Source organism: Crassostrea angulata, chromosome 5 (assembly GCF_025612915.1).
Source record: "Crassostrea angulata isolate pt1a10 chromosome 5, ASM2561291v2, whole genome shotgun sequence".
NCBI lineage: Eukaryota > Metazoa > Mollusca > Bivalvia > Ostreida > Ostreidae > Magallana > Magallana angulata.
In genome coordinates, this window is record NC_069115.1 from 46,430,437 (window position 1) to 46,502,446 (window position 72,010).

General features: G+C 33.0%; 3 protein-coding genes, 2 long non-coding RNA genes and 1 other non-coding gene across 6 annotated transcripts; 4 read left to right on the top strand and 2 right to left on the bottom strand.

The window, feature by feature from the left end:
* The first annotated feature begins 9,781 nt into the window (after positions 1 to 9,781).
* Positions 9,782 to 12,683, top strand: LOC128182886 (uncharacterized). Its single transcript, XR_008243481.1, has 2 exons — positions 9,782 to 10,636; positions 12,387 to 12,683. It is a non-coding gene; the product is annotated as an uncharacterized LOC128182886 (long non-coding RNA).
* A 7,292-nt stretch (positions 12,684 to 19,975) lies between these two features.
* LOC128183946 (uncharacterized) lies at positions 19,976 to 32,395 on the top strand. Its single transcript, XM_052853187.1, has 11 exons — positions 19,976 to 20,042; positions 23,154 to 23,235; positions 24,680 to 27,001; positions 28,064 to 28,187; positions 28,486 to 28,545; positions 29,011 to 29,123; positions 29,785 to 29,833; positions 30,516 to 30,641; positions 30,862 to 31,008; positions 31,289 to 31,300; positions 31,693 to 32,395. Exons 2-11 carry the CDS (start codon positions 23,200 to 23,202, stop codon positions 31,893 to 31,895), a joined length of 3,192 nt encoding a protein of 1,063 aa, XP_052709147.1. The 5' UTR covers positions 19,976 to 20,042; positions 23,154 to 23,199; the 3' UTR covers positions 31,896 to 32,395.
* Positions 32,396 to 45,783: 13,388 nt separating this feature from the next.
* LOC128184898 (uncharacterized) lies at positions 45,784 to 53,356 on the bottom strand. The gene is made up of 11 exons (XM_052854538.1): positions 53,197 to 53,356; positions 51,581 to 51,631; positions 50,604 to 50,696; positions 50,146 to 50,271; positions 49,571 to 49,767; positions 49,277 to 49,337; positions 48,938 to 49,049; positions 48,266 to 48,446; positions 47,930 to 48,121; positions 47,565 to 47,669; positions 45,784 to 47,361 (listed from the first exon to the last, which is right to left on the bottom strand). Exons 1-11 carry the CDS (start codon positions 53,231 to 53,233, stop codon positions 47,083 to 47,085), a joined length of 1,434 nt encoding a protein of 477 aa, XP_052710498.1. The 5' UTR covers positions 53,234 to 53,356; the 3' UTR covers positions 45,784 to 47,082.
* A 60-nt stretch (positions 53,357 to 53,416) lies between these two features.
* Trnav-uac (transfer RNA valine (anticodon UAC)) lies at positions 53,417 to 53,489 on the top strand. The gene has a single exon. It is a non-coding gene; the product is annotated as a tRNA-Val (tRNA).
* A 545-nt stretch (positions 53,490 to 54,034) lies between these two features.
* Positions 54,035 to 59,649, bottom strand: LOC128184897 (uncharacterized). The gene is made up of 7 exons (XM_052854536.1): positions 59,510 to 59,649; positions 59,235 to 59,372; positions 57,248 to 57,403; positions 56,843 to 57,088; positions 56,551 to 56,720; positions 56,106 to 56,281; positions 54,035 to 55,526 (listed from the first exon to the last, which is right to left on the bottom strand). Exons 1-7 carry the CDS (start codon positions 59,541 to 59,543, stop codon positions 54,035 to 54,037), a joined length of 2,412 nt encoding a protein of 803 aa, XP_052710496.1. The 5' UTR covers positions 59,544 to 59,649.
* Positions 59,650 to 66,340: 6,691 nt separating this feature from the next.
* On the top strand, positions 66,341 to 69,217 carry LOC128182936 (uncharacterized). The gene is made up of 2 exons (XR_008243490.1): positions 66,341 to 66,638; positions 68,919 to 69,217. It is a non-coding gene; the product is annotated as an uncharacterized LOC128182936 (long non-coding RNA).
* Positions 69,218 to 72,010: the final 2,793 nt, after the last annotated feature.

The window sequence follows — 72,010 nt, forward strand, 5'->3', positions numbered from 1 at the left end:
TTTGTTATCTCAATTTTCGAGCCCTACCGAGCGCCGGCGTTTCTTGTGCTAGAAAAATATGAATGGGTTTGTTCAGAGAAGCAATCTTTTGTCTATCATCCCTGAAATTTTGAAATCGATATCTTTTGTAGTTTATGAGAACACTCTTGGACAAACCAACCCCCTAAAAATCATTAAAAGGCCAATACCTCAAAAACGGAAATGACGTCATCAACCAAAAAATTTTCCGATAAGGTTCACAACATAGTTAGTAAGATCTGAAAATTTCGTGCAAATCGGTTGAGCCGTTTCTGAGATATTACGTGCACAAAAAACCGTAAGAAAAAAAAAGAAGAAGAAGAAGAAAAAGAATCCGAAGAATAACAATAAGGTCTTCCGTTGGAAACGGAAGACCTTAACTAGACACGATCTCGTTGCGAGCAACGAGGAGGTCTTCCGTCCGATTTTAAAAAGGTAAATCACGTCATCGACTTTAATTTTCAACAACAAAACATGATATGGAAATAGGAATGAAGTACTAATGCTTACCTGTAATGTTTTTACAAGTTCTCTTACGTTGCTTTTTTAAATACTTGCATTTCTTTCAATTGAAATAGACAAGATTAAACTTTTTTACCTCTGGCCCCTAATATCCCTAGTTAGGTAACGCATGAGAAAATCATTATATTGTAAGGATATATAAACGTATTATACCTAAGGTCTGTCCAAAGATATTTTTGCCACACATTCTCTTAAATTATTTGATATTTGTAAATATCTCTTGATTCAGACGATGTTCATTCGATAGTATGAAAAAATCCCAAGATTTCCCTTTTGAAACGCCCCCTCTAGCTTGTCAGGTTTTAATACACGGCTAAAAAAAGAACGTCTACGGGGATTTTGCATTGCATCAGCCATTATAAAGCCCGGATGATAACTTTAAAAAATTGTGCTAGATATTCCGAAAGACTTCCGAATTGAGGAAAGATGTAAACATTCCCCATTATAAATATCCGTAGGAAATCTGTTTTCGATCCTGTGAATGTTTACGAAGGAAAAATGATAATTTGTAAATGAAATTTGACCCCTAAAAACGTTATTACCTAATTACGTAACACATGTTAAAATCAATAGATTTCTTGGATACATAACAGTTGAGATCGACACTAAATTTTAAATTTTGTTTAATTCATGTGATTTTGAATGACAACAGTTGTGAATGGAATTGGAGATCATTGTGGAGAATAAGCAGGTATTGAAAATAATTAATGCACATGATCATGCACATGACAAATAAAGTGTCTTACACATGTAAATCTTAATGTTAAAGCTGCTTGGTCCGATTTTCAATAAAATAATTGTACGCTTTTAAACGATGGTTATGCTAAGTATGTGTGCAATAATATACGTTGCAGTACATGTAGTTTTCCCTGTCAATTAAGCCATATTTCAATGAAAAAATTATGTACATGTTGAAACTCGTTGAATCCGGATGTTGTTTATTACGGCATGCTGCCCAATCCGGCGACATTATTCAGCCCCTTGACATTTTCCCATCATTTTTGTTTAAAAAAAGTTTGTGCAATCCGGATCCTATCTATTCTGTTATCCGGCGCGATGAAAAAGCCTACTGCATATTATTAGTGAGAGTTATCTCCCGTAGTCCGTCCACTTATCGATCGATCGGCCTTCTGCGAGATATTAATGCTCAATTATTGACCAATTTTTCTGTCGTTGCTATTGATTTAAACAACTGTTAATATAGATCCAAAGAAGCAACTTTTTTCAGTTAATACCGTAAAGTCTTGTTATGAATTGCAATTGGATAATTAGATTATAGTTCACCCAATTTTTTTCAGGCCGTGATTCAGGATACTGCGGGAGTAAGACGATATGCCGATATCGTTTGTTATCCCCGTTGCATGGCTACACGTACAGAGTTGCATATTATTCTGTCAAAATGCTCAATTTTTTTTTTATATAAAATTCTCATTTATATTAATATTTATCTACTGTTTCCCTGCATCAAAACAGTTCTCGCCATCAGGTATTTCAGCCACCTGTTGACTTGTTAATGTTTTGTTTAACAATTTACGGTTAAACATGCACTTTTCAGGTAAATCAGATGTTTGAAAGATTATCAATAACGACGATTTAATTCAAGGATTTCCATCGTATGTATTCCGTTATGGATTTATTGTTTGAAAAAAAATATTTAAAATGAAAATTTGTACCGTAAATAAGATCGATGAAATCTAATATAATTCAGAACAATTGAACATTTTGCAAGAATACACGATCAGGACCTACTGCATTAAATACTAAAATTAATTTGCAACAATATCCTCTAAACCGGATGTTGCCAAATCCGGCCATTTTTTTTTCAGAACCACCCTCCGCCGGATTAGACAAGTTTTGTTGTGTATTCGCAAAATAATCGACATAAAAGGGTTTTGCGTTATTTCGCCGCGTGTTTAAACTGGCCCCTTACGTCGAAGCTAGTATGATTGTATTACGACTTTGACATCTATTTTTTTTATATAATCTATTATAACATATAAAATATACAGAATGACTATTTAAACAAAAATAAAGCAGTGTACATTTGTTCATTAATAGTTTTGATGTTTACGTTGTTTATAATCATTGCAAAACATGCAGGATGAATAAACTCAATCATTCGGAGGATGAAACCCAACGGTTTCCTTTTTTAAACATTCCAATGATGTATTTTGGGGGTTTTTTGTATGCCCCAAATTTATTTTTATTTACTTTGAATATTTCTAACGTTGAAAGGAGAGCACTTCCGTTTAAATACGTCTATAAATTTGTATGATTATTCATTAGGTTTGCAAGGAAAATTATTTGATACTGTAATGACCGACAAATCGGAACATGCAGCTTGAAGAAATTTCTCAACTTAAACTCTTTGTAGCAAATCTGTCAAAATTCGTGGTCGTTTCACCCTCTTGTTGCAACCCCAAACCCCGCTGAAATGTTCACAATCGATGCGCTGATGAACGAAAGACTCGACTAGAAAAACTTGCTGCATGGGCCGTCTAACATTATTAATTTTAATGATGAATTCAGAAACTTTAAGATTTCAAAAAGTGTCATTTTTTGTTAAGTTACAGGAACATTGTCATTCATGCACATAAAATTTGTACAAATTAAGTTATAAGTTATTCAACCAGTGTTTGAAATTTGAGACCGTTCTTGAAATATTTGGGAAAGAAATTTTAGGGGTCATCCTTTCATCTTCTTATCGGGCCCGTGTAACAAATTTGAGCCATTTCCGAATAAATGTGTGCAAAAAATCGTTAATAAAAGAATGCAGGTAACGGGAGCTTTTAACACGGGAGCAGGGAGTGCTTTAAAACTCATATTTACATGTATTAATTTACCTTGTAAAATTATCAGTCATAGGCATTAGATAACTGATATTGCCTGATTGGCGAATTTGATTTGCCTATTGACTCCATGACATCTACAATTTCGCTTAGTTAAACGTACACATTTTAAAAAAAATTGTATATAACACTGGCGTCGAAAGCAAATTGAAAGTGGGGAGGCTAGACTAATCCTCAGAAATATTGAGAAAAAAGTAATTCGCAAAATCATGGAAATCCTAATCCGTGGGGGGGGGGGGGGGGGGGGGGGCTGGACTGCATCTGAATCCAACTTCTCAGTCTTTCAAGGTATATTTAGGAACAATAATCTTTCCTGCGAGGAAAAAGTGTGTGGGGGGGGGGGGGGGGCTGAACCCTCTATCAGGCTATGTTTGTAATGGTTAGGTATAACTTTGGCTAAACCCCCCCCCCCCCCCTAGCCCCCCCGGTTCCGACGCCTATGTATAAGCATGTACTCCAATCAAGTGTTGTACTTTACAGAACGTTTTTTACGCGATCGCCGAGCGCTTCTTTTTGGGGAAGAACAGTCCTAATCAGACAGCAAATACATAATACAGCATACAAACGTTTTTATTAATATAATTATATATAATTTATGAATAAACTATTTAAGTGTGCTTCAATATGCAAATTTTAAAGCCAATTCGATTTGTATTAGACAATTAATCTATTTATTTTTCAATTTAAGTCTAGTGTTCGCTACTCGATCTTCAACTGTCCGAATACAGTCAAAACTTTTACAATGAATGTACATGTACATTGATTACATTTTTAAAACTCACATATTCTTTCAGAATCAAAAAAAATTAATTTATAAATGAATAAAATCAGCAATGAGTTTGCTTTTTAATGAATCTGACTACCACTGAGAAGAGGTTATACCAATAGTGTGACCCTTATTATTTTACGGCCTAAATGTAAATAAAACCTCAACTTGTTTAAAAATGGTTTGTTTTATCGTGCCCGTACCTACCGCAAGCATGTAACATTGGACTTCTTAAGCTGCCTTATCTCGAACGCTTTTTAAATATATTTCAACTTTTACTTACTACATCCTGCTTAAGACTCTCTCTCTCTCTCTCTCTCTCTCTCTCTCTCATAACTCATCAAAATTCTAATATTTTGTTAGCCAAATGAAGTATCACATTATCATAGATATGTGAATATCGCCTATATTTTGTTGAAATTGGTAGTGTAATGCATTTAATTCTCAGCAGCAAAATGTCACAAACGGACACAAGTGAATTTATTTACATTTCAAATCGTACGACTGTAAAACGTACAATTGTATTATATTCATTGATGGCAGCTTTTTTTTCCCTTTATTATACGAACTATGATTTAAATCAATGGTTTGATTCATCGTTAACCAATATAATTGGAAATGAAAATAACAACGAATCAATGGGCATTGAAATGTGTGATAACGTATAAACACGAGAGGCATGTGTCCTACAGTGAATCGGCTGTCCCATAGCGCGGCATCTCCTCGGCCCGTGTTATGATTTAAATGTACACTCAACGTGGTGGGTTTGAACTGTTAACGTTTGCAGTTTGATAACTGAATTTTATTTACCAACAATAAAACTGTTTCATGACATAGACAAGAACACAAAGAACGCCTTTTTTTCAACGACAGCCATACTATCTATTTTTTTTTAATTACGAGAGCAAAACAGCAATACTTCGTAGGTAATAATATAGTCTTTTTTTATTTACTCTTTAATATCGTTAAAATCTGAATTCATTGTGTTTGCAGCTACATAAATAAACCCGTGTGTGCATTACAACAATGCGTATATCTTGTGAATTGGATAACGGCAGACCTCTCGCTAGTCCAGCCGCGACCTATTTTCTCGGCCACGGCAAGGATCGGATACGTATAATTGTTTACATACATGAAGCTCGGAATACAGCTAGCAAGATTTTAAATGCGACTCAAATACATTGCATAGAAGCAATTCTTATACACATAATATATTTCCCTAGAAAAGAATTAAACTGTTTAAACACTTTCCGAATGCAAGCTAGTACACTGTCTATGGTATTAGGTAAAGGTATAATCTTTTTTATTTACTATTAAAATCATTAAAATCGGAAGTTTTGTGTTTGCAGCTACATAAAAAAAACCCATGTGTGCATTACAGCAAGACGCAAATCTTGTGTATTAGATAACGGCAGACCGCTCGCTAGTCCATTCGTGACCTATTTCCTCAGCTGCGGCAAGGGATCGGATACGTAATTGTAAACATACAGCTAGATTTTAAATGCGACTCAAATGCATTGCATAGAAACAGTTCTTTTATCCATAATGTGTTTCACTATAAAAAAACTAAAATGTTGAAACACTTTCCGTGTGTAAACCGGTACCCTTTATGTCAGTTATACGCACAAATACCCCGTTTATTTGCCAAATAAAACACAAATACATGGTAACAAGTCTGGCTTTTTACACTCATATTACGCAATACCCGAACAAAATATTATTGTAACGACATTAATAAGATCATAATGAACAACTTTTGCCGCGACAGCCATATCGAAATCTTAACCGCTTTTGAGTTATAAAGTGAAAACTTTGAAGGGTTCTAGGTCCTTAATTTGAGGGGCCAGCCCCTTTTTCTAGGAGTCAAACAAAAGATCTTGTAAATATAAATTTTTGTTCTTCTACATGTCTTAACAAAATATTTGTGAGAAAAAAGATAATCTAAGAAAACCAAGCAAAATCACAACGCTTTTTTCATCTCATTTTTCGAGCCCTACCGAGCTTTAGCGCCTTTTGTGCCTGAAATTTATTAATGCCTTATTACATATCTACAATCTTTTGTCTATCATTCCTGAAATTTTGAACTTAATATCTTTTATAGTTTTTGATAACTCTCTTGGACAAGCCGACACTCTGAAAATCAAGAAAACGTCGATATTTCAAAAACGGAAATGACGTCATCAACCAAAAAAATTTCCGATCAAGTTTAAACTAATGTCAATAAGATCTGCAAATTTTATTAAAATCGATCAAACAGTTTTCGAGTAATCGCTGACACAAAATCGGTAAGAAAAAAAAAGGAGAAGAATGAGAAAAAAAAACCGAAGAAAAACAATAAGGTCTTCCGTTGGAAACGGAAGACCTTAATAAAAAGAAACCGAAGAATAACAAGAGGGTCTTCCGTTGGAAACGGAAGACCCTAAAAATTCGCGTATTTTCCGTGTTAGTTTTCTACCTGATAAAAATTTGTTATAACATGTATTTTAAAAGTTCTTGGTCTTACCCAGACCTTTCATTCGGTATACCGAAAAAGGGGCTGGCCCCTATAATTAGGGAGTTAGAGGCGTCCAAAGTTTCTTGTCAATAACTTAAAAAGGAATAAAAATTTCTAATGCATTATTGAAGCAAAGTTGTAAAGAAATTAATTTTGAATCCTTCCATGGTATTCAATTTAATGTTTTCGTAATTTATAGTCAGTATTTGCAGAAACAATTGTTGTGAGTTCGGTCCATTTTTGTGGGGGTGCGCACGTTTATGAGGTTATGAAAGGGCTTCTTGTAAGGCACTAACTGATACATGTAGCGCGCAAAAATAATTCCACATAAAATTCCCAAATGTTTTTATTCATATGTACATTTTCATTTCATAAAGATGAACCTCTTTGACCTTATTTTTGTTGTTTGTTTCATTACTGTGCCCCTGTCTATATTTAGATGCATTGCGAGACTCAGGTAACCGATCGATAGGCGAGTCGCTAGCTGTATTCAGGCCGTCGCCTAGACGACAGACTGGTGCATGTGCTTGTAGAGCTGGACGTACACGTTTAACGCCCCACTGTGTTACTGTAACACTAAACAGAGACATTTTGAATTGTTTCAGTACTGGGAGATGTGTTAATAAAATGGTTCCAATGCATGGTAATTAAACTCAACTTTTCTACAATACGTATACACGGCCGTCTTATAAAGCACAATGTGTATTACTGGCATGACAAATGTACGCTAGCAATTGAAACGAACGAGGGATAGCTCCCGATAAAAGCAAAAAAAAAATACTGATTTGCGAAGGATATAATATAATTATCATCGTGGAGATGGTTTTAAAAAGTGAACTTGATATTCGTATACGATAATATTTGAATCCAAAGCCGCTAGTTTTAAGTTACGGTTATTAGGGATATTAATTATGACTTGCCCCGCGTTTCACGTTTTTTACATCTACAAACGAAAATACAAAACCTTCAGCAGCAACTTATAAATTATTTATTCCATACACAATTCTAAAGAGGTAATTAAATAAATTTTACAAAAGCTTTATACTTGTACTCGCTATATCTTCCATGGAAAAAAGTGGCATGGAAAAAATGTTGTTCAATGTTCATCAAATACGCTGTAGCCTTAGCAATCGAAAATAATTAACAAACTGTATATTGATAGATTGACATATCAACAAACATTCAGACCCGCAATGTGTTTTGTTACAAGTTCTATAAAATGTAGACTCAATGACTGATTTCTTTACCGTTTTCCGTCTGGGTTATTTTGAATCACGTGTGTACGTTATGTGTAGCCATATAGATGAACTCTTTAAGTGTTTAATTTTTAAAAGAAATTGCATGCAGAGCAATGCAATGCTAGGACAATTAAATTCCAACAATGTATATGGTGAGGCCGGTCGAACTGATACTGGTTCTGCTTGTTCTAGAAATAGCGAATGTAAGACGAAGTATTGGGGTGTTATATTTTAAACAAATATAAGTATTGCTTTCTTAAAAGCTTTCATTACTCAACAAAGTATTTTATTGGAAGCATTCTTAGTTACCTTAGCTGATTATATGTACCGCTCGGCCTGTATCCCGGAAAAATTGACTACCATCCGAAATTTTTCATACAAGGTCTACAGACTTGCAGCTAACATTACCTTTAAAAATAAATTTTAGAATTTGCCGCTGTTTATAAATTCATTAAAAAGACGCGCAGAATCAAGTGGTAATATGTCGTTTGATTTGGGATTTATGACGTCTATTTATATTGTTTTCATTAAAATTATTTTATTTTTCAAGCTTGTGGGTGGAATGATATCAGTTTCACATGTTATATTACATAAACATGTCATCTCCCCACTTTTTCTCGCAGCAACTATTTTTTTTAAATTTACATTAAAAAATTGAATTATCATGGAGTTGCCCCCCCCCCCCCTCCGTTTTTGGTAGCATATAAAAACAATGGTATAAAAATCATGAAATTATGAGTGAAATTTTGAAAATTTTGGAAAATTCAAAATCCTTCTTTTTAGGGTCTTCCGTTTTCAACGGAAGACCCTCTTGTTATTCTATTGTTTTTTTTAGGGTCTTCCGTTTTTGAACGGAAGACCCTCTTGTTATTCTATTGTTTCCTTTTATTATTATTTTTTTTCTTTTTCTTTATTTTTCTGACTTTTTTAAAGCTTAATATCTCCAACAGTTTTCAACGGATTTACATGAAACTTTCAGGGATGATGTAGCATTATTGTGCCTCAAAGATTTTAAATTTTTATTTACAACGTCACATCAGTTTTTACGTTACGTCAAATTTTAAATTTTCAAAAAGTGATTTTGTCCAGGGCGTTTTTCAAAAACGCTTTAAGATATAGACTGGGAATTTTCTGTGTTGAAGCATTGATCGTTTTTATTTGGACATAAGGTTGGAATTTAGTTTCCGTCACTTCCGGACCAAACCGGAAGCGTTTTAAAATTTTTGAATTTTCGAATTTTTCGTTTTAATTTCAAATGTTTACGAGGTTTGTAGAGCTGGTCATGCTGAATACGAAACTGAAATCCGTTTTAAAATCGGACGATGCATTACAGAGATATCGGGGTTTAAAAATTGATTTTTCCGGAAATTTTGATTCCGCGTCCTTGGTTTAAAAAATAGCATAATGTTCAAAGTAAAATTAACTCGTACCAAAAATAATTGCTAAGTCGTACTTGAATACATTCGGATTTTTTTTGTTAAGTCGTTCTTGAAATCGGAAAGGTTTTTGTTAAGTCGTACTTAAAATCATTCGGATTTTGGTAATTCGTACCAGGAATGATTCGATATTTTTCATCTTTTTTATTTTAGTTTCTCTTGTTATTGGTTTTAGAGGTCTGCTTCTAACAGGAACTTCCAGCTTTACTTCCGACATTAACGGAAGACCCACTCGTTGCTTTGCAACGAGCTTTGCTCTAGTTTATTATTATTATTCTTCTTGTTTTTCCTTCTGACTTCTTTTTTGCTTTATATCTCAAAAACTATTCATCCGATTTGCAAGAAATTTTCAGAGATTATGTTAAATAGTTGTCCCTTGAAGATTTTAAACTTTCAGTCATTAAGTCACTTCCGTTTTCTAGTTACGTCATTTTTTAAAATTTCAAAAAGTGATTTTGTCCAGGACTTTTCTCGTAAACGGTTGTTTATAAAGACTTGAAATTCTCTGTGATTGTAAATCTGCGGATTTACTTATGGCAAATTTACAAAAAAAAATATTTTGTAACTTCCGGTCGAAACCGGAAGTGATTCTAATTTTTCGGAATTTTCATTTTTTTGAGCGAATAATAAAATTATATGCATGTTGTAGAGTTTGCAAAGCTAAATGCAAAACTAAAATTCGTTTTCAAATCGGATGATGCATTTCAGAGATATCGGGGTTTAAAAATTGATCTTTCCGGAAATTTTGATTCCGTGTTTTTGGTTTTAAAAATAGTGCATATTTCACACTGAAAGTAATTTCTACTGAAAACAATTCGTACTGATAATTAAACTATATATAAAACACAAAATTATATGCATATTGTAGAGTTTGCAAAGCTTAATACAAAACTGAAATTCTTTTTCAAATCGGATGATGCATTGCAGAGATATCGGAGTTTAAATATTGATTTTTCCGGAAATTTTGATTCCGTGTTCTTGGTTTAAAAAATAGTGTAAAATTCACACTGAAAGTAACTCCTGCTGAAAACAATTCGTGCAGGTCATAAAACCGGACTCTGTTTTTTAATAGTTAATTAAAGTGTTTATCGATACAATTTAGTTATTTCGATCGATAATTACGTTGTTAGTTTTTATTAGTCTTATTAGTTTTAATCGAAATAATCATCGTACGATTCCCCATTTCAACTCGCCATGTTTTGACTGCGAACAAACAGCTGATAGCGGTGTGTCTACATTTTAAAAAAAAGCAAGGCCTGCAAGACGTCGATAGTGGAAATTTCAGCTCAACTAACGTATGACAGATTATAAAGGTATGTTTCAATACAGGATATGTCGTATTTACTTTTTCTTTTCAGAGTATTTGCACTTAGTCTTTTCAATCTAATCCGAGATTCCTCTGACTCTAACCTCCGCTTTTGAAGTACGTCACAATATAAAAGCGGGCGTTAGAGTCAGCGGAATCTCGGAATATTATCTGTCCAGTGTATTTTCACGGTAGCTGCAGAACTGTAGCTCTCCGGGAAAAAATAATGACAGACCGGAGAGCTACAGGGCCACCCATTGAAAAAATTGTACATGTATATGTATTGCGCAGAAAAACGTGCGCTAGTTTTGGACTGATTTACCTTATTTATACGCAAATTCTGTGAAAACAATTAGTACCATTAAATTCTTCATGCAATTTACTACTGATATCGCCTCTTTATTTGCCTCAGACTTTCTCCGAAACACGCTACCGACCTCGGGAAATCAAGTATGTTGAATTTACATCGAGATCGAGAGTCGCCATTTTTACATGTAAACAAAGTGGACCACATGAATTTACGGGACTGGTGATGGTGTTTAAAAGACTATCCGAGGCAAGTGAAGAAAGGATATCAGTAGTAAATTGCATGAAGAATTTAAAATTAAAAGCGGTGGGAGTCCTAAGGTACACAAGAATAGAATGTTGTAATTAGAGTGCATGTATGCATGATGATAACTTTACCCAAATATTTAAATATAGCAGATCTTTACAATATCGCCTTCACTGAATTTATAAATTAAAAAACTCAGGCTTGTGTTTAATTAAATAAATATATTTGACAAAGTAAATATTCAATCTAATTAAAATTAGACCTTTTGTCTCGCTCTCTATATGGTTATTGCTTGTGTAACAGGCATGTAAAACAGAGTGCGAGATGAAAAGTCTCAAATTTCATATTATATCAAGCTCAGAATTTAGGTCAATGTTCCATGATATCTATTAAACAGTCTTCTCAAGATATAAGTATTTCACAGAATCATTGTAATTTGAGAGATTAGATTATCTTTTATACATATTGATTCATTTTAGGTAAGCTTTACATGCATATCACATCTACATAGTATGTAAATAATTTTTACTGCATGTGCCTCAGATCTCTCTCTGTCTCTCTCTCTCTCTGTCTCTCTCTCTCTCTCTCTCTTTTAATCTTGGCAAAGACTCATGAAACTGTCAGAGGGCATCTTAATTTTATGACAAAAATATCTCGATCTTGTAAAAGAAATCCAAAGTGCATTGAATTTTAAAATGAGCATGTATTATTAATCCCTCATTTTTATGCGCATTATACATAGTATTGTTTTTAAAACATGTAATTCGTAAGAAAAAAAAACCCTCGCTAAATTTATTCGCAATAAACCCCAGTAGAATTGACAAAACATGGTATACACGTAGCAGAAGCTTATACTTTGACACTGTTTGGATTGGTAATATTCCTTTGTAGTTTATGAATTGAAATATTGCTGTCGCTTTTCAAGTAAAACAAACTCTCTCGCTCACTCCTGCTCTCGCTCTCTCTCAATCTGATATGTCTATACCCAAGAAATTATTTTAATGTTATGATATTATGACTTGATATGCACATTTTTGTTTTTGTACTGGCTAAATGTTAATGTCATATATTTGGATATGTCATACTTATAACACTGCATGGTCAGTGTATTTTTTCCAAAAATATTATGTATATGTTAATGTAAACACAGCTATTACAAGTACATGTATGTTAACACAGCTAATTTATTTTTTTTTTATTTCAGCTTAAAGCAGACTCTTGTTACCACATGGCTTTTACCTGTTGATTCTTGTGGTTTCAGCTCTTGAGGTTAACCTGTCACCTCTACCCACATGCATATTCCTTGTGTTCTACAGACTATCTACCGGTAATTCAAATTAAATCGGATAATGCATGAACAATAATGGAACTTTAAGAAAGCATCATGTCCTATTGTGGTTTGTTCATGTTTGATAAGAAATTATGAAAAACAAAATTAAGGCTGTTTAAAGAAATATAATTGTTGTGAAAATTTGTTTTTCAATAAAAGTATGCAATTATGTTTCCTTCATTTTTTATTTTATAAAGATATTTAGATGTGTTTACATAGTTGAAAAATCACCCAAACTCTTTCCAATTTTCTCCATAAGATTACATGTAGGATATGTAAATGTACATTTGACTTTTGAATAACACCAGCAATGATAATTACTTTTGAAATGAGCAAGAAACAATCTATTTTCATCCCTTTAAGGTATATATGCATAAAAAAAGTAGAAAAAAACATGTCAAATTTGAACATTTTTAATGGAATTCTCCGCCGCCTCCAGCTACCCGGGTGTGTTTGAATTTAATTTTATATAAGGCAGATGTTGAACTTGTTGATCTTACTGTTTTATCATGGTTAAAAAGAGACTAGAAACCAGAATAGATTAGATATTTAATAAATATGATTGTTAACTTACTTTTTTTCATGGAAAAAAGAAATCACATGCAGGAATACTTGTCTATTTAATTATTAAAATGCTACAAATCATTCAAGAAACATAAAAAGATCAAATTTTAGTATCATTGATGATTGTTTTCAAATATGTGTGAGAAATGACTCATAGAAATTGCCACAAGTTTCAGAAAATTAGGTAAAAGATTTCAAACCATGACTTTTTATGAAAATCAAAAGATAGGGGGTGGGTATACATGTAAGGGCATTTCTAAGTTATGTGATGCTTTTATCAAGATTATATCATGTAGATGTATGTTGTATTGAATAAGGTTTCTTATTAAAGGTGGTTGAACAACAATTGACCTCTAAAAGGTCAGGTAAAGATGTTTTACTAAGGAGAACCCTGTAAATCTGTGTTGAGTAAAAGAAATTGGAAATGGTGGGTTCACTTAAATGGCCATATGTTTATTAAACCTCAATGGAATTGTCAATATGTGGTATACTTTTTTCTCAGAATTGCATTAGCTTTCTTATTCTAAGACAAAGACATCTGTTCATAAAATGTACTAAGTTAAAGGTAGCAAGGGACCATTCGGATAAAGTACCCGTTAATATTTTTGTAAAATTAAGGTACATCACTACACCTAGACTTATACTTTTTAAGACACTACTTCACAAGATGGCGATTTAAATGTTTTGTTGAACTCTTAATATCGTTTGATTGGGTTGTATACCGTCATAGCTTAATGGTTAAAGTATTGGGTTTCTAAAGCGTTTGAGTTTTAGTCCGCCTGGAGCTTTTGTTACTGTTTATTGAATTAAATTTTTGAAAATGTAATTGTTCATCCAAATTTGCATATTTTTTGCCTATTTGACTTAAACACTTCTTATCAATTATGATATCTATCATAATCAAGTAATTTTCTGCTGATTTGAGAAAATATTTCAAGGTGTTTTGAGCCACCTTAAGAGATGCTGCACAATTGAAGGCTTATGAGTGTTGCTAAGATTCATAAAATGAATTTTAATGATCATCATTAGAGGGATCTCCCTTGTTGGAATTGGTATGCAATATGAAAACCCCTAATGTTTAATACGTACATGCGAATTGAATGGTGAAACTTGCGGCTAAGACTGTTGTGTTGACTTTACACTGTGAAATTGCAGGTTACAAATGGGAGGTTATATAACTCGAAATTTATGTGGATGGGACATTATATACCTATTCACTGGGTATGAGGATGATAGCAAGTTTATTGTCCTCCAAGACAGCCACTATTTCATGGGGCGAAGCCAAGTGAAATAGTTGCTGTTGAGGGGGACAATAAACTGTCTGTCATCCTCACACAACACAACAGTCTTAGTCTGTCTTTCTGTCAGTAAATAGCTATAGATATCTTAATTATTATCCTGAAGAAAACTTTATTTGTTGGCGATGCAGAATTTCTTGATGATAAACAAATTAGAATTATCGGACTTTGAATTTAATGCTGTGATCGGATTATACCAGAGGTGTTCCGAGTTTAAAAAAGGGAAATTGTATGCTGCTGGTGAATACTTTCGTTGACTATTCACTATGGACAGATAGCATAGAAACTATTTCACAGTTAGATGGAATAGCATGTTTATTCATTGTAATTTTACATAGGAAATATTCACAGAAATATAATAAACTTTACATTGCTAAGTTTCTGACATTTGATGGTGCAACAAGCACAGTTTGGAAGGTCAAAGGTGACATCTTTTGTATCTGACTCCTTTTCGGCTTTATAACTCAAAAAGTTTATAACCGATTGAGATGAAACTTTGAGAGATTATGTGCAACTATTATGCCTCTAAGATCCTAAAGTTTCTTTGAAAACGACCTTTCCGTTTTTACGTTACGTCATTTAAACAAAAAATTTTAGAAAGTCATTTTGTCTGCAGCGTTTCTAAAAACGCTTTAAGATAGAGGCTTGAAATTTTCAATGGTTATGATTTTGTCGTTTTACCTCTGTAATAAGGCTCAAAATGAAAATCTGTCACTTCCGGTCAAAACCGGAAGTGAATAAAATTTTTCGAAAAATTGAATTTTTTGATCAAGTCAAAAATGAATATCTGTTTTGTAGAGCTTATTCAGCTTAATCTAACACTGAAAGCCGTTTTAAAATCGGACGATGCATTAGAGATATTGGGGTTTAAAAATTGATATTTCCAGAAATTTTGATTCCGCGTCCTTGATTTAAAAAATAGCGTAATGTTCAAAGTAAAATTAACTTGTACAAAAAAAACTTGTTAAGTCGTACTTGAAATTAGTAAGGTTTTTGTTAAGTCGTACTTAAAATCATTCGGATTTTGTTAAGTCGTACCAGGAATAATTCGATTTTTTTCATCTTTTTATTTTAGTTACTCTTGTTATTGGTTTAAGAGCTCTGCTTCTTACATGAACTTCCAGCTTTACTTCCGACATTAACGGAAGACCCACTCGTTGCTTTGCAACGAGCTTTGCTCTAGTTTCTTTTTCTTTTTTTGCTTGTCAAGATTTGTTGGATGAGTTTGCCCCCCCCCTTTCAAAAACGATGCTACGTGCCTGGAAATTACTCATTTCTTTATTCCCCTCTTTAATAAACAAAACAAACCAACAGACATAACCGATCCAGATAAATATAATTACATGTATCAAAAATAAACTTAAAAAACAAACTACACATTCATCCTTCACCCACAATATTGCCTTTTCGATATTTGTCATCGTTGTAGACCCGTGTAACAATCTGTTAAGTAGGTGCTTGCACGACAAAGAACCCCTTGCTGATCTACATATTCATTAACGCATACAAAGAAAAAAATATATTTTGATTTATTTTTGAATTTCTTTTGATGTAAAAAAAGAGAAGAAATTGGTTCCCAGTCTCTCTTTATGCCTGTTTGTTAGCGGTTAATCCAAGTTAATTTTGAATATCCTTTTGTAATTTGAAAAAATGCGATGTACATTTTTTTTTCATGCAATATTTCGGATAAAGCAATGAAGAGTTGTTTCTTGACATTTTATTAGACCATAAAATTGTAAAATGCTAACATTGAAAATTGTGCCCGATTTCTTTCTTTTTTTTAAGGTAAAACTTTAATGATTTAAAAAATGATTCTTTGAGACAAACAAATTGACATAATCAATAAGAGTTTGACAATCTCTAACTGCAGGTCTGTAGCTTTTAGTCTGAAAAAGAATCGGATGGACGACCTAGGACACAGATCGTCCATCCGAATTTCTTGAAAATTGCCATTTCTTTCGTACGCGGACGCAATACTCACCGAGACTAAATTGTTCGAATTTTAAGTTTTAACTGCTTTGAAAGGTAATATTGGTTTTCTGATAATTATGAACATGACTAATTAAATAAAAATGGTTAAAATTACAGTAAAATTACCGGCATCGGTCTTCTCCATGCGCGGATCTAGAAGTGGAAGGGTTCCAGACCCCCCCCCCCCCCCCCCCCCTGCGAAATTTCTTTCAATTACGTGTACATTATAAACTTACCAAATATGCATCGGACATCCCTTGGCAAACTCAAATAACCGTCTGACTTTTCAACCCCCACCCCGTAAAACATTTTTGGTCCGCGCATGTTCCCCTCCTCGAAATACAAAATTATTCTTCAAAACCCCCTGTAAAATTTCCAGGATCTCCGCATATATACTAAGAGATTCATTGGCGCTCGATAAAAATGCGTGTAAAACGTTTGCCAATGGTCTTTTTACCTTCGTACCGAACATAACCACAGGCCCACTCTGTGAATAAAATGCGGCGAATCAAACTAGAGACAACGTGTTAAGATCTGTATTTGCTTATAAACATGTAGTATCATCGTGCAAAATGCACTGTTCAATTATATTTTTTTTTGGACTTTACTTGTAAAATTCAACATCTGTTTTGTAATTTTATCTCACAGTTTATTTCTTACAAAGTTACTATTTATTTAGTGATTGACACTTTTCAGACTTTATATGTGATTTCAAAGAGACAAAGTGTCATGTATCAAGGACTGTTAATAATGTGCAATTATCAGATTTTCATTTCTTGGACATCACAGACTCATTGAGTTTATTTAATTATTTTATATCTGTGAACCTTTTACTCAGCTTACTTATATCATTACCTGTCAATTTATACTCATTGTTAAGATTCTTATAAATAGTTATGTACAATTGTCAATGCGCAGTCTGGAATACGGCGGCCAGCCCCGGCCACGTCCGACTCTCCCAGAGTCTTGAGTCCAGAGGCCACTACTGGCCATATCCGACTTGTTTGTAACATGTCTGTCTGTTAAATTGTTATAATGTTGCCATCGTTGAGTCTCGTCCAATTTATGTGGAATCCTGCATCAATTGCCTGTTTATTTCTCTAGAACTGTATACTGGTGGACCTTCGGGAATACGGCAAACCTACCCTTCGTTTTAGCTTACGGCCCACAGCGCGCCACAACCTTATACCTTATACATTTTACGCCAACATTCCCTCAACCGGTTCGTACTGCACTCGACCGATGCAGATCCAGACGAATTCTCTAGCACCGAATATAATAATTTGTTTCTCAGTGTTTATACATCTAATTTTGTACTATGGTTAGCTATCATTTTTTTGTAATACGTCACAAGTATGACGCAGCTACGACGGAAAACCTAATCGTTGCTTGCAACGAGCTCGTCTCTAGTTATTATTTATCTTTCTTTTGTTTATTCATATTATGCTTTCTTCTTTATATTTTTCATTACATTACACTTGCATGTCGTTGTCTTGTTTTCATATTCATGCTTATCCAAGTTTCACTTTGATTCCTTTGATTCTCTTTTATTCTTTATGGTTTGCTTAATTCTGTGTTGTAATATTCTCTTCTTATTTGTGTATGTTCTTACTTCAATCTATCTCTCTTGCAAACGTGTATCATTGAAATTGTAAATACATGTAGTGTAAATATGCTGGGGAATTCCATGGCATAGTCCTGTTTTGTGACAAGGTATAGTTAGTTATACTTTGTTCCAAGTTTCTGCTTCCACCACCGTAACTTTTTACGAAATATCTCGATAAATAAGTATAATAATTAAATACTTATGTGCCAAAACGACATATCAAATCACTTAATTGAAAAAAGTCCAGATTATCTTTTTTTTAAACGCCCCTCTATCGCTCTACGTTTGACACGGCCCAAAATAATAAAAAGATTAAAAAATTGCATTGCAAATAAAATGAAAGTACCCAGTGATAACTTTAAAACATTGTTCGATATATCTGAATGACGAAAAGATATAAATAGTTCCCATTTAATTTTAAATCTCCGGGTATTGAGTTCGTTTGCCTAGCCTAATCTACTAGTTTGCCTGGGTCTGCATGTTAATTCGCCCAGTGTCTGTTCGCCATAACTATCGTTCGCCCTATGCCTTTTTCGATCAATACCTGTATCTTGTCTGTCCTAAAGTGTATTTTTTAAAACTGTCTTTTGAATATAAAATCTCTCTCTCTCTCTCTCTCTCTCTCTCTCTCTCTCTCTCTCTCTCTCTCTCTCTCTCTCTCTCTCTCTGTGCGTGTGTGGTTTTGTTTAATTTTATTTTACCATGGGCAATGTTTACTGTCATTCAATAAAAACTGTTTTACTTTTATTACAACTACATAGCATTAAATGTTTGATCTTTTTCATGCGGTTTTATCTTCTTTCTTTTTTATATTTGATTCTGTATTTACAGAGAGAAATCTTTTTGAAACATGATACTTTTAAAATCCATTGCGAACGGACCTCGGGAGACGAATTTTAGGGCGAACGACATCAAGGGCAAAAAAACAAACAATGTGTTAACGTTTTCCCCTATAATCGATTTAAATTGTATATCATTGACATGTTCATTTTTATTTTAATTAAAAATCATCAAAATGTGACAGAAGCAATTAATAACTTGGTACAAATATTAAGGTCATGACACTGTCTTTTATATTATGTGCTATAAGACTGAAACACAAGCGGCTATATACATGTATATATATATATATATATATATACATTTGTAAGAAATAGTGGTACGAAAGTGTCAAGTGGATGGAATTATAGCGTGTTACATATTCAACTGGTAGCTTAACAATATTGAATAAATAGAAAATAAATAAAGTGAATGAAAAGAGTTTACAGTTTATTTATTTGAGGAATAATTAAGGAAACATTCTTTGAGTATTATGAGGTGATAATTTTGGTCGGGGCGGCGTGATCAAATCCAATAAAGCCCGAACCTGGGAAGGGCTTGAAGATAGATTTGATCACGCCCCGACCGAAATTATCATGCACCTCTAAATACTCAAAGAATGATTCCTTATTACTTATATTGATATAATTTTAAACCATCGTACGATTAAATATTTAAATATAAATAAGCAAACCCCGCTGGCGCCTCAACTGATTTGGCATCATTTGACTTTATGGGTTTTATAGTGCAAAATCGATTACTTTTGCAATTTTTTAATTGGAATTTCCGATATTTTCTTAAAGTTAGGTTCATAAGTTATGATAAACGTGTGATAAACGTCGTATTTAGAGGGCTTATTAAATTATTTGAATAATAATAAAAAATATTTTTGTTCATAATTTTATAAATTATAACGTTTCAGGTTATACTTACTGCATTATTGATTGCAAATGATAAAAACCGCAAAAAATAATTTACAGAGAAACGCAGAATGTTTTCTGCTTAATGTGAGGGAGTTTGGGTACTCGGGGATATATTATTTCTATAAGATAGTCGTAGTGGATACATTAATGCACTCGGAAATAGGTATAAATAAATTTATTGACTAATCTAAAAATATGAAACGCTTGGATATTTCCGAACTACATGTCCATGACGAATTTTTATATTTATCGTGATTACGTCAGTTCCCAAAACACAGGGCCACAAAATTGTACGGATACCGCTAATATTCGAAACCAAGATCAAGATGGATACCAAGAGTCGAGAGAAGTAAGTTGATTGTATTTATATAACATCTTATAGTGATGAAATTACACAGTCACTATCGAAAACATAGAAATGTATCTTATCAACCAAAGTATGATAATTTTGTGGCTTTGTTGAATTGTTTTATAGCTTTGTGAATTAATGACAAAATCATGAAATTGTTTATTTATAGTCATGGGGATTCCCACTTTCTATACATGGACGTTAATGTATTTTTTTTTTCTTGCAAAAGTCACAAGATATGTCAGTAGTATTTGAAAAAAACGCATAACCATGCGCCTATTACTCCACTCCTTCATAAACCGAATAAAGGGTATATCCTCCCCTCGTACTTGTAGAAAACTTGGAAGAAAATGTACTGTAATAAAAAGGTGTCAAGAAGAAACGAACCCAGAAGAATTGGGATACGTTTTCTTCAACGGACCAGTTTCATTTTCTCTTGGAGATGTACCCTTGTTAATGTACCCTTGTCATCTTTTTACAATCTTTACACATCGTAATGGAGTAATCGAGACTTTCGACAGTTGGTTATTTGATTTTGCCAGGGGGGTCCGAGGCAATACTTTTAATAATTTTTTAATGAATTTGAATTTTGCATGCCAATATCCCCCCCATATTTGTGCATGTACTTCCATTACGATGTGTAACTACCATTGAGAGATGACAAGCTTCCATAGACCCCTTCTCGATAACTGCAGTACTGCTCTCTTGCAGGGCAAAAGAAATATAGAATATCACACTGTTGTTTTGATCTCGGCCCTGGTATCAGCCCAAGCGTTCAATAAGCATGTCCATTACTTTAATCACTTAATTTTTACAGTCTAATCTCTGGTTTTCTAAGATTAAGTCTCATTCCATCTTTCTCTATATCCTTCATTATTTAAATATTGATTGATATTAAATAAAGCGTGCTATTTTTCTGAATACACAACCGTTGTGTAGGTTACCTCCCCTTGCTTAGATACATATCACTCTTTGGCGCTATTTTTGATATATTAGTTTTCAATTTTCAGCAATAAATAAAAATATTCAGACGTGTTAGGTGATGCTTTGTATTATTTATTTGTTATTCTATCGTTATTCTTCAAACTAGTCTGAATTTAAAGCAAAGATATTTGGGAATTAGCGATTCTAAATTTGAGGGCAATACACCCCCTTGACGACGGGCTTAGACAGATAAATATCAGCCCCGAGGGCGATACAGCCCTAGCTTCCAGTTGCTGTCTCACCTAGTCCAAAACACGTGTATCAGGGCTGATACACTACTAGGTATATGATATTATACTTTGTCGAAATTTCAGTAGGAAGATTAAATGACAAAAATGAAACAATTGACATCATATTTCACCAAACTATGTCATTTTGCCCTGCAAAAGAGAAGTACCACAGTTACCGTGAGGGGGTTAATTGACCTACCAGTACTTCCAACTCGCTAAAAGGAACTATACTTCATGCTATTCTCCCAGAGGACCATTTCTCGCCATTGCATTAAGTAAACTGTCAACATGTAAAAATATTTGAAAAAGAACATAACAATAATGCACTGTTGAGAAATTGCACTTCGCAATAATAATGAGTTGCACACCATTATAGTATATATATATTCCAGACTTCCAAAATGAAAAAAAAAATTTAAAGATTAAAATTATACAATTTTTTCCTCGCTAACTGGAATAGAGTCCTGCAGTGTGTGAGTCTATATGTACCAGGTGAATGTGTTATAAGTTTTTCATGTTGGACTAGAGGAAAAAAAAGTATTAAAAACATGTTAAATGCATGTTAGCAAACAGATAAAATTCTCGTTTCTCTTTTAAACAGAGTTGTCCAAATCTTTTTGACATATTAGTATATACCATTTTTGAAGAAGTTTTCTCGTTATGTCACAAATGAGATAATTTTATTACTATGCCCTGAAAATTGCTGAATAACACCGGAAACAGTTATATTGCCCTCCCGGAAACAGTTATATTTCACAGGAAATAGTTATATTGCCCTCCCGAAACTGTAATATCACCATCGCGTGCACGAATTCTGCATATTAATTACGTCGGGTTCGAAATTCAACGAGCCAGTTGCTAAGCAAACGTACTATAGTCTGTCCCAAGATATTTATGCTGCATATTTGAACGGTTTTTAATAAAAATACACATACCTGTGACTGAAGTGCAATTAAAATCGATGAAAGGGAAAATTCCCAAGATAACTTCATTCACACATTATCATTTATCCCTCGTAAAAATTCACAGGAACAAAAACAGATTTCCTACGGAGATTTATAATGGGGAATGTTGACATCTTTTCTCCATTCGGAAATACTCGGGACACCTCGCGCAATTTTTCAACGTTATCATCCGGGCGTCTTCATCTCCTTGGCAATGGAAAAACCTCGTAGACTTTTTATTTTTAGCCGTGTACTGATACCCGACAAGCTAGAGGGGGCGTTTCAAAGGGGAAATCTTGGGATTTTTTCATACTATTGAATGAACATTGTCTGAACCAAGAGGTATTTATAAATATTGAATAATTTAAGAAAATTTGCGGCAAAAATATCTTGGGACAGACTATAAACAGATCCACGAATTTTCAACATGTCAGGCCAACGTCTGCGGTTTGTTCATCTAAATTCAGATGAACTCGATAGTTTAATTAATGAAAAAATTCGGCAAATACGACAAAAGTGATAAACTCAAGCGTGAGTGTTTTAAAAACATTTGCCTCTGCTTTGTGAATTAAATAAATATGTTGATAACCCGAGTTTGATTTGTTTAAAAATGTTATATAACATATATTACATGTCTTCTCGTACGACAATACCAGAATATTTGTCCCTCGGTGACAGGAAAGCCCTGGAGTGTTATGTCGCCCTCTGCCTTCGGCATCGGGCGACATAACACTCCAGGGCTTTCCTGTCACCTCGGGGCAAATATTCTGGTATGTCGCCCTCGAAGCCATGTAATATATGTATAATAAAACATGATGAAAATATGAATATGTTTCTTTGAGTGTGATTTTGTTCAAAGTTTTGACTTTTTTTCAAAAAAAAAAGTGGGAGAGGGCAACATAATTTATTGCAACTGCATGACTGTAATATAGACTTTTTTTTATTTTTTACAGAAAAATTTACAAAGTATGTTCTAAACAAGTACTAAGATAATCCAATATGGTTTACAGTGAGGAACGTGATAGCCTGTTGCAGGTCAGTGTCATTATATTCAGCTTTGTTACCTAATTATTGGTGACACATTGAACATTATATATACTAAATTATATATATATAACTAAACTTTGACCTGTGCGTGCACGGGTTGACATTGCATATCGGACATTTAGAAATAGGTACATCGACACACCTTATTATTGACATTTACATAACAAAGCTATAAGCCTACAATAATGCTATTAATTTCATTACACTTTCCTTAGTTTGAATAACCTAACTGTGTCTCGGGAAAGGCCCCTCCCTTATACCCGTAAAGTAACACAAAATTGCAGAATCGCTCCGGAACGATTTTGGAGAAAGTTAATGAATGATGTTGCCTTGAAAATAACAGTCAAATACATCACAACAAACCTTTTTGAGACTGCAAAAACCTTTCACCTAAAATTTTAATCCATAGAATGGAAGAACTCAACACCTTTTCACCAACGTACATGTATATTCTTTGTAAAACTGGGTCTGTAGGACATTATTCACTTTTACAATAAAACATATTCTATCTTCACTCTCCTAACAAATATAATGTAACTTTTGTGCATGTAATCAAATATTTTTTGTCATCACGAAGATGATAGTAAGAGCTTAGTTGAAATGTATATTTGTTATTTTATACTTTCTCTCATAAGAAATCATTAATTTATATGAACAGAATATATAGCAAAAGTCCAATGAAAATTTACCTGTATTTGTTACAATGTATTATTATTTCTGAGTTTATTCATGCAGATGTGTAATTATGGAAACATAAACTAAAGATCCCGTTAGCCGCGGTTAGCATGAATGTATTGCGCAAGCACAAGACTGTAAAATCCAAAAAATCCAGGCGATTTCCGGGATTTTTTTAGGAATTTTCGTTGATTATTAATTAGCGAAGCTTAACTGAGAAAAAATAAAAACAAATTGGTAATCTTCAAGTACCAGTGATGTTTAAAATATATAAAACAAAAGACAGTATTCTTCCGATTTCTCGGTATTAAAGACTAAAAATTGGAGTCTATTATTTTAATATAGTAGTATAGATACATTGATTTTATTTTAAATACTCTAACCTTAATATAGAGCTAGCTGTTTTAAATCTCCCCCATTTTCTCATCAAATGTCATCAGATTGTGAAGTGAAAAATATTTATGCAAACTGTTACTTTAAATGCTAGTGCAAAGTTTTTTAACTGTAAAGAAATTCGTTATAAAAGTGTTAAATTTCTTTATTATTCACCTCTACAGGACTCAAAATCAGTTCGCTGTATCTGTTAAACGTTATATCCGAATTCATTATAACCATTAAATTTTGCTAAGTTTTGTTATGCCGTTGTTTGGTGCATTTAATTTTAATTAGATTGACACAAATTTTACCATTGACCCCCACCCCCTTAAAAAAATATAATTGAAAGAATATAACTGATCAGAAGGTTCTTCTAATTCAGGCAAGCCAAAGGGATACACCTTTTGAAACTCGCAATATTAATGATCTAATCGGTGATGGGAGTGACATGATATCCAGAAGCCGGTCTGTCATGGAGGGAATAATAAAACACACAAGTGGAGATTTGGAGCCTGCTTTTGAAAGAGATACAGACCCTGCATCAATAGATTTGAAAGCTTCCATTGAAGGAGATGAACTGCTGACAAATAAAATTGAGAATTCACATCCGTCAGATCAGATTCATATTCTGTGTTTTAAATCTCAAATTCCTAAGAAAAAGCTCGAAAAAATTGCTGCATTATCTATTCATGAGAATAACTTGGGTAATAATGATAGCCCCAAACTAATAGAACTTTTGTCATTATTAGAAAACGAAGATAAACCCATCGTAGCATTATATAATATGATCAGATGGACTAATTGCCCACAAGATGTAATAAAATCTCTAAAAATGCTCAAATATTCTGATGTTACCATTGGTATGAGATATTTAGATGTATCGTTTTATTCAGGCAATAAGACGAAAAACTTGTCTAAATATATGACTCTTTTTGAGGTTAATGTAAGTTCTCTGAATAAAAGCATAACATTAAAATGTCCAGGTGATGATATTGAAGATGTTATAAAAGAAAATGTCAGTAGTAATACAATTCATAAGGCTGAGCTCTATCGAGTGGATTCTAGCTGTAAAACAAGGAAACTACCCAAGGGATATCTAAAACTGTACCAAGCCAGGAATAAGTTAGAGGAAGAAAACCAAAATGAAGAAGCAAAACATAGTAGACAAATATCAGGAAAGAAAAAGGAACAAGAAAAACAAAAATCAGCAGTTAAAAAGATCGATTCAGAAATAAAAAAGGAAAAAGTCTCGATAATATCAATTGCATTATATGGAAATTCGGAGGACTGGCCAATGATGGTGGTAAAGAAAGCATCAAGTACGGCAGTTCCGCCTTTGACGAGACCCCCTCTGTTTTCTATTTGTGAAAGCAAGCGACTTATGAGAGAAGATGTTGGTCTACAGTTTACAAATACTGAAGTGGCATTGCCTTTCTTGACAATGGTTCTGAAGGAAATTCTGCCAAAGAAGCTTCATTTTCATCAAAAAGCTGCACCAGATCGTATTCACATGCCTGATGACTGCCGATTTGAACATTTATCATTGTTTAAACATTTTGGCATGTCTCCCTTAGTCAACATTTACAGTTATCCCATATCTTTTTTACAGGATTCCGAAGTGGATAGCATGATGGAGAATAACTTTAACCGTCTCGCATCGTTTAAGGATTGGCCTTTGAGCGCGCCTGTGTCTGCATTGCGTCTTGTGGACTCAGGATTTTATTTTGATGTTCAACGGAGGGAAGTAGCTTGCTATTCTTGCAGGCTTCTTATTGAAATGGGGGATCTAAGTTCTGAACTTCGAAATGACACTGTTTTAAACATGCATCTAAGATTGTCTGAAAACTGTCCTCATGCTCTTCAGCAGAAACGAGAGAAAGAGCAATCAGGTGGTTTCTTATTTCCTTTCCTTAGACCCAAAAGTGAAATGGACAGTACTTTGTTAAACACCGCAAGTGCCATTCAAAAGGATTACATTCAAAATCCATTGCCAGAGATCAATCGTCTAGAAATAAATGAGAAAAACATCTCCAATTCATCATTCAATTTTAACTCCCAAAATGAGATGCCTAATCGAACTGCTAAAAAGAACTTTAGCATTTTTGAGAATGTTGCAGATTCAAAAACAGGGGACAGTGGGTTTGGTTCACAATCAAATTTTGGTAACTCAGTAGGGAGCATTGCTAAGGCTTCAGGTTTCCCTATTCAGACAGAGACCCCTGATTCACTAAGCTATATGCCAATATTAAGCGAAAGTAACCTTCAGCCTAGTTCCTTGTTTGGGGATCCCATTAGCTCATCTTCTATTTTAAAAGAGGAAGAAATTTCTCCAAGCCAAGCTATAACGGCGAATGAAACCAGCGAAAAACAGGTATCTCCCATCGTTAGTACCACACTGCCCGAGGAAGACCAGTCCTACTCCATTAGACACCATGAGTACAAAACAGTAGAAGCAAGACTCAGGACCTACTCCAACTGGCCACTGAACGACAAACAAAGCAAAGAGGATTTGGTGATGTGTGGGTTCTTTTATACAGGGCAGCAAGATATAGTCCGCTGCTTTTCCTGTGACATTGGACTGGCAGAGTGGGATGAAACGGACAATCCGTGGTCAGAACACGCAAGACATTCACCTCACTGCAAATACCTCAAAAAGATGAAAGGCCAGGATTTCATTAACCATGTACAACAGGATTGGAGAAAGGTCTGTATAGTTTTGTTTTATTTATTTATACAGGTGACACTCTATGGCTCGAACTTCGATCTCTCGAAGTTCTTGATCTCTCGAAGTGAACTCACGGTCCCGATTTTTTGATCTCTCGAAGTTCTTGATCTCTCGAAGTGAAACCTGGGTCCCGTTATACATATTTCATTGTTTTTCACTCTTGATAACTCGAAGTGGTTGCTGTGTATACACGCGGCCGATCAAGCATATAATTATAGCTCTGCATGGACCTTACCTGGATGGTTGAGTGAACTCCTGGGGGCTAGCGAGGTAGAGTTAATTGGTTGATTACGTAAGTGACACTACCCCTTGCTTCATTCAAAGGGTAGATAGGTAATTTGTAACTGATCTATTTATTTCAATAACTTATAAAGTTCGGTAAACTGCTCTTTATTGAAAATATTCTAACGTAATGATTAAGAAAACATAATATGCTTAAAAGTGCTTAAAAGTGAAAAAATACACTTAAAAACCACACAACTAAGATCTGTATAGTTGAAATTGAAGTAATGTAGCAGAAAATACAATTGAAATCATGTCAGACTATCTTTCCATGTTATAAATATAAATTTCCGGCTACTTTAATTTTAGAACCAAAAATGACCGGAACAAAAATTTCTGGATTTTTAAAAATTTTCGATCTCTCGAAGTTAAATCATGGTCCCATGAAGTTCGAGTTATCGAGATTCACCTGTAAATTGATACAAGTGCACACAATTGTATTTGTTTTGATAATGATTTCTCATCTTGTTGATTTACATGTAAATGCATTATTGTAATTTAGAGATTGGCAATAATTTATAGAGCAATAAACAAGTACTTGTAATTTTAATGTTATGATAAAGAACAAATTGCAGGTGGAAATTACAATATGATTTATAAGTATGTATGAAAACTTTTCCCAAACTTTTGGAATGCACCTTCACAAAAAAAGAGTTTGTTAAGAATACATGGTGACAAAAAGTAAAACATTATGTGATTTGAAAAATGTATATATATATGTGGGTTAATCCTGTAATAGATTTTTCTCTTGATCTTTAGATCTACAATCCAAAAACTCCGGATATGCAAAATCTGAGTAAAAGATTTGAAACATTTACAAATTGGCCAACAACAAACACCCAAACTCCAAAACAAGTAGCAGAAGCAGGATTCTATTTCACAGGTAAGATGATGCAAATAGAATTGAATAAAGTTTATAGTGTATGAATAACTTTTTTCCCTGTTGAAATGTTAGCTTATAATAGAATTAATTGCTTGCATATTATTAGTTTTAAAAAATTCCTATATATTTATGATGATGTCCACAAAACTTTTAACTTTGGATGTGAAAATGAAAACTGGTTTGTTACAGAACTGCATGAATTTTCTACGGTTTTTATGTAGATGTATGCATATGAATACAATAATGTATCTCTACAAGCATTTGATATTACATACATAATATTTATTCAAATTTACAGGTGAAGAGGATGCTGTGCGTTGTCACTACTGCGATGGTGGATTACGAGAATGGGAACCAGGTAAAATCATTGGGGATCTTCAAAATCACACTACTCTTCAGTCATTTTATTAAGTCATTTACTAGTAAACTTGATCCCTCTATAATTCCATAGGGCATAAAAATGGAGGCATATTTGTTTTATTTCGGTATTTCAAATGTTGTATTTTGTGCAAGTTATTTAGTACAGTCAGAATAAACAACTCATTATTCAACTTGGATAATTCAAGTGTTAAAATTGAGGGGTTTGTATAATGTTCTGGTGACCATTATAACCCATGGGCCTCTTGTTGTTGACTTGTAAACACCAATGTACAGCTTGTCTTTATCTTGAGACTATATCCTTCCCCAACTACAGAAAAAGCAGAATGATGCTGATACATGTATTGCCCAAATCTGCACATGTAAGCTAGGTACATGTAATTGGGATATATGTCCATAATTCTCTGTATTGGTGAAATAAGCATGTCCTTTTACCCCTTGCTAGGTGATGATCCATGGACTGAGCATGCCCGTTGGTTCCCTTTCTGCAAGTTTGTGATGAAGATCAAAGGCATCCAGTTTATTGAGGAAATACAGCAGAGATACATGTATGAGACGGTGAGTGTCTAAATTCACTTTAATTCAGAGTACGATAACCTGATAGTGGTCAATATTCAATGACAAAATGTTAGATTTAATTAAATGCCATAGTTGCCTGTTATCATGTATATTTTTACATTTCTGAATTCTTATTTAATTATGTGACCCGTGTGTCAGATGGTTGTTCTTTGTTTCTTTGCTGTGTTTGTCTGCTCTGTAAATTGCTTAATGCCAATACTGCAAATGTTTAACATGTTTAATATATCTAGTACATGTCTTGTACCTTAGAAGCAATAAATCATGAGAAATATGACACAAAATAACAAGAATATGTCCATGATATCTAAGATGTCAAACTGAAGATATTTTTAAGGTGAAATATTGATACTGATTGATAGGAGTTTATTGAAATGACCTTTGATACAAGGTCTTGTTAAATAGTTGTGGTCAATCAGCTATAAGGTCATGGTCATTCAGCTATAAGAAAAAATCTGTATAATAAGTGTGAAAAGTATATGAAATAATTACTGTTTCAGTAAATGGTATTTTGGCGTATATAACATTTTTAGCACAAAAATAGCTGACTATTGCATTGTTTTGCTTTCTTCTTTCTTTCCTTTCCTTTCTGAAATAAATTTATATATGCCTAAGGAGGCGATGTTGATGTTATTTTTTACAGGGAGCTGGTAATCTAGATTCTCCTCCAGCATCAGGATACAATGTCTCGGGTAGGAATTAATTGTTTTCAGCAAAAATTGATTTTCAGTTGAAGATTACTGCCTCTTAAATATATTTTTAGAGAAGTGTTAACAGGATTGCTCTATTGTGTGACTTTTAATCAGCGTTGCAAACCCTGGGCAAGTCAAGCATATGCTTTCTGACTGTTGGGCCAACTCATTGAATATTCCAGGTACTCATGAATAATTCATGACCAAATCTTATTGGCTTCCTCACACTAGCATGAAGGAATTTTCACCAATTATTTCTAATGCTTTGCATGCATCATTTATCAACGGATGATCATTTTCATGCTGCCAATTGAAACACTAAAGAGTAGGTCTCTCATCAGTGATTGATGTTCATAAAAATATTCATGAAATGATAAAAGTTCAATGAGTGTGCCCTTATTCAGTTAGCTAGCTTCTACGAGACTAATCCAGGGTTTTCCGATGATGATCTTTTTATACTTGTTGATAAATTATTAGGCTATAGCTGGATTACATTTATACTATGTTACCATATTTTCTGTATGATGTTGGCTGTAGTGGAAGTTTATGATTAAAAATCAAACTTTGAAAAGGGAGAGCAGTTCTGTTTGTAATGCTAAAGGTTTGATTAATTTGCTGATTTACAGTGCCAGGTGATTTAGTTGAGTGGTTGATTATAATATTGTGTGTATGTTCATGTTAGGCAAAGCCAAGCCCTCAGAGGAAGACAACAATCCACTCAACTCTCCAGCAGCTCAAAGTGTACTAGGCATGGGATACTCCAAGGTCAAAGTTCAATATGTCATCGATAAATTTGTGGCAGAAAAAGGTAGATTTCGTTTGATGTTCACTTCTTACTTTTTTTTATTTTTGTTAATTTGAAAATTTGGTTCAAACTTTGGGCAACATTCATTATTGTTACTTAGAAAAGTTCAGATTTTAAGGTTTAGTGGTATTCTGAGGAATAATTCTTCATTGACTAAAGTTTTCGAAAGAGAAACAGAGTGTATCATAAATTGATACATAATTGTATCTGGTATTTACTGTAGGTCACAGTAAGTTTGATGCTGGTGAATTGTTAGTCATTCTTTTGGATATGGAGGATAGTGGAGAAACTTTTCCCCCTGAAACATCAGCTCAGTCAAGTACTTCAAAGCAGACCTCCAAACTCCCAGACATTTACAAAGCAGACTCAGGTGTGTAAATTCCAAAAATACTTATATGAACATTTCAAAGCCGCTGATATTGTGGGTTTCAAAAGTGTATCATTGACCAAACTCGGAGAGAGGAGGACTTCATTTGTTGATAAAGGCTTTGTTAACTCAGTCCTATTCTTTAATCATTAAGTAAACACTTTTTTATTGATTTATTGTAAACATGTATACAAATAATGATTCCCTAGACATTTAGGGAGAATAAATGAAGTGAATGATAGAAAGTATCCTGTACTAATTATCTTTTTTGTTATTATTTCAGAGAGTGACTCGGGTAAGGCATTTGGCATTTACACTATGAGATTTTTTTTTTGGGGGGGGGGGAGGAAGGGGAGGTGGATTACATAAAGTCATCTCAATTTGAAGGTGTAGAAAAAAAATTATCTAAGGATTAAGATATTGAAAATAAATTATGGAAAGAAGTAGTACATGTACTTGGTTCTTGAAAAATTACGGGGAAAAAAAATTATCATAGTTTATAATCATAATGATTGAAATGAAATTCTTAAACTCAAATAAGACCCCACCCCACCCCCTTAAAAAAAACTAACAAACCTTGCAGGAATTATTAATCAATGTCTGTAAATAGCTAGAGCCTATGTATAGAAAACAAAGTGAGCTTCCAGTTGAAGTATGTTCATCGATCTTATTATATATTGTTAACAGATGTTGATCCAGAAGTCATTGAGGAAGAAAACCAAATGTTAAAAAAGCAACTCCTTTGTATAAAGTGTGAGCAGGCTGAGAGAGTCATAGTGTTCACTCCCTGTGGACACAGGCTGGTGTGTAAGGCCTGCGCCGACCCGATGAAGAGGTGCATCAAGTGCAGGAAGAAGATCCAGAAAAAGGTCAAGACATTCCTTTGTTGATACTGACCACCCATTGACAAGTTTTCATCAAGTTGCATGAAACAGAAGGAATAAAAAAATGAATTCCAAGGAAGCTGGAATAGATAGATCTAGCTGGTGAAAGCAGTTGCATGCAATCTACATACCCTGTTATTAAGTAGATTGTGAAAGACATATAGCTCCAAGGTAAGAACATGGGAGGACTTTAAGAAGTGTCCTTTGGTCAGTATGGTACTACGACTTATTCAGAATCTGTTGATTTTTTGTGCTTACATTGTTTTTATTGACAAGTAAATTGTGTTTGTTCTGGACTCTCAAAGGCTGATACTCCTGCTTTGTGTGGGATTATGAGTGCAGCCTTGTAATACTAAGTATCAAGATTGTGTCAGGTTTTATCTTGTAAATCATCATCTTTGCAGCTTGTCAACAAAAACATTGCAAGTACTCCACCATGAAATACAAACATTTTGTTTGATAAAATTGAAGTCATAAGACGTGTCAAAAAAAAAGCGTTGCAAGTTCTCTACCTTCTGTTTGATAAATTTGAAGTAATATGACATGTGTCACGTGTCCAACGGGTTGCAACATCAATTAAGTGGTCTTGGGTTATCTTTCTGAAGAAATTATGGCTGATGTTATAGTGTATAAAGTACAATTATGGGTACTAGATACAATTAGAAGCAGAATGTTCTCCTTTGCATGGATATCACAGCAACAAGATTAATTTTGTCCCAAATGTTCCAATTTACTTATTTTGAAAATGTAAGAAGAGAGTATGTACCGGTAGGAATGGAGTACTGGTTAAACAAAATCATCAAGGTTAAATATTTTTTTCAGATATTTTAAGACTTAGAAGATATACAATATATACATACAAACACAACTGTGACAAAATTCATTTGTGAGATGAAAATTAAAAACATTCATTCTATATATCCTATTTGTAATTTTTTTCTTAAAAAAATGTTCTGTTCAGTATACGCATATTTCACTATCAAATGATAGTTAAAATGGTTAAATCGTGTTATCCTGAACTAGGTGACACTGAAAAAAGACTTATTATTCTTAGGATTTACTGAAATACTCATACTATTCACCCATGTTTAGATCAATTCAAAAAGAGATTCAATGCCAAAAATATCCAGCAATGTTTTACATATATCTCAATTTCAGAGAGAGTACCTAATCAAATTCTTCCACCACAGTGGTGGCATGTACAAACAACTTGATTTAGTGATTTGTTGAAATGATTTAATAAGTGGTGTAATCTGATAGAGTCAAATTTAAATCTTGAATTTTTATATTAAAATTCAATTTTGCAACCTGACCAATGATGTACAGGTACATGTAGCATTGTTTTTTTTTCTTAATCTTTAAGAGATTTAGGGTGCCTTGGATATTTAGATGATTTGACTCCTCACTAAATCTGGTTAAGAGGCAAGTCCAAATATTCTAGCCATCAGGCTGAATTGAATTGATTCAACTTGTACATATAAAGCTTTCAATCTTGTGGTTTAATGGAAAGGAAGCAAAAGCAATGGAAGCTTAATATACCAGTAGGCTGTTGGAGTATAACATTAGTTACCAGACCAGTATTCTATGGAGGACATTATCTGATTGGTTCTAGACAATCACATATCAGGGCAATAATATTTCATATTTCCCTGCTGTCATCACATTTTTTTATCAATACTATTTTAGCCTTGATTAATTTCCCAAGAGAAATAATTTGCTCAACAAAAAGTCACATGAGTATGATATTTGATTTGGATTTGTAATAGTTCATTAACCATGTTAACCTGAGAATGATGATTTTTTTTTAATTCATATATCAGAAAACTATATGTTTATAATTGAAAACAGAAGAGAGAAAAAAAATTGACAAAAATATTTTTGCATTTTTCCTTCATTTAATTAGTAAGTAGGCAAACTATATTTGCATTTTCTTTCCTTTAAAGATCATGCATTAATGGCATGGGTGTTTGAGATTCTGTAAAACAAGTAATTTAACACTTCTTTTTTATTGAATGGCTGGTCTTGGTAAATATTGCTGTGATATCTGGAAGTATTTATAACCTGATCATAACCCATTTATCATGTTTGCAACTTGTGTGATACTATTTGTCCTCATTTGTTTTAACATATTTAATAAATATACCTGAATGGAAATGAAAATACAGATTCTGAATAAGTTGTCAGACATTGGGAGGAGTTAGTGGAGTGGAGCGTGTGGATGTTGAGTAATCAGTATAATATTTGAGGCAGAGAGTTTTGAACAATGTCACTTGTCAAAAACTTGATTGTATGAACTTGGTTGATTATAATCATAATTTTTATTTACTTGATTCAAGTTTGTGAAAACTGAAAAGTAAACACATGAAAAATGGGTTTTGATTTGTTTGATCACACAAATGTATAGAATGATATTCACTATTTACAATGTTTTAAAAGAAAAAAAACAACTATATAAACAGAGTGAATGGTTTATATGAAGAAAAAGGATGCAGGTACAAGAATGTATAATAGGAAGACTTTGTTGGCTTATATTGGATGTCAATATTAAGTGTGAATTAAAATCTTTGTTTTTAATCTTGGAGAAAATTTCAACACATACAAATGTATCGATGGAAAGGAAAAGCTTGTTTTTCCGAAGTTTATTTTTGTGCTGAGTATTGTTCTAGATAACAATCGTGTTAATTCTTATACCTATAGTCACTGTACTGTTGATTCAATGATGTCAATATGGAATGTTCTCAAAGAAATGTAAGTGTCACTTAATATTTATAGTACAATATATTTTGATAAAAATAGACAGTGATCATGTTTTTCATATTTACCTAGCTATGTCATATATGCCAATTTAAAGTTATCTGGTAGTGTCAGAAATATATGCATTTCAGGGATGCATGTCAACCATTGACCATGGTCAGGAACTGTTATTTTTACACAGAATATTACTTGATGTTGAATTTATTCAACAACATTAACATTATTAAAATGTTCCATTCACATATCAAAATGTACAGAACTCTAGTCATTTGGAAATATGCATCAGTTTATATAAGGTGCTTGGACATTGTTACAATTGTGTACCTGTATATATACCATTTTGTTTATATTACTGTGATTGTATTATATTTTCCCTTTACGTTTTGTACCAATTATTATGGTACTACCTGGTATATGCAGAGTTTTATTTATTTCTTCCTTTATTTTTTTTTTATTTTTATCTTACAATGTCCTATAATGCCATATAAATAGTATGCTTCAGTATTGTTGCATTATTATTTATTGGTATAATGCGTATTTTTTGTGAGTCATCATTTTTGGGTTGGACTATGAATTTATTACCTGTGCTTTATGCAGATGTTATATTTTGGCACAAAAATAAAGTGCATACTATTTTGTTGCATATGACATGTATTAATCATAGGGAATGATTTTGGATTTGTGCTATTTAATTATCACAAAGTAAATACTAGCCTTATAGAGCTTAGTAAAACTGTGTAATATACTTGTTTTGTATGTGTTAACAAAATGTCTTAAAACATTATAATTCAGTATTTTGTCTTTATTAATAAATTTCAAAAATAAAAAATTGCTTTTTGGATTTTATAATATAAAAGACATCACAATCAAAGAACTTGTTGGTTTCAATGTCAGATTCTTGTATGGAAACACAAACAAAAGAAATAATTTGAACAAACTTTGTGTAAACCATATTTCCCTGTTTAGTTAAAGAAGCAAATTAGATCTCTTCTTTTAAAATTGTGAAATTCATGACCTTGGGACAAGGGTTTTTGTGTCAAGGTGTGATTGTTAATACATGGAAAACTCATTAATATTTCTGAATAAAAAAAATTTTTCTCTACTTTTCACAAATTTGTGAAGTATTTTATTGTTTTCAATTAGTGTGGGTGTAAGTTTTTCCAGGGGGTAAGGATAAGCAGTTTTAAAACTAAAATTCATTGAGATGGTGATCACCTCAAAAAATCCTATTTTGATCAAGGGAATAAGGATTAAAAGCATATTAGAGAACTTTGCTTTTACCTTAAACCACTGACTTAAAAATTTAGTTAAAGAGCATTGCTCGTGCTCTATATAACAAGTGATCGAAGAATTTAGTACAGTATAATAAAGGCAGACAATGCCAAGGGGAGTAATATTGGTGTCCATATAACCTAGCGATCTGTTATGACCTTGACCTTTTACCTAGAAGCTTAATCCAAGGTCACTAGACACTTCTTGCCTACATACATCCTTTTGGTTAAGCATGCACAAGATTATGTCAAGAGGAGAGAAATTGTTGTTCAAAATTGGATTTGAAATAGATCTGATATTACCTTCACCTTTGACAAAAATTGGTTCAAAGTCACTGTACTGGACATCAGCATTCTTTTAGTATGAGCCAGATAGGGCCAAGGGGAAATAATATAATGGACCAGTTAAGCAGTTTTACAGAGGTCGTATGACTGGCTTTTGCGCTAGAAACAGATTTTTTCTTCTATTCATAAACACTGGGTGTGTGGTTTTTTGTTTTGTTTGTTTGGTTTTTTTTTTTTGGTTTTTTTTTTTTTTTGGGGGGGGGGGGGGGGGGGGGTAAATATAAGCATAGGAGAAAATATAGGGTCATGACAAGGATTTTGCATGTTTAAGCTTGTCTAAGGTCAGTGGACATCTTTAATCCAAAGACAATCATACTTTGCTTAAAGGAGAGAAAGTTTTTAGTATATTCCAGACAATTTAAGTTGGGTTGACCCAAAGGCAGGTAGGCAGACAAGGCTAGCCACTATATTTAGAGCAGTCACATAGAAGGCCACTGTAAACGCACTCCATTTTATCGAATAATTGATTTAAAGAGGTTCGTTCCTCTGTTTTCGGGTAGCCATTTTGGGTCACCTCTACTCTAGAAATTATACATCATATATTGGTTCTACTTATAAATTCAAATTTTATAATGCCAATTAAACTATTTTAAATAAAATAGTAAAGGAAAAATTACATATTTACAGAGTTTAGTTTGGGAATATATTTTGTGACGGAAGGATTTTAAGAAGAAAATGAACATTTTTCATAACTCAGTTGTTCTAGAGTACCGTTACTTTAGCTTCCTTTTTTTCAGTAAAAACAAAATTTTCAGATAGTCTGTGCATTATGATATCTTTATTTTGTTACAAAAAACATAAGTTTACAATTTTTCAATATTTCTATTGACACATATTGGTAAATTTAACTTATATTTCATAAAAGTCAAGGAAAAATGAATCCCATTTTTTTGCCTAAAATCAGCTTAATTATTTCATGCCATATCTCAAATTTTACATAATAGACCCATTCTTTTTGTTTTATTTTCTGAAATTTTAAGATTTTTCTGACAAGTTTATCATAATTTGAGAAAAAGTTTGAGACTTTTAAATAATTTCATTACATGTTGAATTGGTAATGGATAAAAATAGCATTTTATCAGTGCAAAAAGGCGAAAATATCAATTAGGTGAAGAAATTGTAACATTTTTCGTTATGATAATTTAAATTTTATTTATTTTAAATAATATAAATTTGTATTTGATGCCATGGTTCATTCCGATAATAAAATACAGAGGTAAAAGCGTTTTATTTGCAATCTGCACTTTCAGTGCAGAAAGGTCATATTTAATACACCCTAGCGACAAATGAAGCATATAGACCCCAACATTTTGTTTTGAATTTTGGTTAAGCTATATATGTGTGTAGATTTTGAAAAAATAATTTAGAAAAAAACTTTAAGACTTGATCGCAGGATCCAACGTCCTTAAACAATGCAATGCTTTCTTTGGTGTTTCATGCGAGATAACCCACATGAATCATCAAAGAAAGCATTTTATTGTTTATATTCTATCTATATTTACATTTTCAACTGTCGGCCTTTGTCTGTGATAACATTTAAAAATCAATTTTGAACCTTAAAACCCAATTACTTCATAAAACATGACTGACACAAAATGGGCGTGTCTTATAGCATAACCGAAAACAGTATTGGCTGCGCCGCGTAGTAATACATAGCATGTGCTACATAAAAATAATGGTTTTAAAATAATGTTGTTTTAAAGTATACAAATTGGAAATAATATAAGTAAATAAATATGGAATCATTCTTTAAAAATTGTGATGTGATAATTTCGGTCAGAGTGTGGTCAAATCTATCAAAAGCCATTTGGGGCTTTGTTGAATTTGACCACGCCCCGACCAATATCATCACTTCATAATACTAAAAAAAATGATTCTTTATTCATTATTTCAAGCTATCTACAAATTATTTTCTATGTACATGGATGAAAAATTTATTTCTTAATTAACAGTCTTTTATGAAAGTTTCAGACGGATTTCATAAAACCAAAGATGAGGAGGTTTCATAACCAAACTATTTTTATTTTATCAATTTATAAATTTATTTACTTACCTGTACTTCTGATAATCGGTTTAAATGGGTTTATTCCCACTTAGCCAACATTCTGAAATTCTCAATTCCCACTTGGCCAACATTTTGATTTTCACACCTGAGTGATCAGGAGGCTATAGTCTGTTTTCACATGTTCATGTATTTGTTATCAATTACCTGAGAATACTTTGTTAAAAACAAATAAAACATAGCATTTAAGTTTGCCTATAACATGATAATAAGAATAAATAAATAAAAATAACCAAATTTTTTGGGGGGAAATATAGATCAGCAATTTTCTGCAAGATCATTGCACTAAACATTTTAAATGTTGAAACCAATATGGGCACTTATATAATTAAAAGGTTTATGTAAATATTTTTAAACTGTTTAAATTGGATGTATATATACATGTAATATATATATATATATATATATATATATATATATATATATATATATATATATATATATATATATATATATATATAAAAAAAACTGAAGGATAAACGCACGGTGAGTATACGCTGAACGAATGGTGAGAGAATGCAAAAAATGGGGAACTGGGAAATTTTTTAAAGGTTATGTTGATTGTTCTTGAATTCTGGCAAACAAATTTCTTGGATCATGTAATGAAAATACATTTGATCTAATTCATATATTTTTCTTGGATGATCCCATACTTAGATTCAGTGCATCGACCTGGAATTCAAGAGGTTGGTTCAGTTCACTTAAATTTATGATAAATTGTAAACCGGTAAAATGAATTGGGATACCCAGTTTCCTAACCTTATATCTCTAGGTACATTGTAGGTTAATAAAGAAAAAAAACAAGTATTGAGAAACGTGTAAATACTAACACTATACTCAATGTATTCGAAGTTGTTAATCTTGTAAGATATCATATGTCATATTTCGAGTTCCATTAATAATTGCTTGTACTTTAGTTTATCATTTTTCATTATAAAGGAATTAATAAATGCAAAGATTGTTGATTCTCGGATTAAAAAATATTTTCAGACTTATTGATCGTGAAATAATGGAACTGAGTGAATCATAGATCATCGCAGCCCTATAATCCTCCGTTCTTGTTAGAGTAAAAAGGTATGAGGTCATCAGCTGATTATGTATTTTTACTTTGGTCGTTTTGCTTTACTTTCTTCAATTTGCGTTCCCTGGTCAAGACATGTATACAGGGAAATATTTGGCCCCTTTATTACTTTCGCCCTTGTTGTCAGCGGGCGAATTTAAAACTGGGCGAATTCAAATGTCTTCGATAATCTCTCTTCAAACACAATGTTGTCTGTGCCGGAATTAGAGATGAGGCAAAACCGTTCTCCAGTGAAGTCTTGTTCAAGCAAATGCTCGTGTTCTCCGTTAATCTCCGACAAGACTGTCGGAGATTTACGGACACAGTCGAGCGTTTGGTTGAAAAAGACTATTCACAAGTGAAGAAGGGAAAAACAACACGGGGAGAAAATAACCTTGTATAAAGCACCTTCTTAAATGTATTGATATATGATCATTTAGTTTAACTATAGCTTGAAATTCTTGGAATTGTGTTATTCATGTACATGTATGTGCATGTGATCATAAAGTCTCTCAGGCATCTTACTTAGGGTTACAGTGCATTGCCTTTTACAGTGAGTGCAAGTACTCACTTAGGCTTGGAATCTATTTATAAACTACATGTAGATGTAATGATTGTGTACCTAGTTTAATTATATTACATACCTGCCTATATATTTGATATTTATAAATCAAGGAACCATATTTTGTGTACATGAAACTGATGATATTCATATGGAAGATTTCCCAGTTTAAATCACTGACAATTGTAAAAATGTCTTTTAAGTTAAAATACTTTTATTTTTTACATGAAAAAGTGACACTCAATTAACATTTACATTTCTCTCTCAATTCAGCTTTCAGCCAAATTAATGCATGTTCATGCAAAAACTGGAATCAAGAAAACAGATATTCAGCAACAAAAATATAACAATTATATATAAAACGCTCAACTGTGTTGCCTCAAAACTGTCATTTCAAGCAAAAATATGTGAGCTTATTCTTATTCTTCTTGTTTATTCTATCAATATTGTTAATTCACTGATCCCGCTCTATCACAATTTCCATGTTTGTCCACATAGCTGTCACAATTCACACTTCAATAAACATAAACAATCCACATAAACAAACGTTTACAGTTTACATTTACCAAATTCAAAGCAAAGACTAAAAAAAAAAAAAAAATCCAATGCATATCTTCAAAAATTTGATTTGAAAAATAAAGATTTGACAATATATATCACAGGTGGTCGCAAAATGTAACTATTATAAATAACAAATAGAGAAAAAAGCAACAACGGAGAAATGGGTGGTCTTGCACAAACAAAGTTTCATAGATAATAAAAAAAAGTAAAGTGATCAAGGACTAGGGGTGGATATAATTAAGATAACAAAATATTGTACAGAAAAAAATACAATCATTTTTTGGATAGCTATATGCATTGAGGTATATTGATTGGTATTTCTTAAAACATTGAAAGGATCATGCAGTATATCATTTTATGATTAGGTTCAATAAAGAGACAGACAGGAAAAGTTTGGAAGAATATATTAGGAAAATAAAATATTGAATAACTGATTATGAAAACTGATGAGCACTCAAAATCGGCCATATTCTGTTAATGCCTGCACAACTAGACAACAACATACTGAAATATGAAATTCTTTATGAAAATGGCAAGTTAATATCTGTATAACATTTTGCTATAATACTTTAAAATACCTCAAGCAAATGGGAAGTTCATGTTGAAAAGTATGGCAAAAAGAAAAAAAAACCACAAAAAATATGCTTGAATACAGATATAAAATATATCTCTTATACTTCAAATAAAAATATATTCAAATTCTTTTCATTCACCCCATAAACTGGGTTTTAAATAGAAACTTCTCTTCCATGCACCAATAGAAATTCTCCTATTAGAATACTATTGTTATGTTTCTGTGAGTTGAAAGACTTCTGGTTTGTAACTGGCCTGACTCTGGGTTTGTCCCCGTTCTTTCTCCTGTCTGGCCTCTTCCTCCTCTTGTCTTTCTTTGTCATACTTGCTTTCATCATGAATCATCGTTCTCCTCAGGGGGTCCCTATAGGGGTGCATGTGGAACACAAAGGTTTCCCAGTTAACATTTTCAAGTCCTATTTGTTTGATTTCTGACATCCTTTTCTCGATGTATAAAACTGGATCATCTGGTCTTTCCAACATTAAACAGCTCAGTAAGCTTTCAAACATCTGAGGTATTTTGTGGGTAGCAAGGTATTGTTTTGCTTGCTCCCTTGTTCCAGCCATTTTCATTCAAAATAGTAATTACCTGAAGAATAATTATTAAAATTATAAATAACGTTGTTTTAAAATAAAATGTACTTTAATTCATTGAATTTCCTATTACCTGATTACCTTTTAAAAAATAGATCAGTTTAGAAACAAAGGATCAAATTCTTATCCATAGTCGAACAAAGAAATTGACTGAGAAAATTCGGTCTAATAATAGTGAAACTTTTAAAGAATTTGCACCAAAAGTGGTATGTATATATATTTTCATTATTCTATCGTGTTATTTTAAGCAAATTGAAGAAACAACATGTGATTGTACTTACCCTGAATTTAACCTTTATGAGCAAAAACGGGAAATGGTCATTGTTCTTCCTCTTGACGCCACGGTTACTATGGAAGTGGGAACTCGAACCCGACATTAAATGGATGACGCAAAAGTAAAACACAGGGGCATGGTAAATATTTATTAAGGCGGAAGAAAAGAAATGGATAATGATAAGAACTTAATAAACAAATAAAGATATTTATATAGCATTATGTATGTACTTCAAACATTTTGCATCTGTTATGTATAGGGTTTTTTTTTAATAATTACAGATTTGAAGTCGCAGTTTCTTTAATAAAAAAAAACCCAATAGACTGAGTTGCGGGGATTCGTTTTGATAAATCATATTAGTTTAATTTCGTGTGACAGTCATGATAGCTCTTACTATTTAAATTTTCGCACGCAAGACAACAGTCTACAGTGTATGTCATGTTGAAACGCAAAAAAAAAAAAACCCCAAAAAACAAAACAAGTTCAATAAAAAGTGAAAAATAAATAATTTGATGATCGATTGCGACCCTGTAGAATTTTAGAGGTGGAATCCACCTGATTTTATGTTGATTTTGGCTGGAATCGCAAATTCCTTAACGTTCTTAATTAACTTGGAGACGGAATCTCTAAAAGTTATACACATCATGTGAGAAGTGGCGGTTTCCAAGCATCATTTGGCAAGTTCAAATTTTACTCGTGCAAATATTTTCCAGGCAGAGCTAATATAAAATTTTTAGCCCCATATTTCTGCCAATTTTCGCTTGGTTTCTGCTTGGTTTACGCCCGGAACTAATTTTTTTTTTTTTGTACATCGTCATACATGTAGAGAGTTATAATAACCTGACGCCCTGAATTTTTCTCTCTACTGTATACCACAGGGATACATTCTACATGTATATCTTCCAGGCGGAAAATATACTATTATTTATTAAAAAAAACAACAAATTATAGTGCAAAAATGCAAGTCTGTTCGCGTGAAATGAAATATGTTATCGGCCGACGCGGGCATGTTAAGGCTTCCCGATGCGATATGTAGAAAGTCACTTGTCTGTACTTCATACGATATGACGTCATAATTAACTTTGACGTCACGATCTGCATTCCTGTCGATAGTTCTCAGGGAATGTATCTTAACGTTAAAAGTGAATTATATCAAACCAGTATAATACCGCATGTTTCCTTTATATAGATGCTGCAGTTAATTCTAGACGTACAGAAATCATTCATATTAAAAACCAGTATCAAATAATCGGCAGTTTTAAAGCTTCGTTTTAAGTAAAAGACTATTTATAAACTAGTGGTTTTGAGACTCTCCCTGCTACGTGTAAACAACTGAATGAAGAAATTTTAATGCATGTAAAACCAGCTTGGCGCAGGTGAAAGATCAACACAATTTTAGAATATTTTACGTAAAATTGGTAGAGAATATAAGTACCAATGTGAATCGTGCTGCGGAAACCTACGGATTTACCCCAATTTTTTGTAAATCGCTTTTGATTAGTAAAAATGTGCATTATTTTGATGATTTTGTGGAATGTTTCAACAATATCTTCTATAAACGAAATATCTATTTCTTTCCCAAGCAAGAACTTCAAAGTTTATGACTTAACAAAGGATTTTTCTTAAAAATATGTATGATTTAATGTCATTAATCACCTGCGCCGATGCGTTTTAACTAGATCATTTGCAATATTAGGATTCGCCTGTCACGTGATTACGAAGTACATATGACGTCACAAAAATGCATCAAATATAATGTTTAACATCGACGTCAATAAATGTAACATAGATTTAAAGAAATACTCCCGGTAAAATTATTTTTGCCATGAATCAAATAATATCGCTTTCCAGCCGTATTTTAGCACCGGGACGCCTTAACAATGCTGCGGAAAACAATTTCAGGCACGTAGCATCGGGGGGGGGGGGGGGGGGCGGGCTGCCCCCCCCCCCCGGATTTTGGAAAGAAACTTTTTCCCCCTTTTTTTTTTTGGGGGGGGGGGGGGGGGGGGGCTTGTCAAGATTTTTTGGATGAGGCGGGCTGCCCCCCCCCCCCCCCCCCCCCCGGATTTTGGAAAGAAACTTTTTCCCCCTTTTTTTTGGGGGGGGGGGGGGCTTGTCAAGATTTTTTGGATGAGTCTGCCCCCCCCCCCCCCCACTTTTTCAAAAACGATGCTACGTGCCTGAATTTATAGCATTCTAATATATAGCAGTTCACATATTAGCGCCACATTATTCAATTATAATTTCCTCTATATTATAAATCGTTAAACTTTTTCCATGTTTTGTACTAGCTTTTAATCAATGACTGATGTTTTTTTTTTTTATTATTTTGATCGACACACTCTTTTTTTTTTAAATAATAAACAACATATTAAAAAAGATATCCGGGATATGAATTTGGTTGCATAGTCATGTCATTAAATCTAAATTAGATTAAGTAAGAGGATTTAATATTACATAACCGTGGTATAATGCAACCGTCATACGATGAGGGGCGTGTGTTAAAGGCGTCATTATATAAAAAAGTTAACACAGAAACAAGCTTTTTTCTATTCTATAGGTTCAAATTTTAATTTTATGAAAGAATAAGTAAAATATATACGTATGTAACAACCCTGTATCACATTACCAAAACGGGGTCTGTTTCCCCCATGGGTGGCATACCGAAAGGGGGTCTGTTTCTCCTTGGATGGCGGAGGGATTTCTGATTTTTATTTCAATTTGTTTAAAGTACATGTGTACTTTAATTAGAGCTCCGCTATGCGGGTACCCTATAGTGATCTGTCTGTCCGTCCGAGATTGCTTGTCCGGATCATATCTTCTTTCCACTTGGTCCAATCTGGCTCATACTTCACCCACAAAGTGCCTTTGGGTAATGGGTGTGCAGTGTTATTGAACCATGTTTCTAGGGATAATATCTTCTCTCCCCTTGGTCTAATCTGGTTCAAACTTCACTCACAGTGTCTATTGTCAAAGGGTGTGCATTGACCTTGAATCTCTCCCCTTGGTCTAATCTGGCTCTATTGTCTAAGGGTGTGCAGTGACCTTTAATGGAGTTTGTAGGTCCAGGTTATATTAGACAACGCAAAAATCCTTTGTTCAGATATATATACTATGCATATATACTTAGCCATATTTGGCTCATACTTCACATAAAAAAAGCTTTTGAGTAAAGGGTGTGTAATGATTTTGAACCAACTTTTCAGGGCAAATGCGATGGTCATGGCAGAATTATATGATAAAATCCTTGTCGTGAGCATACTAGTATCTTCTCTCTCTCTTTTCCCAGTCTGGCTCATACTTTACCCACATGGTGCCTTCGATTAAAGGATATGAAGTGACCTTGAATGATGTTTGTAAGTCAAGTGTCAAGGTCATATCAGACTATGCAAAATCTTCTTTTAAGAGCACAAATATTCTCCATTTAGCCTATTTGTCTTATACTTTACTTAAACAGAGCTGTGTAATTAATGGCATGCAGTGACCTTGAACCAAGTCAATGTGAATGTCATAGCGGATCTCTTTATAATTAGTAGACTGTAGATAATTTCACATTTGCTTAATCTTGCTCAAATTGAACAAAAATGCCTGTATGTAAGGGATAATGAATTGAATTTAAAGTTCTATGCTTGAAAGTAATAGATCAAGGTCGAACCAAACGTCTCTGAAAATCTTTTCATTCTATTTTCCATTATTTAAGCAGGGCCCTTCGAGATGGTCACCATCTCCATGTTGTCTAGTTACTATAAAAATGTACCATTGTCCTTGTCTCCCTCTCTAGATCCGTGCATGTTCCTGGTGCCCATGTATTTATATTTGGATTAAATAAAACGAAATAGTATTTTGAATTATTTTATTACCATTGATAACAAGTGAAGACCAGCTTCTCAAGAACAGAAGGAAAATCATTTTGTAAATAAAAATTAAATGTGTCAAAATATCACAGAAACTAAATTTGAAAAGTTCATAACACATAATATAATATACAAGTACATGTAATTATGTTAATGTATTGGCAATCTGATTAAAATACAGATCTCTACATAAGCGCACAGCGCAGAGAGCGCTGTGCGCTTATGAAGAGATCTGTATTTTAATCAGATTGATGTATTGGAAGAATAATAGGGTTCACACACCCAGCATATCACAATCTTTGGAAAAAAAAATAATATTTTTTCCATCATCCTTTCTACACTGTACAGATACTGTATACAGGGAAATATTTGCGCCTGTTTAATTTTCGCCCCATTCCCCTCCATGTGATTGGGCGAATTTTTGAATTGGCAAATATTAATGTCTTATATATAATTCTCTTTATACAAAAATATGTTTTTGCAAATTCAAGATGGAGTGAAACCTTTTGCAAGTGAATACAGGCAAATGGGAGGGGAGGGGGCAAAAATAACCCTGTTTACAGTATTAATTTAAACTAAAATGATAGTGATTGCTTGCAACAAACACATCATTTGATTGTCCTATCATCATTATAAAACTACCACTAATTATGAATTTAAGACCTAAATTTCACCCTCAAATGTGCATCAAAAGAGATTCGTTGTAAGCAACTCATGATAAATTTTACAATAATTTACATTCTGGAATTGTTTTGTTTAGAACATTGTACATGAACAGAAGAAGAGGTGCAAGTCACGAACATAATAAAGCAACTCATCGACAATATTCATAATTTCCAACTGAATAATCTGTATGCAAAAATCACCTAAAAATTTCAAAAAGATATAAAGTTATAGAAAGAATAAAAATTTTTGAAAGTTAATTAAATAAAGAAATGTTTTTAAGTTGTATTCAAAAAGTACTGAGGATATATACATTTACATACATTCACATGAGGTTGCAATCAACCAACCATAAGCCTGGAAAAAAACCGATATTTTAATAAATATATTATTTAATACACTGAGAAAGAAGTCTATTAATGAAATATTGATACTGGATGGTTCTTAACAAATACATGAAAGAGTCTTGGTTAAATTTTCTATCCTACTGTTACGTAAATGTGGCATCAAGTCAGAAGTATCTTTGCCATAAACCTAATTAGCTTGCTAGAGTAATCATCAATCTTGCGAGGAATCTCTAGCATACTAATCTAGAGTAGTTCCCCTTTTGGAAATCAAGTTCACCACAAAAATGCCGTTTTGATTTTCTTCATGGCGTCCTCTACCACTGACACCGCAGCTCTTGCCTCCAAACAGGCATGCTGCATCTTAGCTCTGTTGGTCTCAATGATGTCAGTAATTCTCTTGATCTCCTCTTCACTGCGAGGCTGGCCTTGTTCTACCGTAGCAACCTCCTCCCAGCATTCCTTGCACATGGTTTCTATGGCTTCATCTTGCTGTTGAAGCTTTTTGTCCATTAGTGGGCAATCTTTCTGTACAGATTTACATACACTGGCATACTGAAATAAAAAATTACACTACAAACTTGTAAACTCATTATTTAAATTTCTTGGTTTAATACTAGTGCAAAAATCAACACATCTCAAGCTTTGATTGGTATGAACACAGTTGCATACTTCTGTATGTATATTTAGAAAAGTTCATTGAAGGATTCTAATTAATTTCAATGCAAAGCAAAACACTACACCAGTAATGTATTTACCTCAGTATGAAATATGTTTAACAATATTCTGATCTTTTTGGCTGGTTTAAAGTCCTCATCTTTAGAACTAACTTTCAGCTTGCAGAAATCTTCATCTTTTTTAACCTGTAGATTAATATTTAACCAATTGTTAAAATGCAACAATAAATATAAGAACAATAGTATGTCTTTCTATATATATACATATGCACATATATATCAATACATTAGTCAACTAGAAATGAAAAAATAAACAAGTTTGTTAATAATGGCCTACCAGTATTTTGATCGATTCTCTCTTTTAGTGCCCCCATAACATTGGCATACCAGTAACTACTCAATTTTAGAACATGTACATGTACCAACCTAAAATGTAGGTCTTTTACCTTGAGTTTGGCCCCCTCTCCTATGTTTTTCTTTAATGCTGCTACACAGTCCTCCAGACTGTTTTCCTCCTTCTCCACAATCTGAGCTAACTGACAACCTTCCTTGAACTTGGTCAGTGACTTGTTGTAAAACTCTCGCAGTGTCGTAATCTTCTTAACTGAGGTATTGGCTGATATGAACTCTGTATCAAACTGAAATAAATACTCCACAATTCAAATATCTTCAAATTCTTGTTAAGAAAGGAAAAAGTTCTTAGACATTAGATTAAAATCGTGTACTACTAAACTCTTGAATATATACAAGTACCAGTGCATGCAAGACATAAAAAATCTTACTGATTTTATGCCAGTCTTATCAAGCCCCTCAATTTCCTTCTTCCTCTTCTCTTTGTGCTTCTTGGAGTCTCCCTTATTGCGGTACTTCTTCATTGAGTATTTATTTTCTAAGACATGCCTCACAAGATTCTGCATGGCCTCCCTCACCGAGCCGTCTCCATCCCTTGCTGACACCATCACACTACAAAAGAGGGAACCAGTCAACCAATGCAGAATACATCGCTTCATTGATAATCTAGAGAGCTCTTTCTAATGTAGATCCCTTAGTTTTAGGCAAGTACTTAATTCCGAGATTACACTGTTTTGTAATAAATTGCAAGAATATAATATTGCGAACGCCAAACTTATATTATAATTTCTTATAGTTCACATTCCGCTGTCAGAAAATACAAAGGTAATATTTTAAAATCTGCAATGAGTACTTCTGGTGATTAAATGCATACAACAAAACCTCCTATTTAATTTAGGAATCTAAGGTATCCATGAAGCAGAGATTACATATGCTTTAGTAAGTGCACAAAATTTAATGGCTGTATTTGTTTTTAAAAAAATTCAATTTGTAAGATAAATCTGAGAAAAGATTTTTCATTTACCATATTTGATCTACTATAGTATATGGGGGTGGACAACTTAGAAGATGAATTTACACTGTCTAGATGACAGAGCTTATACCTAGCATGAAAGTTGTGATCCTCTGCTTGTTTCTCCAGCAGCTTGATACACTCTGGCTTTTCCTCCTCTGTCAGTGGGCCTCCTAGTGACCACACACGTTTCTCTTCACCTTCTGTAAACCAAACTGACTGATTCACTGACATTCATACAAAGCAGATTCTAAGCAGAGATTAACAAAATATATTTCCCCATCTTAATATCAAAATTTGTTAATCACTTAATACCTTGAGTTTTCAATTTAATCTTTGAAGATATTTTCTATTAGATGTGTTGTTACAAAAGATAAATGTTCTTGTGTTCCCACTACTGGGTATACAGTTATCATTCTGTATAATTAACCTGTTTCCTGGCTCTCCTGTGCATATTTCTTTAATCTCTCTGCTTGCACTTTTTGTTCAATCTACAAATAAAAAATTGAACATTATGAACACTGGTTTTAAAATCGTTCCTTAAACAAAGTGAGATCAAAGTGTCAACAGATCATGGAGATTTACGTGAGGTAAATTCATATTGAATAAAATCAATTCCGATTATTCATTTTAGAAAATCTCAAATGTTATGCACTTATAAGATACAATTAATAAATAATGATAATACATAATAGATCACCAAATAATTGGAAAGTTAACCTACCACATCAAATTTGTTTCCCATCAGGAGAACTGGAAATGTCTCCTTATCGACCGGATGTTCCTCCATGGTCATCGTTTTCACCTGGCCTCCATGGGAGGCCTCCTTCACCGGACAGGTAACAAAGGTGTTGTTGAGAATGGTCTGCTTCCAAACAGGCGCCATTTCTATGCTGTTCATTTCAGTAAGATCTACTACAACTGTAACATGAAAGCATTTACTAAATCTGTTTCTACCATTACAAATCTTAAATTCAAGAGTCTCGAGATTTTATTGTCATTTTAATATAATTTCACAATACAGTAAAACATGGTTATAGCGAACACGCTTATAATGAATTGATGTTTACAGCGAAGTGATTTTCATTCCCTGTGACTTTATAACATGTTGTTAACTTGACGGATATAATGAATTATGCTTATAACAAAGTAAAATTGCCTGTCCCTTGGACTTCTTATAAGCTTGTTTTGCTGTATGTAATATCAAAATGTCGTCAGGACTCAACTAACCTTAGTGTAACACCTATATCTGTTTAAAAACAATCAAAAAGTAATAGCTTAAACATGTAATTACCATACCTATTGCTGCATCTAGGTCCCTGAAGTAAGTTTTATGGAGGTCCATATCCTCCCTCCCTGGGATATCCCAGATTGTAAGGGAGGCAACTGTGTGTCCAGGAACATTTATCTTCTTCACTGCACTCTCTACAAAATCAATGCAATGTTAACAATTGTCACTGACAAATTAATCTGATAATCACCAAATACATGTACCTGTACATCGATATACACGAATATATGCTGGGATATATATTCCTGGCACTTCTTATGAACATTGCATGTATATAATGACAGGTGCATTATCTAATTACTGGTACGCAAACTTTTCTTATTTGATGTACAGGAAACAAAATACATGCACAAGACATAAGAACATGTAGTTGTACATCTATTACAATTTTTGATTAGGGAAAAATATGAATACATTGTGTTGTGAGGCAATTAGTTCACATGCAGTAGGAAAAAATCATATTTACCTATGACTGCTTTTTTGGTTGGAATGTACATGGGACTAAATTGATTTTTTAGATATCTTAACATTATACATGTCTTTCCTACTTCCGTGTCACCTGTAAGAAATTCAAAAATACAAATATTAATAATACAGGTAAAAGCTAACTTTGAAATATCAAGGCTATCAGCTTGAAGTTTATACAACTTCATTGATTCAAACACTGAGATCTGTTATCAAATATACAAATAGAGACCATGTTTACGTATAAATATATATTTATAATTAAGGTAAGGTTTGCGGCTTGCATTTTTTAGAGGTTGTACCAAAGTTACATACCATTTTGTTCACTATACTAAAGTCTTTTTTCTCATGAAATGCAAAATAATGAATTTTGCCCGTCCCTTTTTATAACTACAAAAGGTCTAAGTTCATGATTTCCAATTTTCATTTTGATGAAATGTTAACAATTTCGTGAAAATATGTACATTTTACATGTGACTATAATGGGGGTTATTTATGCTTAAAATGTTCGAAAATAATATCACTATTAATATTATGATTCACTTTTATTAATTTCTGATGAACTATCTAAAAATAGAATAAAATGCAACAAAAGTCTTAATTTTGGACTACTATTATGTAAACGAAAACATCTTATTTGAAACCTTTCCAAGTCCACCAATTTCAGGAAAAACGTATCTTAGAATATGTGTAACTTGATGTTTCTTAAACACTATTCAAAACCATATGATGCGGATTTCGTTTTGGAAATTGATAAAATGCTTGTCATGTCCACTTATTTTTTCATTGAAACTAAAAAAAACCAGCGAAATTAAGAAAACTGAAATCAATTATGACGTCATATAAATTTTGACGTCATAACTGAAATTAAGGGTAGTTGGTGTTACGTCATAATGAAAATGAGTGAGTTATCTCCCTGTAACCGCAAACCTTACCTTAAGGCAATTATAAAATTATAAAAAATTCAAAACAACATACCAACTATTGCTATTTTAAGATTTGGGACACCTGAACCAATGATGTTGCTTCCTGGAAGTATAAAAAATATATATAAAAATGAAATATAAGTAACTATATGTAATTCAGTTATACATGCCAGTATATTATTATACCAGCTACATGAAGGTGGTGTAATTTGAAGAATATAGATATGTAAATAAAGCCTGAATATCAAGATCACAATAGTGAACAATGTATAAATGTGTCATTGGGTTGATATATACTGGTCATAAGCTCAGTGGCAGCTAGCTAGTTGCATGAGCTTTGAAACTGTAAATTCCTTATTTTACGCGAGTACTCAATTCTGCGATCCCGCTGGTTTGTATCAAATTGCGAGAATATAAAATGGCAAACGTGAACTTTTTTCTCTATTTCTTATAGTTCTTAACTCTTAGAAAATAATGGCGAGATTTTAAAATGTTTGCTTCTCGCGATTTTACACGGGTATTAATTCCTCGTGTTTTAATAGGAATCTACAGTATTCATGGTCTGAAAAAATTTATCAGGGTCCTGAGTTCAATATCTATTCTATCGGTAATACATTTACTGGCACCAGAGAAATAAATAATAGAGATTGGCAACTCCGCCATTAGCATGTTTTGTTGTTGAAAAATGGTACATGACCAACCTTACTTTGAGAACTACATATTAGTAAACTGAGATAATGATCTTAAACCAAAAGTATATTGTTTTAATGAAAAGTGTGCCTAGGTTTTAGACATTTTTGAAACATAAAATAGAAAAATAAGATATATAGAAAAATATATTGGCCGGCTATAAAACAACGGCAAAATCTCGGACGACGGCTAGCCAACTGCCTCCTAAAACTCTTCTTTTAATATTGTTTATATTACATAAACTCATGAAAATATAATATTTTGAATGTTTTGGTAATAGGTTTTAGCTGTTTATATTTCGATATAATTGTTTATTAGAAAGATATACTGATTTAAACTGGGAACACTTTACAATAGGGACTGCGGGATTTCGATAAGTTGCCAATCTCTGTTATTTATGTATATCTGCTGGCACTAATTCCCCCTTTCCATACTACATGTACGTACACTTGTGTAGGCCTGGATAGCTCAGTTGTAGAGCATTTGACTATAATTACAGATGCCCTGGGTACGTTAGTTTCTAAGCCCAGACTCATTATACATTTTCATTGCATATTTTCCAATTCCTTCTTTTAAACATGTACATTTACTTACTGATATTACACTTTTTAACACTATGCTGAGGTATGTTCCGATATTAATAGATTACTTATAACCATCACATAATAAAAATTTAAGAGAAAATGCATTCATATATTGATTAAACAATCATATACATGTAGAATGTACTATAGCATGTTGATGAAATATCACATCATACACAGTATTAATATTTTCAAACAACTTAATTTAACTCGGACCGGGGGCTACAGATCTGCAGCTATTGTGCAACCTGATGTGCATTAATTATTACATAAAACAACTTTAATAAGATATATCTAAATGTATAATATCATCCGTAATTTTGTATCGTAAACATTTTGAATTATGATAAGATTGCGAATGGTATGGCGGTGATAAACAAATTATCTAACATACTATATCCACCGTGATCGCTGCTGCACCCAGCACCCATTTTATATTGTTTGTATTTTTAAGAATCCTTAGGAAGACAACTGTCTAACTTCATGATGTTTGTTAACTGCACTACCGAAGTGGCGAGGACGCCATGTTGTTTACTGTTCACTAGGTTGTGTTCTACGTCATCAAAATCGACTTACAGTTTTATGTACGTTTTATGCTGCCCATTTTACCAAGTGGTTCTGTGGTGTAGTGGTTATCACGTCTGCTTTACACGCAGAAGGTCGCGAGTTCGAACCTCGCCAGAACCTCCATATATTTTTCTTATTTTTTATATTACATGACGGGAATGAATTATGAAAAGAATTGAATATACCTCTCTCATTAAAAAAAAAACAACTACAACATAACAAAAAACAAAACATGACCATAAATTTCTGGAGATACCACAGAAAAAACCCCAAAGATTGGCTTCTATTTTGATAAAAATAAATCAAATATCAAATATATTCCAAAGTGTTATCAATTAGCCTATTTCATACATTCAATAACTACAAAGTTCAATTTCAATTCAGTACTTGCATCATCAAGTTGCATATGTGTAATACTAGGATAATATATATATATACAGGGTTGTCTCTAAAAATTGAAGTAGAATTAAGGAAGAATTAAAAAAAGTAGAAGGGGGGTGTCAGGGTGCCTTGCTAATAGCTATATTGTGTTGAAATGCAATAATAGCCGGGTAATTAAGGCATTATAGGCGGCGGAATTCCCCGCCTCCTGGGTCTTAGAGACAACCCTGTGTGTGTGTGTGTGTGTGTGTGTGTATAGAGAGAGAGAGAGAGAGTAGATTAATTCAATCTATGCTAAGATGCCTTAAAGCTCCAGGTCTTTTAATTGTTTTTGGAGACTGATGGGAACCTCCTCTTTTAGACTTCTTACATGTAGCTTTGAATTTCCCTGCTGTCCAGATGCCTGCAAACAACAGTACACCATCCTCAGAATAAGCTCTAATTCTCTCCAACGGAGTAATCTCCCCTGAACTCTCCATTAATTCATTCATAAAACTGAACCTAGAGGCTCCAATTCTCTGATAACATTCATTGACTTTTAACTTTGACCAAACTGCACTTATCAGCATATTCTTCCTCTGAGGGATTTTGTATATTTGGAAAAAAATCAAGCCATAATGATCCAATGCTTGAAGCCGCAGTTCATCTAAAAATTCATCCTCAGACATGTCCTTTCTGACCCAAGTACTGGGCTTTTCTCCCACATCAAAGTTTCTTGGTTTGATTGAAGAATTATTTACTTCAGCATCTGAACAATTTTTTATTCTCTTTTTCCTCATTCTTTCAGAATTAAATGGTCTTTGGGATCCAAATGTTGAATCCATATTAGTTCCATATGTTGGATGATCATATTTGGTTCCATGTATTGAAATGTTCAGCTTTTGGCTACACATGACTTCTGTAGGATATGATCTTTTTTTCCCGCCATTGTTACTCAGTAATAGATTATCTGTTTTAGAATTAAACTTCTCCAATACTATAGAAACATACATTTTTTCTAAATAAAAACACACAGAACAAATAATAATATCACCATGGCTTTGTAAATCTAGATTTGTGTGTTCAAAAATTTCACGCATGAATGTTATGTGTTGTGTAAATTGTCCACAAATATCATGTTGTTTCGTGTAAATAACAGCTGTATAAATATCACTCTGATGCATTGCATCTGTACATATTGATAACAAATGGATTCTGAAACCATTACTGATGTGATTATTCATATCCTTTTCTGTGCTTGAGTCATCAATAACAACATTATGATAAATCTTATAAAACCAATCAACATTTGCCTCATTCAAATTCCAAATCATGTTGATGTAATATTCATTTTCATACTCGACCAAATCAATGTCCTGCATGTAATATCCCTTGGATTTCATAGCACAAGCTAATCCATCTACATCCCTTAACGGTATTAAAATATGATACACTTGAGCCCCATCCTTGGATGATATCTCAAAGTTCCTAACATTTTCTCCCATATATTTTAGACCACTCAAGTTTGAAGAAAGTTGAAGAGATGACAGAGCAAATCTGATGAGTCCATCTAGATCTTGGTCAGTTGCTCCAGCATTGAACAACAAGACCCATGAATATCCACTCTTGTCTCTCCTGAATGTGGTTGTGGTCCCATCCATGTAGCCAGTATGACCCCAGGTTTGACCTTCATCCTCAACATCAAGTCCTAGTCCATACCATTCACTTCCTTTTTCAAACTTTGGGCATGCCAGCATCCGGGATATAGACTCCTCTGATAATATTGGGTTTCCTTTCCTGTAAAATTAATAAATAACTTTTCACGTACATCACAAGATTTCGAGACATGCATTTTACTTTTATAAAATTCCTTTTTGTTACTGTGTTTGCATCGATGTTGTAAGTACAAACCGCATATGAAATGATTCTTATGATTGAATCATTCTTATATATCTTATCAACATATTTTTACAATAATATTGATTTTGATATAATATCAGTTACATCATATCAATTTGTGATTTGCAGGTATTATTTTATAAGTACTAGGTACTTTCATTATTGAACATTATTTCATATATACATGTATGTACTAATCTTTATCATCTTCACAAACCAAGGGTTTTTGGTCCACTCCGCTCCCCATAAATGGGAAGCAGAGTGGAACAAAAACCCTTGGCTAGTGAAGATGATCTTTATCAACTATGCAACTAGTATAAATCTTGAAAACAAAAGTACTAAAGAACTAAAACAAGCAATACAAAAAAAAAAATTACTCCTATCGACCATTTACAAAGAGATATATCCCCCCTCCCCACGTTTAATAAGAGTAGGGGGGAGGGTTAAAGCTAGGATGGATATGCAACCTAGACCTACCAATGCTCCATGTCCAGTGTTGAGAGAAGTGTCAACAGTTGTAGAGGGGAGGCAACCAGACCTCCATAGGAACCCGTTCCCTGCATGTGGAATCCCCCATACTGCATGGTCCATATTTCTCCTTGATAAGGCAAGATACTGGGAAGGGTGCTATCACTGTTATCAAAATATCTTACCTTAAAAATAAAAAGAAGTTACCTTACTTATGTAAAAATACTTTGAAATAAAAACATTATAAATACTTTCATAATATATTAACAGTAACAATTTTTACTTAAAAATGTATATACCTGCACAATGCAATGACATTACTTTTATGTAAATTAAAATTTGATTTTAAAATACTTAAAATATTTATTTATTTGATTCTTTGTACCAGTAACTTTTATAGACTTTCTATTACAGATACCTGTTAAGGTATATATGTATAGCTAAAATCAATTACTTCATTTGGATGCAGTCTGTGGAGTTCATCTCCCTCATATACCAACAAATCAATATCTCCTGCTTTGTTGATGACATCATGAATATAGATATGGTAAGGAATCCCTGTAATTTTTTCTATCACATGTCCAAGCACCAGGTATCCAAAATTTGAGTAACCATGTCGCGTTCCTATATAAATAAGTTGTATTGATGCACATCTAGGAATTAAGCCTGGTACATGTCAAAATTGCATACAAATCTAAAATTCAGAACCACACATACACAAAAAAAAAATGAAAAGAAAGATTTACCGGGTTTAAAATCAAGCTTCTGTTTTATCATATACTGAATAAGATTGACATGATAATTAGTAAGGAGCTCCTCTGGGGATATGGACTCTTGGTCACCCAGTGGACAGACAGTTTGGGGAGGGATATACACTGGATCCACCCCTGTTTCTCTGTCCCAACCACCTGAGTGCTCCAACAGATGTTGTACTGTAATACTCTCTAGAGCTTTAACACTGGGTCCAACTGGCTTGAAATTTTTCAATATTCCTTACAAAAAGTAGAATACTTGTCATGATAAAAACAATTGTCTCCCTTTAAAAAAATATTTAATACTTTACAGCCATGTTTGTAAATAACATATTGATATACATTAAAATTAAAACAGCCACCTTTTAAAGCAATTTAAAGGTCTTTTTTATGTTTTACCTTTCCCTTTCCTGCAAAATATTCTATCATTTAAGTGGAGTTTGTGTTGTTCTATTAGTTGCATCATAGCAATAGCTGTGATGGTCTTTGAAATGCTGGCAATTCTGTAGTAGGAAGTTGAAAGGCATCTCTCTCCACAGCCAGTCATACCATATCCTTTAAATACAACAAAAATTTAAATGTTTGTGCTTTTGATTATATATCTCAAATGAATTAATCTAAACCAATTAAAATTGCATGTAATGACTTCACACAAGGCAGAACAGCATGGAAATATTGATGCCAGCATGAAGAGGACTAAGTAAATGCAAACAACTCTATACATCACCTCTGAGTAAAGTTTTGGCAAAAAGTGTGTAGATTGTATAGCATTACATGTAACTTACTACATCTAATAAAATAGCATTCCTAGTCTGCAATAGAACATCCAACCAAAGTCAAATATGATCCTTAGATCTGGTTCACCTTAGATCTCTAAGGATGCTGGTCAATGAAATCATGTCATTGAACAATTTGATGTAAAACAACACAGTCAAGTTCTTGAAATCCATCATAATATAGGATCAAGTTTTGAGGTATAGCTATTTTACATGTAATATCATACTTGAAATGAAAACTATGTATATTTTCTACAATGGTTGATAAACAACCTCAACCACTTTATTAGAACTATTTTAACAAGAGCTTGGACTTTGGGTAGTTGTGTCAAACACTAATGTGACGTAGGCCTGTCTATTTCATTGCTAGCCACTCAGCCATGGCTTAATTTTGAAATCAACAAGATTTGTCTGGCTTTTGAGATAAGACTACGCAATTGATGCATATTTCGCTTAAAACCACATCATTTTTAACATGTTTTGACGCAAGGAATAGATAGCTACGCCCTACTGAAAGTCCAAGATCTTGTTAAAATGGTTCTATCTTGCAATGGCACCCCAACGGTAGTGCAAGGGGGTCAATGATGTGGGAGGAAAGAGAGAATCCTCAGGGTTGCAAATAACCACTCGCCCACTCGCAAATGCGAGTCATTTTTACTGTGGGCGACCATTTCTTAAAGATTTAGTTGCCCACATGGCGAGTATAAACATTTTTGGCAATCAAGGACCAACTAAACGAAATTGTCACTTTTTGGAATTTCCTCCATAAGAGAATTTAAAGTCGCTCTGTATTATGAGTTTACAATCGTTTAAATTATCCCAAAAGGCAATCAAATGATACCGGTAATTAATTAACTAATTCTGAAGATGTTTTCACAGCATCAGTTAACCCCTGTTGTAATTAATAACTCGAGATTTTCTTATCTTTAGGGGTTATAAATACCAGTGATGCAACCACATACTGTGCAACCGATGTTTATTACTTTTAGTGTTGAAATTACTACATCTATTAGTTGGTAATTTGTAATTAGTTAATAATTCTGCCAAATTAATGTTAAAATAATCATAAAACCGTTTGTTTACAGTTATCTTAAAAAAATAAGATCCTTTATCTACGGTAACAGTTGTAACTGGGTCAAAGGGTTGGACTAATGCCTCCACAATACACAGAAATACAGGACTAATTTTATTTGTCATTTAGCTATTCTAACAATTACAAAACATCTCATCTATGAAATGTATGAACACATAGAGAATTAAATTTAATAAATTGGATCTAATTCAAATTAATAATGGCACTTTACAATTTTTATTCTACATGTATATATTTTAATATTATAAACTAACTTCATTGTGAATATCAGTGGGCCCCTATAAACTATTGTGGGCTTGTATAACTTCAAAAGTTGGGAGCCCACATGGCCCCTGGGTTTGAAAATGTTATTTGCAACCCTGATCCTCATGTCCAAAGTCCAAGCTGTTGACAACTTTTACATCCTTGTTTTATCTTATTTTCATTAGATTAGCAATAAGTCAAACTTCATCAGGCGAGTCTAAGATTATGTAAAACAATACAACTTAACAATTTTAATTAGTAAAAGATGTATTACCTTGTCGGTGGATGACTCGACCATTATATGACACAGCTATAGAGCCACCAGGTATTCTCTGTTCCCTCATAAAATCTGTGATTATTGAGTCAAATCTCTGTAGCGACCCATCAGCATCTTCATTAGATTCACACAAATCTATAGTTCATTGTGAAATAAAAAAGCAGCTGGTATGAGTATCTCTTATTACAAGTTCTGATGCACCAGCTAACTATTTGTGCACTCGTAAAAGCAAATAAAGCATAGATTTATCAGACAGGTAAAGAACAACATACCAATCGGCACTGAATATATCGTTGTCATACACATCTCTCATTCTCTGTCAGTCTGTGAGTTTTCTCAAACCAACAAATACTAGGATATTCCTCATGGCACATAAAATTAAAATGCATTGTCTATAATAAAGTAATTTTTATATATCCGAAATGTTACAATTGATCAATTGATCAAAAACAGGAATGAAAAATTTGAAATTTTCATTTAAAACAGAAGTCCACTATTTCATATTTTTTTAGATATATCTGTCACGTACAATACATTGGTAAGATTTCGGGATTTTTTCCGGGATTTACATTTCTCTCTTTATTTTCTTTTTATAGGCGTTGTTTGATTTCCTACTGCATGCTACAGAATTTTTTTTCAACAGACAACACAGAAAAAGTGCAAAGTTATGCCGTGACACAAGTAACAATGCAAAACCACGTCACCATGAACTTATTTCCTATTTTTCTAATGTAGAAAATAGAAAAAATAATTGGTTCGGCTGCGCAAACATCAGCAAAAATGACCTCGAGTCGGCACCCAATCTATGCGGCCCATGCTGACCAGAGCATAATCAAGGAGCAACCGGTTAATTTTATCCCAGTAGATGATTTGACAGGTAGCAAGAATTGAATCACTTCTCTTAAATGAAATATTTTCAAAGAATTCGGCTTGAATGTGAAGAGTAATCTAATATGTAAACCGTGTGACCGTTGGGCCAAGGGCATATTCAGGTTTATGGTTTAAATGTAGAAATTACAGTTTGATTATGATGTAAAAGAGAGAACAAAATTTATTTGAAAATACATAGTTGGATCTGCCTCCCTTTACTCAAATCATAATAGACTTCATGTGGTGAGTCTACAATTATAACGCCATATTTCAAACATTATGTTTGACTTCGGAAATATATCCTATGGTTTGAATTGTTGGTCTTTTTTAATTATCTAAATATCGTATTCTTCAGATTAAAGTATTCGAAAGTTTTTAAAATATTTAAGAGGTAATATCATCAAAAAATGCCAGTAATATAATGATCGAGTCTACTTTGTTTAAAAGATGGCAGTGCCCATGCACTTGTAGATAATGAAATCTCTCTTTGTTCTGGTTTTTGCCAGCATCACAGTCCAAATAAACAATTATAACTGAAAAATGCTAATTTCACTATGATTACAGAGTCAATGCAGTGTGGGTTTGAACTTGATGCAAAGAGTCATGCAGGTGAAGCAACATCCCCGTGCATTTCAACCAGAAAAATGGAAGAACCGATATCAGGTTCTTGTAAGAAGTCTTTTTTAGTCATATATATCAGTTAGTGGTTTATCAGCATATTAAATTAAACAATACAAATTTTATGCTTTATGTTTCATCTGTATTCTTGAAAACCCTCTTTTCTTACATGTATGTCTGTTTTGAAAGCATATGCAAATGATAAAGCATATGATAATGTTAGTAACTTAGTATATCTTTCATCATTCAAAAAATGGTTCCTATTCAAGTTCTTGCAACAGGTAAATAATTGACCATGTTGACCACATTACATCATTGATATCAAGGTTTCCATAGCAGCAAGAATATATTCATGGCAAGCAGATACAGCAATTCTCCATGCTGTCTGCCCAACGGAAGACCCTCTTGTTATTCTTCGGTTTCTTTCTATTATTAGGGTCTTCCGTTTCCAACGGAAGACCCTCTTGTTTTTCTTCGGTTTCTTTTTATTATTATTTTATTTTTTATTTTTTTTCTGACTCCTTCTTGGCTTTATATCTCAAAAAGTTTTCATCCGATTTCAATGAAATTTTCAGAGCTTTTGTAAACTTACCGTGCCTCGAAGATGGTAAAGTTTCAGCATTTACGTCACTTCCGTTCAAATTTGTCGGCCATTTTTAAATTTAAAAAAAGTGATTTTGTCCGGAAGAAATCTCCGTTAACTTTAAAGATATCGCTTTGAAATTTTTACTGATGATAGATATATCAATTCTATAATGTACTGAGGGGTTTAAAAAATTTTTCATCAATTTTGCTCAAAACCGGAAGCAGTTCCAATTTTTGGAGATTTTCATTTTTTTGAACAAAATAAGACAATACTACAGTCTTATAGAACTTGCCATGGTGAATTCAAATCTGAAATCCGTTTGAAAATCGAACGACGCATTACAGAGATATCGGGGTTTAAAAATTGATTTTTCCGGAAATTTTGATTCCGCGTCCTTGGTTTAAAAAATAATGTAATGTTCAAAGTAAAATTAACTCGTACCAAAAATAATTATTAAGTCGTACTTGAACACATTCGGATTTTTTTTAATTAAGTCGTTCTTGAAATCGGAAAGGTTTTGTTAATTCGTACTCAAAATCATTCGGATTTTGTTAAGTCGTACCAGGAATAATTCGATTTTTTCATCTTTTTATTTTAGTTACTCTTGTTATTGGTTTTAGAGCTCTGCTTCTTACAGGAACTTCCAGCTTTACTTCCGACATTAACGGAAGACCCACTCGTTGCTTTGCAACGAGCTTTGCTCTAGTTATTATTATTAGGGTCTTCCGTTTCCAACGGAAGACCCTCTTGTTATTTTTCGGTTTCTTTTTAGGGTCTTCCGTTTCCAACGGAAGACCCTCTTGTTATTCTTCGGTTTCTTTTTATTATTATTTTTTTTCTTTTTCTTTTTTTTCTGACTCCTTTTCGGCTTCATAACTCAAAAAGTTTTCAACTTATTTAAAGGAAACTTTCAGGGATTATGTGCAATTATAATGCCTCAAAGATGTTAAAGTTTCCATAACAACGTCACTTCCGTTTTGACGTTACGTCATTTTTAAACTTAAAAAAAAGTCAATTTGTCCGCGTCATTTCTCAAAAACGCTTTAAGATAAAGTCTTGAAATTTTCTGTGGTTATGAATTTGGCAATTTACATGTGCAATAAGGCTGGAAATAAAAATCCGTCACTTCCGGTCGAAACCGGAAGTGAAACAAATTTTTCGAAAAAATGAATTTTCTGATCAAATCAAAAATGAATATGTGTTTTATAGAACTTATCAAGCTGAATCTAACACTTAAATCCGTTTTAAAATCGGACAATGCATTAAAGAGATATTGGGGTTTAAAAATTGATTTTTCCGGAAATTTTGTTTCCGCGTCCTTGGTTTAAAAAATAGCGTAATGTTCAAGGTAAAGTTAACTCGTACCAAAAATAATTGTTAAGTCGTACTTGAACACATTCGGATTTTTTTTGGTTAAGTCGTTCTTGAAATCAGGAAGGATTTTGTCAAGTCGTACTTAAAATAATTCGGATTTTGTTAAGTCGTACCAGGAATAATTCGATTTTTTTCATCTTTTTATTTTAGTTACTCTTGTTATTGGTTAAAGAGCTTTGCTTCTTACAGGAACTTCCAGCTTTACTTCCGACATTAACGGAAGACCCACTCGTTGCTTTGCAACGAGCTTTGCTCTAGTTATTATTATTATTATTATTCTTTTTCTTTTCTTCTGACTCCTTTTTTGCTTCATAACTCAAAAGGTTTTTAACCGATTTTGATGAAATTTTCAGAGATTTTTGCAAGTTGGCGTCCCTCGAAAATGTTAAAGTTTTAAAGAGAACGTCACCTCCGTTTTGACGTGACGTCATTTTTAAAAATTTTAAAAAGTCATTTTGTCCCGGACTTTTCTCAAAAACGCTTTAAGATAGAGGCTTGAAATTTTCAATGGTTATGATTTAATCGATTTACATCTGTAATAAGGCCGGAAATGAAAATCTGTCACTTCCGGTCGAAACCGGAAGTGAAACAAATTTTTCGAAAAAATGAATTTTCTGATCAAATCAAAAATGAATATGTGTTTTGAAGAGTTTATTAAGCTGAATCTAACACTGAAAGCCGTTTTAAAATCGGACGATGCATTACAGAGATATCGGGGTTTAAAAATTGATTTTTCCGGAAATTTTGATTCCGCGTCCTTGGTTTAAAAAATAGCGTAATGTTCAAAGTAAAATTAACTCGTACCAAAAATAATTGTTAAGTCGTACTTGAACACATTCGGATGTTTTTTGTTTAGTCGTACTTGAAATCGGAAAAGTTTTTGTTAAGTCGTACCTAAAATCATTCGTATTTTGTTAAGTCGTACCAGGAATAATTCGATTTTTTTTCTTTTTATTTTAGTTACTCTTGCCGTTGTTTTAAGAGCTCTGCTTCTTACACGAACTTCCAGCTTTACTTCCGACATTAACGGAAGACCCACTCGTTGCTTTGCAACGAGCTTTGCTCTAGTTCTTTTTATTTTTTTTTCTGACTCCTTTTCGGCTTTATAACTCAAAAAGTTTACAACCGATTTTAATGAAATTTTCAGAGGTTGTGTGCAACTATAATACCTCAAAGTTTGTGAAGTTTCTTTGAAAACATCACTTCCGTTTTTACGTTACGTCATTTTTAAAAATTTCAAAAAGTCATTTTGTCCGCGGCGTTTCTCAAAAATGCTTTTAGATAAAGGCTTGAAATTTTCAATGGCTATGATTTAATCGATTTACCTCTGTAATAAGGCTCGAAATGAAAATCTGTCACTTCCGGTCGAAACCGGAAGGGAATCAAATTTTTCGAAAAAATAAATTTTCTGATCAAATCAAAACTGAATATGTGTTTTATAGAGCTTATTAAGCTGAATCTAACACTGAAAGTAGTTTTAAAATCGGACGATGCATTACAGAGATATACGAGTTCAAAAAATGATTTTTCCGGAAATTTTGATTCCGCGTTTTTGGTTAAGAAATTAGTATCAAGTTCTTGGTTAAATTAACTTGTACCTAAAAATTAATTGTTAAGTCGTACTGTAACACATTCGGATTTTTTTTGTTAAGTCGTTCTTGAAATCGGAAAGGTTTTTGTTAAGTCGTACGTAAAATTATTCGGTTTTTGTTAAGTCGTACCAGGAATAATTCGATTTTTTCATGTTTTTATTTAAGGTACTCTTGTTATTGGTTTAAGAGCTCTGCTTCTTACAGGAACTTCCAGCTTTACTTCCGACATTAACGGAAGACCCACTCGTTGCTTTGCAACGAGCTTTGCTCTAGTTATTAGGGTCTTCCGTTTCCAACGGAAGACCCTCTTGTTATTCTATTGTTTCTTTTTATTATTATTATTATTCTTTTTCTTTTCTTCTGACTCCTTTTTTGCTTCATAACTCAAAAGGTTTTAAACCGATTTTGATGAAATTTTCAGAGATTTTTGCAAGTTGGCGTCCCTCAAAAATGTTAAAGTTTTTAAGAGAACATCACCTCCGTTTTGACGTGACGTCATTTTTAAAAATTTCAAAAAGTCATTTTGTCCCGGAATTTTCTCAAAAACGCTTTAAGATAGAGGCTTGAAATTTTCAATGGTTATGATTTGGTCGATTTACCTCTGTAATAAGGCTCGAAATGAAAATCTGTCACTTCCGGTTGAAACCGGAAGTGAAACAAATTTTTCGAAAAAATGAATTTTCTGATCAAATCAAAAATGACTATGTGTGTTGTAGAGAATATTAAGCTGAATCTAACACTGAAAGCCGTTTTAAAATCGGACGATGCATTACAGAGATATCGGGGTTTAAAAATTGATTTTTCCGGAAATTTTGATTCCGCGTCCTTGGTTTAAAAAATAGCATAATGTTTATCGTAAAGTTAACTCGTACCAAAAATAATTGTTAAGTCGTACTTAAACACATTCGGATTTTTTTGTTAAGTCGTTCTTAAAATCAAAAAGGTTTTTGTTAATTCGTACTTAAAATCATTCGGATTTTGTTAAGTCGTACCAGGAATAATTCGAATTTTTTCATCTTTTTCTTTTTATTACTCTTGTTATTGTTTTAAGAGCTCTGCTTCTTACAGGAACTTCCAGCTTTACTTCTGACATTAACGGAAGACCCACTCGTTGCTTTGCAACGAGCTTTGCTCTAGTTATTATTAGGGTTTTCCGTTTTTCAACGGAAAACCCTTCTGTTATTCTACTGTTTCTTATTATTATTTTTTTTTTTTATCCGCAAATTTTGTGTAGGCCATTTCTCGTACATTTGTTGTCTGATTGTTATGAAACTTTCAGGGTATGTAGACAATGTTAATATCTCGAGACGTTTTTTTCAAAATTTTAAAATTCACTTCCGGTTATGAGTTATTGCCCTTTAATTGAAAATTGGGGGGTCTTTTGTCCAGAGTTGATCTCGGGAACTACAAAAGATAGTTGCATGAAATTTAGCAGAATTGTTGGTAACATTTTATAGTTTTGCTGGCATGAAAAGTTTGGCAAAATGTTTTTCAGTTTTTAAGCTATTTGCCGGTAAAGTATAAGATTTTGGGGGGTCTGAAATTTTGTTGTTCTTTGTATAATAACCTTTAAACTAAAAATATTTTGTTAATACATATAGAACAAAAGTTGTTTAGAATAACGAGAGCTTTCATTTAAAATTAAGAAAAAAGGGCTGGCCCCTATAATTAGGGGTCAGCAGCTCATACACGTATTTTTCTGATAGCAAAAATCATTATCATTTAATGAAAAAAAATTAATTCAGTTATTGTTAATATATTAAATAATGTCATTTGGTATCAAATTAAACAAGTTCTGTGCTATATTTTTTTCAAATTTCATAAAACAAATATGTGAGAATCGTACATGAACGAGTTAATATGTCTACATAGACACACAAGCGAACACTTTAAGGCCCAGGCATTTACTGCATTACGTTATGTTGCGTCTTAGGTAAATTGTTGTGATTCAATTTCATTTTTTTCATCTATATCATTTATGAATTCAATGAACACACATTATTTTAACGTTCTATGTGCAACTATTTGTCGGGGCGCCCCTGTATGTAACCCCCCCGCGCGCGCCGAATGTAAACAGTAACGAACGGCATTGTAGAAAAGAGAGAGCCGTAATGCAGAAGAGAAGTTGTGTATTCTTTCGGTGTATACATGCATTTTCAATTTACTGTGAAACATATGAACATGCACAGGGAACAATACTACATATTTGTTTAAGGAGGATATTTTTCTCGTGTGAATCGTTTACGAGGAAATTCTGACAGCCACACTTCTGTCGACGATCAGCCGTTGATAAGCTACGAGTAATAAAGGAGAAAAGATGGACATTAAAGTGTGTGATTTATGTGGCTGTTACTGAAGAAGGTGAGGCTTTTATTACTCCTTTTAAAGTTTCTTGTTAACTGGTTAAAATTTAGTATATAGTATAGATGTACATGTAAGTACGTGCACACTGTTAGATGTTTTTGTTATGATGTGGGTGTTTGTTTACTAACGTGTAATTTTTACATGTTTCATGGATGTTTAGACTCGCTCGAGGTTCATGGGGGACTGGAAAGGGTAACTGAATTTATCTATTTAAAAAAATAACAGATTGTGAATTTTCAACTCAAAATTCAAAGCAGGGTCTTATTAGAAACATATCATATATTCTTGTGCAGAAGACTCCAAATGTAGTCATGAATACCCTGTAGACATAACTTCAAGTAAATAAAATTGTATACTTCAGACTTCAGAGTTAAAACATGACTTTAATATCTTTATGATGCCGATCATTGTATCATTAGAGAGGTTTAGCAGACCAACGGGTACCCGGTACATGTACTTCTACATGTAGGTTACAAGTTAGAACTATGCGTACCATTCTACCAGTTCACATAATTTTTCTTGTTTAGCAGTTATGATGTGTACTTAAATTGTCTTTGTTAATGTTTTAAATGTAATTTTTTATTCTCTTTTTTTAATCTGACTACTGGCAGTACTGGCGTGCGAGCAGTTCTCGCCGAGGACCATTTCTCGCTGGTGCACTGTTACATCATATTTTCGTATGTAATTTTATGTGTTGATAAAATGACGTAACAATGCACTGGTGAGAAATGGTACTCAGCGAGAACTGATCGTACGCCAATATTAATTAATTACAGACAAAAACTGAAGGTTGCGAGTGTTATTTTTTATTGAACAACATTGTTTAAAATAATTCTTTATATATGTGACGATCAGACCAGTTTGAATACCAGTGCCAGATAGCTCAGTTGGTAGAGCACCTGACTAGAGATTCAGGGGGCCCAGGTTCAAATCCCGGTTTGGTCCTTCATTATTTCTACCATCCTGTTACAATATTGGTGTTGTGACCAACCCCTGGAACTAACAGGTTAACTCGATCCTGCCAGGGGTGATCTTCGAGGGTGAAGATCATTTAAGGGGGGAGGAATGTGACGGTCAGACTGGTTTGAATACCGGTGCCAGATACATGTAGCTCAGTTGGTAGAGCACTTGACTAGAGATTCAGAGGGCCAGGTTCGAATCCCAGTTTGTTCTATCGTTATTTCTCCCATCTTTTACATATACATGTATATCAGATATATGACAGATGATTAAGGGTCATCACATGTTTTGCAAGATGCAATAAGTGTTAAAAACATTTACTTTACAACACAATACATTTAAGTGAATATTTATGTTTCTTGTTATTATTTGGTGTGGTTTTCTTGACAGTGTCGCATAAACAATTTACCTGCTCCTAAAACACAAACTTTCTTTTTGTGGATTCAGCTTACCGCTGATTGGCTGCTGTTGCAGCAGACAAATAAGATATGCACGCACAAAACACAATGAACTTATCAGAGAATGAGTTGAGTTTATTTCAACGGTTGGAATTTGGGTATTTTTTTTTTAAATGTATACTTGTGACAAAACATATATGTGGTAAATACAGCTGTAGCTTTATGAAGAAAATTTTGGTTAGACCATATATACCTATCATGCAAGTAAATGATATTTACAAAAAACTTGCAATTTATGGCGCACGAAATATACGCTAGTTTTATAAAGATTGACATACATGTAATGTACCACATTCTGTGAAAAATAATCTATTAAAAATTCTTCATTAAGTTTACTCATACATGTTTTATGCTTATTACACATAGTATTGTTTTTAAAACATGTAATTTATAAGAAAATAAACAAAAGCCCTCGCTAAATTTATTTGCCAAAAAAAACAAAACACAGTAGAATTGATAAAAAATGGTATACCAGAAGCTAATACCAGTACATGTACTTTGACGCTGTTCGGTGGGTAATATTCATTTGTAATTTACGAATTGAAATATTGACTGTTGCACTACAAGTACGGTACCGTAATAAACTCTCTCTCTCTCTCTCTCAAACTCTCTCTCTCTCTCTCAATTTGATAAGTGTTTATACCTATGAAAATTTTTTAATATTATATTATGACTTGATATGCAATTTTTTGATCTTGTACTGCCTAAATGTTATATCATGTATTGGGATATGTCATACTTATTACACTGCATGGTCAGTGTATTTTTTACAGAAATACTATGCATATGTTAATGTAAACACAGCTATTACTAGTACATGTATGTAAACACAGCTAATTATTATTTTTTTTTATTTCAGCTCAAAACAGCCTCTTGTTACCACATGGCTTTTACCGGTACCTGTTGATTCCTGTGGGTCAGCTCCTGAGATTAACCTGTCACCTCTATCCACATGCATATTCCTTGTGTTCTACAGACTATTTACCGGTAATTCAAATTAAATCCAATAATGCATGAACAATAATGGAACTTGAAGAAAGCATCATGCCATGTTGTGGTTTGTGTTTGATAAGAAATTATGAAAACAAAATTAAGGCTGTTTAAAGAAATTCATAATTGCTGTGAAAATTTGTTTTTCAATAAAAGTATGCAATTATGTTTCCTTTATTTTTTATTCCATAAAGATATTTAGATGTGTTTACATAATTGAAAAATCCCCCCCCCCCTCTATTTATTTGTCTGCATTAAGATTACATGTAGGATATGTAAATGTACATTTGACTTTGAAATAACATCTGCTATGATAATTACTTTTGAAATGAACAAGAAACAACCTATTTCTACCTTTCTAAGGTATATATGCAGAAAAAAAGTAGAAAAACATGTCAAATTTGAACATTTTTCATTGAAATCAACTCTGTCTTCAGCTACCTGGGTGTGTTTGAATTTAATTCTAATTTAAGGCAGATGTCTAACTTGTAGGTTGTAACTTACTGTTTTAGCATGGTTAGAAGGAGACTAGAAATCAGAATAGATTAGATATTCACTAAATATGATTGTTAGCTTACTTTTTTCATGAAAACAAGAAATCACAAGCAGGACAGCTGTCTATTTGTTAATTAAAATGGTACAAATCATACAATAAACAAATAAAGATCAAATTTTAGAATCATTGATGATTGTTTTCAAATATGTGTGAGAAATGACTCAAGGAAATTGCCACACGTTTCATAAAATTAGGTAAAACATTTCAAACCATGACTTTTTATGAAAATCAAAAGATTGGGGGGTGGGGGGTATACATGTAAGGGTATTTCTAAGTGATGTGAAGCTTTTATCATGATTATTTCATGTAGGCATATATTGTATTGTATAAGGTTTCTTTTTAAAGGTGGTTGAATAACAGTTGACCTCTAAAAGGTCAGGTAAAGATGTTTTACTATGGAGAACCCTGTAAATCTGTGTTTACTAAAGGAAATTGGAAATGGTGGGTTCACTTAAATGGCCATATTTTTATTAAACCTCAATGGAATTGGCAATATGTAGTATTCTTTTTCTCAGAATTGTTAGCTTTCTTATTCTAAGACAAACCGTCTTTTCATAAAAATGTTAGTGTACTAAGTTAAAGGTACAAGGAACAGTTTCGGATAAAGTATCGTCAATATTTTTGTAAAATTGAGAGTGACTGTACTTGAAGGTTTATCATTGTTGTGTAGATTCATGAAATGAATTTTAATGATTATCAATAGTTAGAGGGATGTCTCTTGTTGGAATTGGTAAGCAATATTAAGGCCCCTAATTTTAAGTACATGAGAAGCAGAAATAAATTGTGAAACTTGCGGCTATGACAGATGTGTTGACTTTACAGTGAAATTGAAGGTTACAAACGGGAGGTTATATAACATGAAATGTAGGTGGATGGGATATTATATGCCTATTTAGTATTTACTGGGTATGAGGACAATAGCAAGTTTATTGTCCCCCAAGACAGCAACTATTTAATGAGGCAAAGCCAAGGGAAATAGTTGCTGTGGAGTAGGACAATAAACTTGCTATTGTCCGAATAGTCAGTTAATTGGTATTTCATTATACAGAAGAAAACTTTATTTATCAGCGATGCAGAATTTCTTGATGATAAACAAATTAGAGTTAAATCAAACTTTGTATTTAATGCGGCGATCTTATTAGGTCAGAGGTGTTCCGAGTTTAAGGTGATATGGGACACTTCCATGTTGTGACGTATTGTTTATCGAAATAAACAATAAAATAAAGTGTAATTATATAAGTACATGTAGTTTCTTTTCAAAAATGGTCACCTAACTCCTTAACGCAGTGGGTTAGAGGGTTTACTAGGAACCTGTAAGTCATGAGTTCGAATCCCGCTGGGGTTTTTACAATTTTTACCTTTTGAAATATTTTTAAAAGCTATTTTTTGGTTAAATATTGTAAAATTTGAAAATTCTAAACCGGTGAAAATTTTTCAATTATATAGTACTTTAATCCACATTAATATCGACCGGAAGCAAAACCAATTTTTTTGAATTTTCATGTTTTTCAATTTTAAAAATTTTACGTACGTATCTTACAGAAACTTTCATGCTGAGTTCAAAACTGAAATCCGTTTTTGAATCGGATGATGCATTACAGAGATATCGAGGTTTAAAAATTGATTTTTCCGGAAATTTTGATTCCGCGTCCTTGGTTTAAAAAATATATGATATACATGTATATCAGATATATGATATACATGTATATCAGATATATGACAGATGATTAAGGGTCATCACATGTTTTGCAAGATGCAATAAGTGTTAAAAACATTTACTTTACAACACAATACATTTAAGTGAATATTTATGTTTCTTGTTATTATTTGGTGTGGTTTTCTTGACAGTGTCGCATAAACAATTTACCTGCTCCTAAAACACAAACTTTCTTTTTGTGGATTCAGCTTACCGCTGATTGGCTGCTGTTGCAGCAGACAAATAAGATATGCACGCACAAAACACAATGAACTTATCAGAGAATGAGTTGAGTTTATTTCAACGGTTGGAATTTGGGTATTTTTTTTTTAAATGTATACTTGTGACAAAACATATATGTGGTAAATACAGCTGTAGCTTTATGAAGAAAATTTTGGTTAGACCATATATACCTATCATGCAAGTAAATGATATTTACAAAAAACTTGCAATTTATGGCGCACGAAATATACGCTAGTTTTATAAAGATTGACATACATGTAATGTACCACATTCTGTGAAAAATAATCTATTAAAAATTCTTCATTAAGTTTACTCATACATGTTTTATGCTTATTACACATAGTATTGTTTTTAAAACATGTAATTTATAAGAAAATAAACAAAAGCCCTCGCTAAATTTATTTGCCAAAAAAAACAAAACACAGTAGAATTGATAAAAAATGGTATACCAGAAGCTAATACCAGT

What these genes read in the sequence shown, in the direction of transcription:
- LOC128183946 (XM_052853187.1), top strand. Translation starts at nt 23,200, where the DNA reads ATGGTTTACAGTGAGGAACGTGATAGCCTGTTGCAG. An exon ending in AGCAGGATTCTATTTCACAG is followed by an intron (nt 28,188 to 28,485) that starts GTAAGATGATGC and finishes TCAAATTTACAG; the next exon opens with GTGAAGAGGATGCTGTGCGT. An exon ending in TAAATTTGTGGCAGAAAAAG is followed by an intron (nt 30,642 to 30,861) that starts GTAGATTTCGTT and finishes TATTTACTGTAG; the next exon opens with GTCACAGTAAGTTTGATGCT.
- LOC128184897 (XM_052854536.1), bottom strand. Translation starts at nt 59,543, where the DNA reads ATGTGTATGACAACGATATATTCAGTGCCGATTG. An exon ending in TCGAGTCATCCACCGACAAG is followed by an intron (nt 57,404 to 59,234) that starts GTAATACATCTT and finishes TTGTATTTAAAG; the next exon opens with GATATGGTATGACTGGCTGT. An exon ending in GAAGCTTGATTTTAAACCCG is followed by an intron (nt 56,721 to 56,842) that starts GTAAATCTTTCT and finishes TTATTTATATAG; the next exon opens with GAACGCGACATGGTTACTCA.
- LOC128184898 (XM_052854538.1), bottom strand. Translation starts at nt 53,233, where the DNA reads ATGGGTGCTGGGTGCAGCAGCGATCACGGTGGATATA. An exon ending in TCTTAAAATAGCAATAGTTG is followed by an intron (nt 50,697 to 51,580) that starts GTATGTTGTTTT and finishes AATTTCTTACAG; the next exon opens with GTGACACGGAAGTAGGAAAG. An exon ending in AACCAAAAAAGCAGTCATAG is followed by an intron (nt 50,272 to 50,603) that starts GTAAATATGATT and finishes TTGATTTTGTAG; the next exon opens with AGAGTGCAGTGAAGAAGATA.